General features: G+C 39.8%; 2 protein-coding genes and 1 long non-coding RNA gene across 6 annotated transcripts; 1 reads left to right on the top strand and 2 right to left on the bottom strand.

Annotated features, from left to right (window-relative positions):
* Window positions 1-19408: 19408 nt before the first annotated feature.
* LOC108017369 (glutamine--fructose-6-phosphate aminotransferase [isomerizing] 2) lies at window positions 19409-47156 on the bottom strand. 4 transcript variants are annotated; one of them, XM_017084390.4, is made up of 9 exons: window positions 47006-47156; window positions 37991-38041; window positions 31734-31931; window positions 24469-24924; window positions 24243-24269; window positions 24034-24057; window positions 22776-22933; window positions 20021-20860; window positions 19409-19962 (listed from the first exon to the last, which is right to left on the bottom strand). In XM_017084390.4, exons 2-9 carry the CDS (start codon window positions 37995-37997, stop codon window positions 19588-19590), a joined length of 2085 nt encoding a protein of 694 aa, XP_016939879.2. In that variant the 5' UTR covers window positions 37998-38041; window positions 47006-47156; the 3' UTR covers window positions 19409-19587. The 4 variants fall into 4 exon arrangements, with proteins under 4 accessions (XP_016939879.2, XP_036677847.1, XP_036677846.1 ...); XM_036821952.3 differs by having other exon boundaries at window positions 22776-22897; XM_036821951.3 differs by lacking the exon at window positions 24243-24269 and having other exon boundaries at window positions 47006-47155.
* Window positions 47157-51595: 4439 nt separating this feature from the next.
* On the top strand, window positions 51596-53065 carry LOC136117701 (uncharacterized). Its single transcript, XR_010655264.2, has 2 exons — window positions 51596-52160; window positions 52438-53065. It is a non-coding gene; the product is annotated as an uncharacterized lncRNA (long non-coding RNA).
* Window positions 53066-67154: 14089 nt separating this feature from the next.
* Window positions 67155-67805, bottom strand: LOC139352857 (protein GVQW3-like). Its single transcript, XM_070995494.1, has 2 exons — window positions 67338-67805; window positions 67155-67280 (listed from the first exon to the last, which is right to left on the bottom strand). The coding sequence occupies exons 1-2, from the start codon at window positions 67803-67805 to the stop codon at window positions 67155-67157; spliced, it is 594 nt and encodes a 197-aa protein (XP_070851595.1).
* Window positions 67806-72089: the final 4284 nt, after the last annotated feature.

Here is a 72089-nt window from a genome sequence, read left to right as displayed (position 1 = left end):
ATGCGCCACCTACCGGCGGTAGACAGATTTAAGCGTTATGGGCGTTAGAGTGGGCGTGGCAAAATTATTTTTGGATCAATCGATAGGTATTGACGACACCAATAGATTTCAGTTAAAATTTTTTATCTAGCATGCAAATTGTGGGCGTCACAGGTTTTCGCGGTTTGTGGGCGTTTAAGTGGGCGTGGCAAACTTTTTTTTAGGTCAATCGATAGGTATTGATGAGAACAATACATTTCAGTTAAAATTTTCTATCTAGCATCAAAACTGTAGGAGTTACAGTTTTGGGCGGTTTGTGGGCGTTAGAGTGGGCGTGGCAGGAATCTGTACGCCAAATCTCAATAGCCTAGCTCTCATAGTTTCCGAGATCTCAGCGTTCATCCGGACGGACAGACAGACGGACAGACGGACAGACGGACAGACGGTCAGACGGTCAGACGGACAGACGGACATGGCTAGATCGACTCGGCTAGTGATCCTGATCAAGAATATATATACTTTATGGGGTCGGAAACGCTTCCTTCTGCCTGTTACATACTTTCCGACGAATCTAGTATACCCTTTTACTCTACGAGTAACGGGTATAATAATAATACTTGTAACGAACTGATTTTGTGTGTCTGCTCGCTACGAGATTCGTGCGGCTAGCTCAGAAGATTGTGCGTTCGTCCCACCAAATTTATATGACGTGATTGCCCGTAGATCAGTGAAAAAACAAAGTGTTCAAATGGTAACAGTGGGATTTACTCTCGTGGTATTAGTACAGCGGGTGTGTGGCTGGGCTGGCTTCGGTATCTCTTGGCTCTGGTTCCGCCGGCTGCTGGCGCTCCTCCTTCTGGCTCCTCGACGCGTTGACTCGTCCTCCTCTGGATCCTGGGTCTCGGGACGCTCGTAGTGGCCGCCTCTGCTTGCTTGCCGACGCGTTGCCTCGGGGTCGCTTGTAGCGCCTTAGACCCGCAGAGAGTTCGGCCTTGTGGGCTTAGGGAAGCGTCACCGTTCTCAGACTAGGGTGAACAAGCTCTCCAGGCTGACGCCTTTCGAGGCAATACCTGTCCCTTGTTCTGTCCCGGACGGTCCCGCTAGGTTCTTGCTCAGTTCGCGCTGACAGTCAGGGCTGCCGCCCGGAGGCTGTCTAGCGGTTCACTTCGCTTTACGCCTAGCGCAGACGAACGTTCCACCCGGCTTCACCCTAATGCGTGACGTCCGCGACGCTCCTGCGTCGCTGTCGATGTCCTCTGCGCTGTCTTCTGACCAGTATCTCGTTGTTCTGGCGCTCGGGGAGCTGGGCGGTCGCTGCTCGGGAACTTCGCCGGTAATCGCAGGGCTCTCCAGGCTGCCGCCTCTTGAAACCGCAAATCGATCTACCGCTCGTCCGTCACGCCAGGTCCTGCTTGGTCGGGCAAGGTACGCTGGGTCGCAGACAACTTTCCTCCCCAAGCTGACGGCTCTTCGTCGTAGGACTCTTTTGCTTATCTCTGACAGACCCGCCGGGCGACTCGCCAGGGTGTGGTCGTGACAAAGTTAGAAAACAAACGCCTTGACTTAGCCGCGTGATGCCTTTCAGAACTCAGCCACCTGTGTCTCAATTCGGAGATTCCTGATTATTTGCTTGACTGACTGTTTATTTGGTACTTTAATTGATCGTGACGGTTTGACTCCTCTTGATCGACTGATCCGGCTGCCAGCGCTCTGTTTGCCACGCCTACTCTAACGCCCACAAACCGACCAAGCCTGTGGCGCCCACAATTTGTATGCTAGGTACAATATTTTACTTGAAATGTATTGGTCTCGTCAATACCTATTGATTGATCCTAAAAAAGTACACCACGCCCACTCTAACGCGAATAACGCTTAAATCTGTCTACCGCCCACATATCCACATATTGTGATCGCGGATAGGTGGTGCATTTCAATCTCGCTTTGCTGCTTGCATATCTCAATTTCCCTTCGGTCCCATAAGCTGAGTGCTGGGTATCTGATAGTCGAGGTACTGGACTATAGCGAGCATCCTTATTATATTTAAAATTAAATTAAAAACCATATCAGAAAATGTGATCGCATATCCACAATGTCAGACTTGTTATAAAGATTAATGGACTGTTCAGACCATGTTATATCGTCTTTACGTTTAAAAACAAGTCAGAGTTTTCCAAAAGGAGCATTGTGTATGTTAAGCCGATATAAGATTTTAAGCCTAAGCGAATCATACTTTTCCGATTTAGACTCTGAGGACCAAAACTACCTAAACGTACCAGAAGAAGAGTCCATAGAATCCGTACACTCCCTAAAATCCGTCAATTAGTCCGTTCATCTCTCGGTTTTTATACTAATCACATGAAATCCCTCATGAACGGTCAACGTGACGCTTATAACATTTGAATTCACGATCAGGATCACTAGAATAGACGGACAGTCCGTTTCTGTTTCAATACCGTTTGCGAGATGAGTCCGAATCTCACTTTTTCATTTTCTTTGTCGTCAAATGTTGTCAGATTTTATGTGATAAGTGGAGAAAGGTTCAAAATCTATATAGTTTCCATGCGGAAACTATTAAACAGGAAATTACAGCGCTGAGACGAATGCCCGGCATAGCGGTTAAGGGATGACATGAACATTCAAACGCATTTTTCTCAAAACCATGTATTTAATGACACGAGGATTGGGGTTACTCATCAAATATGTGAAACTGATTAGATTAAGCTGCCAGTTGGGTAGCAGTGTGCTAATCTTAAGAAAAAAATTTCCACATTAATCCGAAAGAAGCATTTTTTTAATGTTCATAAAACTTAAGCGAATTAATTATACCCGATACTCTGTAGCGGCTGACTTAGGATGAAAAGCTTTTATATTGCGAAAATAAAAGTTTTCCCAAGATTAGTTGTTAGAATAGCTCTCTTCCTTCTACCTAGTTATGAGAACGGCGGGTGGAATCCTCTAATGCCTTAGCTCTTTCGGCGATGGGGTGGGTCTGACGACCACTACACCACCCAATAATATTTCTTATTTAGATGAAATATTAGCGGGAATTAGCTACGAATGTCCTTGGCGTGATAAGTTCCTACCTTTTGTCCTTGCAAGTTCTCAAGTTGGTAATAACCATTTTCAAGTTATTTTCGAATTCTACATTTCACAAATTGGGGACCTACTTTTGCGTTAAAATTCTGTACGAATTTACTCTGAGCAAAATTTCGACGAAACACTTCGTGTCCTTCCCGGAACGATGTCGGCCCGACGAATATTAGCTTGGATATCTTTTCGCAAAAGAGCTAGATTATGTGATCGAGATATAGGTACTATAGGTTCCTCCAAAAGTGATAAGTCTTTGAGTAACTTATAATCTGAGCCGTGCGTATATCATATCCAATCCGAATAAAGCACGGTATAGGGAACATCCTACAAAGAAGATCTCGAGGAACAGGTTATACTAGTAATTTGCTGGTCCCACTCGGTTTGATTGTTATACCCGCTACTCGTAGTGTAAAAGGGTACACTAGATTCGTCGGAAAGTAAGTAACAGGCAGAAGGAAGCGTTTCCCCATAAAGTATATATATTCTTGATCAGGATCACTCGCCGAGTCGATCTAGCCCTGACCGTCTGTGCATTTGTCCGTATGAACGCTGAGATCTCGGAAGGAGCTACAATACTGGGATTAGGCATGTAGATTCCTGAGATTCCTGCGCAGCGCAAGTTTGTTTCACAAATGTGTCACGCCCACTCTAACGAGCTATTATATCGCGAAAATAAAAGTGTTTCCAAGATTAGTTGTTAGAATAGCTCTCTTCCTTCTACCCAGTTATGAGAACGGCGGGTGAAATAATCTAGTGCCTTAGCTCTTTCGGCGATGGGGTGGGTCTGTGTGCCTTCTCAAACTGTCCGTATATACTTTAGTTTTTAGGATTCCCACAGAAACTACTTTATATAAATTAACAATGAAAAGAAAAGAATGGAAATTAGAACAAAATTTAAATATGATACTGACAGCATAACGTTTCACAAGGTCTGAGCTGAAATTCGACACTTGCTTTCTCTACCCAACGGCTATTTGACGGAGATACCCTAGAGATACTTCCGATTCGTAATTTAAGTTCAGGAAACAACACACCTTTAGCAATTCATGATTTTGTTTAAAGTATTATCCATATTTATTTACAAAAAGGCTTTAGTTGACTTTACATTTTCTCCAATGAGCTACGATTCAATTATGTTCATTTGAGTCTCATTCATTAGTGTATACGGACACCAGAAAGTTGTACAAGTTTTCTAAAGGATCTACAAGTTATATGTTCATCGATAGTTCAGGATTATGCTTCTTTAATTGTTCGATCGATCGCTAGTAACGTAACCCCTTTACAAGACGAAATAAAAAACTGACGTACCCTTTTAGAGTCAAGAGTTAATATAGTAACCGAGTTTCAAGTCGAACAGATCGACGATACCATAACATGCGACGAAACCTTGGAAGTAGTAAAATACCTTTTCCAGTTTTCAGGAAGTCTAAAAAATTATGTAGCCTGGAAACCGCCGAAACCGTGATGGGATTATACGTTCGTAAAAGCCGCAGGTATCTTGTTGCATCTCAAGAAATAAAATAACGGGAAAGGCCAATGATGTCGAGTACCTCGACTATCAGATACCCGTTACTCAAAGGGAAATGGAGATATGCAAGCAGCAAAGCGAAATTAAAATGCGCCACCTACCGGCGGTAGACAGATTTAAGCGTTATGGGCGTTAGAGTGGGCGTGGCAAAATTATTTTTGGATCAATCGATAGGTATTGACGACACCAATAGATTTCAGTTAAAATTTTTTATCTAGCATGCAAATTGTGGGCGTCACAGGTTTTCGCGGTTTGTGGGCGTTTAAGTGGGCGTGGCAAACTTTTTTTTAGGTCAATCGATAGGTATTGATGAGAACAATACATTTCAGTTAAAATTTTCTATCTAGCATCAAAACTGTAGGAGTTACAGTTTTGGGCGGTTTGTGGGCGTTAGAGTGGGCGTGGCAGTCTACTGAAACAAACTTGCGCTGCGTAAGAAGCTCAGGAATCTGTACGCCAAATCTCAATAGCCTAGCTCTCATAGTTTCCGAGATCTCAGCGTTCATCCGGACGGACAGACAGACGGACAGACGGACAGACGGACAGACGGACAGACGGACAGACGGTCAGACGGTCAGACGGACAGACGGACAGACGAACATGGCTAGATCGACTCGGCTAGTGATCCTGATCAAGAATATATATACTTTATGGGGTCGGAAACGCTTCCTTCTGCCTGTTACATACTTTCCGACGAATCTAGTATACCCTTTTACTCTACGAGTAACGGGTATAATAATAATACTTGTAACGAACTGATTTTGTGTGTCTGCTCGCTACGAGATTCGTGCGGCTAGCTCAGAAGATTGTGCGTTCGTCCCACCAAATTTATATGACGTGATTGCCCGTAGATCAGTGAAAAAACAAAGTGTTCAAATGGTAACAGTGGGATTTACTCTCATGGTATTAGTACAGCGGGTGTGTGGCTGGGCTGGCTTCGGTATCTCTTGGCTCTGGTTCCGCCGGCTGCTGGCGCTCCTCCTTCTGGCTCCTCGACGCGTTGACTCGTCCTCCTCTGGATCCTGGGTCTCGGGACGCTCGTAGTGGCCGCCTCTGCTTGCTTGCCGACGCGTTGCCTCGGGGTCGCTTGTAGCGCCTTAGACCCGCAGAGAGTTCGGCCTTGTGGGCTTAGGGAAGCGCCACCGTTCTCAGACTAGGGTGAACAAGCTCTCCAGGCTGACGCCTTTCGAGGCAATACCTGTCCCTTGTTCTGTCCCGGACGGTCCCGCTAGGTTCTTGCTCAGTTCGCGCTGACAGTCAGGGCTGCCGCCCGGAGGCTGTCTAGCGGTTCACTTCGCTTTACGCCTAGCGCAGACGAACGTTCCACCCGGCTTCACCCTAATGCGTGACGTCCGCGACGCTCCTGCGTCGCTGTCGATGTCCTCTGCGCTGTCTTCTGACCAGTATCTCGTTGTTCTGGCGCTCGGGGAGCTGGGCGGTCGCTGCTCGGGAACTTCGCCGGTAATCGCAGGGCTCTCCAGGCTGCCGCCTCTTGAAACCGCAAATCGATCTACCGCTCGTCCGTCACGCCAGGTCCTGCTTGGTCGGGCAAGGTACGCTGGGTCGCAGACAACTTTCCTCCCCAAGCTGACGGCTCTTCGTCGTAGGACTCTTTTGCTTATCTCTGACAGACCCGCCGGGCGACTCGCCAGGGTGTGGTCGTGACAAAGTTAGAAAACAAACGCCTTGACTTAGCCGCGTGATGCCTTTCAGAACTCAGCCACCTGTGTCTCAATTCGGAGATTCCTGATTATTTGCTTGACTGACTGTTTATTTGGTACTTTAATTGATCGTGACGGTTTGACTCCTCTTGATCGACTGATCCGGCTGCCAGCGCTCTGTTTGCCACGCCTACTCTAACGCCCACAAACCGACCAAGCCTGTGGCGCCCACAATTTGTATGCTAGGTACAATATTTTACTTGAAATGTATTGGTCTCGTCAATACCTATTGATTGATCCTAAAAAAGTACACCACGCCCACTCTAACGCGAATAACGCTTAAATCTGTCTACCGCCCACATATCCACATATTGTGATCGCGGATAGGTGGTGCATTTCAATCTCGCTTTGCTGCTTGCATATCTCAATTTCCCTTCGGTCCCATAAGCTGAGTGCTGGGTATCTGATAGTCGAGGTACTGGACTATAGCGAGCATCCTTATTATATTTAAAATTAAATTAAAAACCATATCAGAAAATGTGATCGCATATCCACAATGTCAGACTTGTTATAAAGATTAATGGACTGTTCAGACCATGTTATATCGTCTTTACGTTTAAAAACAAGTCAGAGTTTTCCAAAAGGAGCATTGTGTATGTTAAGCCGATATAAGATTTTAAGCCTAAGCGAATCATACTTTTCCGATTTAGACTCTGAGGACCAAAACTACCTAAACGTACCAGAAGAAGAGTCCATAGAATCCGTACACTCCCTAAAATCCGTCAATTAGTCCGTTCATCTCTCGGTTTTTATACTAATCACATGAAATCCCTCATGAACGGTCAACGTGACGCTTATAACATTTGAATTCACGATCAGGATCACTAGAATAGACGGACAGTCCGTTTCTGTTTCAATACCGTTTGCGAGATGAGTCCGAATCTCACTTTTTCATTTTCTTTGTCGTCAAATGTTGTCAGATTTTATGTGATAAGTGGAGAAAGGTTCAAAATCTATATAGTTTCCATGCGGAAACTATTAAACAGGAAATTACAGCGCTGAGACGAATGCCCGGCATAGCGGTTAAGGGATGACATGAACTTTCAAACGCATTTTTCTCAAAACCATGTATTTAATGACACGAGGATTGGGGTTACTCATCAAATATGTGAAACTGATTAGATTAAGCTGCCAGTTGGGTAGCAGTGTGCTAATCTTAAGAAAAAAATTTCCACATTAATCCGAAAGAAGCATTTTTTTAATGTTCATAAAACTTAAGCGAATTAATTATACCCGATACTCTGTAGCGGCTGACTTAGGATGAAAAGCTTTTATATTGCGAAAATAAAAGTTTTCCCAAGATTAGTTGTTAGAATAGCTCTCTTCCTTCTACCTAGTTATGAGAACGGCGGGTGGAATCCTCTAATGCCTTAGCTCTTTCGGCGATGGGGTGGGTCTGACGACCACTACACCACCCAATAATATTTCTTATTTAGATGAAATATTAGCGGGAATTAGCTACGAATGTCCTTGGCGTGATAAGTTCCTACCTTTTGTCCTTGCAAGTTCTCAAGTTGGTAATAACCATTTTCAAGTTATTTTCGAATTCTACATTTCACAAATTGGGGACCTACTTTTGCGTTAAAATTCTGTACGAATTTACTCTGAGCAAAATTTCGACGAAACACTTCGTGTCCTTCCCGGAACGATGTCGGCCCGACGAATATTAGCTTGGATATCTTTTCGCAAAAGAGCTAGATTATGTGATCGAGATATAGGTACTATAGGTTCCTCCAAAAGTGATAAGTCTTTGAGTAACTTATAATCTGAGCCGTGCGTATATCATATCCAATCCGAATAAAGCACGGTATAGGGAACATCCTACAAAGAAGATCTCGAGGAACAGGTTATACTAGTAATTTGCTGGTCCCACTCGGTTTGATTGTTATACCCGCTACTCGTAGTGTAAAAGGGTACACTAGATTCGTCGGAAAGTAAGTAACAGGCAGAAGGAAGCGTTTCCCCATAAAGTATATATATTCTTGATCAGGATCACTCGCCGAGTCGATCTAGCCCTGACCGTCTGTCCATTTGTCCGTATGAACGCTGAGATCTCGGAAGGAGCTACAATACTGGGATTAGGCATGTAGATTCCTGAGATTCCTGCGCAGCGCAAGTTTGTTTCACAAATGTGTCACGCCCACTCTAACGAGCTATTATATCGCGAAAATAAAAGTGTTTCCAAGATTAGTTGTTAGAATAGCTCTCTTCCTTCTACCCAGTTATGAGAACGGCGGGTGAAATAATCTAGTGCCTTAGCTCTTTCGGCGATGGGGTGGGTCTGTGTGCCTTCTCAAACTGTCCGTATATACTTTAGTTTTTAGGATTCCCACAGAAACTACTTTATATAAATTAACAATGAAAAGAAAAGAATGGAAATTAGAACAAAATTTAAATATGATACTGACAGCATAACGTTTCACAAGGTCTGAGCTGAAATTCGACACTTGCTTTCTCTACCCAACGGCTATTTGACGGAGATACCCTAGAGATACTTCCGATTCGTAATTTAAGTTCAGGAAACAACACACCTTTAGCAATTCATGATTTTGTTTAAACTATTATCCATATTTATTTACAAAAAGGCTTTTGTTGACTTTACATTTTCTCCAATGAGCTACGATTCAATTATGTTCATTTGAGTCTCATTCATTAGTGTATACGGACACCAGAAAGTTGTACAAGTTTTCTAAAGGATCTACAAGTTATATGTTCATCGATAGTTCAGGATTATGCTTCTTTAATTGTTAGTCTGCAACATTCCTTGGTTCTCTAACTTGGTAGTTCGTTCAATCAATTCATTATTGGCAAACTAAACGGACAACCAGGACTACTGAAAAAAGCAAATCGTGAGAGTATAATTACTTTTAATTAAAAATTTTTTCACGTAAAATTAACAATATTCAGTTTATGAAACAACACATACTAAATGAATATTAGTATTCGGTTCCGCTAAAACTGATAGATTAATCCTGAAAGAACTAATAAACGCATTACAAAATTATAAAATGACTGACTCAAATGGTCCGTCCACTAGCCAAAGCGCTAACAGGCAAAAACCCGAGCAAACGTTAACCACAGACTTAATCGTTCGATCGATCGCTAGTAACGTAACCCCTTTACAAGACGAAATAAAAAACTGACGTACCCTTTTAGAGTCAAGAGTTAATATAGTAACCGAGTTTCAAGTCGAACAGATCGACGATACCATAACATGCGACGAAACCTTGGAAGTAGTAAAATACCTTTTCCAGTTTTCAGGAAGTCTAAAAAATTATGTAGCCTGGAAACCGCCGAAACCGTGATGGGATTATACGTTCGTAAAAGCCGCAGGTATCTTGTTGCATCTCAAGAAATAAAATAACGGGAAAGGCCAATGATGCCTTAACAAATCACGGAACGGTTTTAAGCTTTGACGCAATTTTAGCCAGGCTCGACTTCGTCTTTAGCGACAAGAGACCTATTCACATAATTGTTAATTATGGACTTTTATAATTTGGTTAGCAAGAAGTTTACCCTAATAATAAATAAAACCATAATGACTTATGGGAAAGAAAGTCCCATAACTACAGAAACAAACCTTAGACACAGAGAAAACGCCTTGAGAGTGTTTATAACTGGCCTAAACGGCACATTTTGCGCTCTCTGTTTTCCCTTAATCCTCCTGACTTGCCAAACGCATTACCCAGAGTGCAAGAAATGGAAAGCAACCAATTGAGGGCACAGTTCGCTCATCGTTTTAGCTTTCCTCAACGCCGCTTTAACGAAAATCCAAGAACTTTATATGACTCATACTATAAGCCTGACAACTACAATCAGGGCAATCATTTGCGTCTGAATAGAACCAATGAAAATAATCAAAATTATCATGGACAAAATACAAACTATCAAAACACCAATAAATGTCCATCAAAATAATAGTTATCAAAATAACCATAGCTATCAACCTTTTAATAGCTATCAAAATGCTAACAGCTATCATAAGGCTATTACCTTTACAAATAATAATAACTATCACTAAAACAATACTCGTTTCAATTCTAGCCCAAACAATAATGTTTGGACACAACCGAACAATACTTACCTAAACAGGGCTGAACCAATGGAGGTTGGCGCCAGCATCCAACTCCAAAATAAAAATAATAATACTTGTAACGAACTGATTTTGTGTGTCTGCTCGCTACGAGATTCGTGCGGCTAGCTCAGAAGATTGTGCGTTCGTCCCACCAAATTTATATGACGTGATTGCCCGTAGATCAGTGAGAAAACAAAGTGTTCAAATGGTAACAGTGGGATTTACTCTCGTGGTATTAGTACAGCGGGTGTGTGGCTGGGCTGGCTTCGGTATCTCTTGGCTCTGGTTCCGCCGGCTGCTGGCGCTCCTCCTTCTGGCTCCTCGACGCGTTGACTCGTCCTCCTCTGGATCCTGGGTCTCGGGACGCTCGTAGTGGCCGCCTCTGCTTGCTTGCCGGCGCGTTGCCTCGGGGTCGCTTGTAGCGCCTTAGACCCGCATAGAGTTCGGCCTTGTGGGCTTAGGGAAGCGTCACCGTTCTCAGACTAGGGTGAACAAGCTCTCCAGGCTGACGCCTTTCGAGGCAATACCTGTCCCTTGTTCTGTCCCGGACGGTCCCGCTAGGTTCTTGCTCAGTTCGCGCTGACAGTCAGGGCTGCCGCCCGGAGGCTGTCTAGCGGTTCACTTCGCTTTACGCCTAGCGCAGACGAACGTTCCACCCGGCTTCACCCTAATGCGTGACGTCCGCGACGCTCCTGCGTCGCTGTCGATGTCCTCTGCGCTGTCTTCTGACCAGTATCTCGTTGTTCTGGCGCTCGGGGAGCTGGGCGGTCGCTGCTCGGGAACTTCGCCGGTAATCGCAGGGCTCTCCAGGCTGCCGCCTCTTGAAACCGCAAATCGATCTACCGCTCGTCCGTCACGCCAGGTCCTGCTTGGTCGGGCAAGGTACGCTGGGTCGCAGACAACTTTCCTCCCCAAGCTGACGGCTCTTCGTCGTAGGACTCTTTTGCTTATCTCTGACAGACCCGCCGGGCGACTCGCCAGGGTGTGGTCGTGACAAAGTTAGAAAACAAACGCCTTGACTTAGCCGCGTGATGCCTTTCAGAACTCAGCCACCTGTGTCTCAATTCGGAGATTCCTGATTATTTGCTTGACTGACTGTTTATTTGGTACTTTAATTGATCGTGACGGTTTGACTCCTCTTGATCGACTGATCCGGCTGCCAGCGCTCTGTTTGCCACGCCTACTCTAACGCCCACAAACCGACCAAGCCTGTGGCGCCCACAATTTGTATGCTAGGTACAATATTTTACTTGAAATGTATTGGTCTCGTCAATACCTATTGATTGATCCTAAAAAAGTACACCACGCCCACTCTAACGCGAATAACGCTTAAATCTGTCTACCGCCCACATATCCACATATTGTGATCGCGGATAGGTGGTGCATTTCAATCTCGCTTTGCTGCTTGCATATCTCAATTTCCCTTCGGTCCCATAAGCTGAGTGCTGGGTATCTGATAGTCGAGGTACTGGACTATAGCGAGCATCCTTATTATATTTAAAATTAAATTAAAAACCATATCAGAAAATGTGATCGCATATCCACAATGTCAGACTTGTTATAAAGATTAATGGACTGTTCAGACCATGTTATATCGTCTTTACGTTTAAAAACAAGTCAGAGTTTTCCAAAAGGAGCATTGTGTATGTTAAGCCGATATAAGATTTTAAGCCTAAGCGAATCATACTTTTCCGATTTAGACTCTGAGGACCAAAACTACCTAAACGTACCAGAAGAAGAGTCCATAGAATCCGTACACTCCCTAAAATCCGTCAATTAGTCCGTTCATCTCTCGGTTTTTATACTAATCACATGAAATCCCTCATGAACGGTCAACGTGACGCTTATAACATTTGAATTCACGATCAGGATCACTAGAATAGACGGACAGTCCGTTTCTGTTTCAATACCGTTTGCGAGATGAGTCCGAATCTCACTTTTTCATTTTCTTTGTCGTCAAATGTTGTCAGATTTTATGTGATAAGTGGAGAAAGGTTCAAAATCTATATAGTTTCCATGCGGAAACTATTAAACAGGAAATTACAGCGCTGAGACGAATGCCCGGCATAGCGGTTAAGGGATGACATGAACTTTCAAACGCATTTTTCTCAAAACCATGTATTTAATGACACGAGGATTGGGGTTACTCATCAAATATGTGAAACTGATTAGATTAAGCTGCCAGTTGGGTAGCAGTGTGCTAATCTTAAGAAAAAAATTTCCACATTAATCCGAAAGAAGCATTTTTTTAATGTTCATAAAACTTAAGCGAATTAATTATACCCGATACTCTGTAGCGGCTGACTTAGGATGAAAAGCTTTTATATTGCGAAAATAAAAGTTTTCCCAAGATTAGTTGTTAGAATAGCTCTCTTCCTTCTACCTAGTTATGAGAACGGCGGGTGGAATCCTCTAATGCCTTAGCTCTTTCGGCGATGGGGTGGGTCTGACGACCACTACACCACCCAATAATATTTCTTATTTAGATGAAATATTAGCGGGAATTAGCTACGAATGTCCTTGGCGTGATAAGTTCCTACCTTTTGTCCTTGCAAGTTCTCAAGTTGGTAATAACCATTTTCAAGTTATTTTCGAATTCTACATTTCACAAATTGGGGACCTACTTTTGCGTTAAAATTCTGTACGAATTTACTCTGAGCAAAATTTCGACGAAACACTTCGTGTCCTTCCCGGAACGATGTCGGCCCGACGAATATTAGCTTGGATATCTTTTCGCAAAAGAGCTAGATTATGTGATCGAGATATAGGTACTATAGGTTCCTCCAAAAGTGATAAGTCTTTGAGTAACTTATAATCTGAGCCGTGCGTATATCATATCCAATCCGAATAAAGCACGGTATAGGGAACATCCTACAAAGAAGATCTCGAGGAACAGGTTATACTAGTAATTTGCTGGTCCCACTCGGTTTGATTGTTATACCCGCTACTCGTAGTGTAAAAGGGTACACTAGATTCGTCGGAAAGTAAGTAACAGGCAGAAGGAAGCGTTTCCCCATAAAGTATATATATTCTTGATCAGGATCACTCGCCGAGTCGATCTAGCCCTGACCGTCTGTCCATTTGTCCGTATGAACGCTGAGATCTCGGAAGGAGCTACAATACTGGGATTAGGCATGTAGATTCCTGAGATTCCTGCGCAGCGCAAGTTTGTTTCACAAATGTGTCACGCCCACTCTAACGAGCTATTATATCGCGAAAATAAAAGTGTTTCCAAGATTAGTTGTTAGAATAGCTCTCTTCCTTCTACCCAGTTATGAGAACGGCGGGTGAAATAATCTAGTGCCTTAGCTCTTTCGGCGATGGGGTGGGTCTGTGTGCCTTCTCAAACTGTCCGTATATACTTTAGTTTTTAGGATTCCCACAGAAACTACTTTATATAAATTAACAATGAAAAGAAAAGAATGGAAATTAGAACAAAATTTAAATATGATACTGACAGCATAACGTTTCACAAGGTCTGAGCTGAAATTCGACACTTGCTTTCTCTACCCAACGGCTATTTGACGGAGATACCCTAGAGATACTTCCGATTCGTAATTTAAGTTCAGGAAACAACACACCTTTAGCAATTCATGATTTTGTTTAAACTATTATCCATATTTATTTACAAAAAGGCTTTTGTTGACTTTACATTTTCTCCAATGAGCTACGATTCAATTATGTTCATTTGAGTCTCATTCATTAGTGTATACGGACACCAGAAAGTTGTACAAGTTTTCTAAAGGATCTACAAGTTATATGTTCATCGATAGTTCAGGATTATGCTTCTTTAATTGTTAGTCTGCAACATTCCTTGGTTCTCTAACTTGGTAGTTCGTTCAATCAATTCATTATTGGCAAACTAAACGGACAACCAGGACTACTGAAAAAAGCAAATCGTGAGAGTATAATTACTTTTAATTAAAAATTTTTTCACGTAAAATTAACAATATTCAGTTTATGAAACAACACATACTAAATGAATATTAGTATTCGGTTCCGCTAAAACTGATAGATTAATCCTGAAAGAACTAATAAACGCATTACAAAATTATAAAATGACTGACTCAAATGGTCCGTCCACTAGCCAAAGCGCTAACAGGCAAAAACCCGAGCAAACGTTAACCACAGACTTAATCGTTCGATCGATCGCTAGTAACGTAACCCCTTTACAAGACGAAATAAAAAACTGACGTACCCTTTTAGAGTCAAGAGTTAATATAGTAACCGAGTTTCAAGTCGAACAGATCGACGATACCATAACATGCGACGAAACCTTGGAAGTAGTAAAATACCTTTTCCAGTTTTCAGGAAGTCTAAAAAATTATGTAGCCTGGAAACCGCCGAAACCGTGATGGGATTATACGTTCGTAAAAGCCGCAGGTATCTTGTTGCATCTCAAGAAATAAAATAACGGGAAAGGCCAATGATGCCTTAACAAATCACGGAACGGTTTTAAGCTTTGACGCAATTTTAGCCAGGCTCGACTTCGTCTTTAGCGACAAGAGACCTATTCACATAATTGTTAATTATGGACTTTTATAATTTGGTTAGCAAGAAGTTTACCCTAATAATAAATAAAACCATAATGACTTATGGGAAAGAAAGTCCCATAACTACAGAAACAAACCTTAGACACAGAGAAAACGCCTTGAGAGTGTTTATAACTGGCCTAAACGGCACATTTTGCGCTCTCTGTTTTCCCTTAATCCTCCTGACTTGCCAAACGCATTACCCAGAGTGCAAGAAATGGAAAGCAACCAATTGAGGGCACAGTTCGCTCATCGTTTTAGCTTTCCTCAACGCCGCTTTAACGAAAATCCAAGAACTTTATATGACTCATACTATAAGCCTGACAACTACAATCAGGGCAATCATTTGCGTCTGAATAGAACCAATGAAAATAATCAAAATTATCATGGACAAAATACAAACTATCAAAACACCAATAAATGTCCATCAAAATAATAGTTATCAAAATAACCATAGCTATCAACCTTTTAATAGCTATCAAAATGCTAACAGCTATCATAAGGCTATTACCTTTACAAATAATAATAACTATCACTAAAACAATACTCGTTTCAATTCTAGCCCAAACAATAATGTTTGGACACAACCGAACAATACTTACCTAAACAGGGCTGAACCAATGGAGGTTGGCGCCAGCATCCAACTCCAAAATAAAAATAATAATACTTGTAACGAACTGATTTTGTGTGTCTGCTCGCTACGAGATTCGTGCGGCTAGCTCAGAAGATTGTGCGTTCGTCCCACCAAATTTATATGACGTGATTGCCCGTAGATCAGTGAGAAAACAAAGTGTTCAAATGGTAACAGTGGGATTTACTCTCGTGGTATTAGTACAGCGGGTGTGTGGCTGGGCTGGCTTCGGTATCTCTTGGCTCTGGTTCCGCCGGCTGCTGGCGCTCCTCCTTCTGGCTCCTCGACGCGTTGACTCGTCCTCCTCTGGATCCTGGGTCTCGGGACGCTCGTAGTGGCCGCCTCTGCTTGCTTGCCGGCGCGTTGCCTCGGGGTCGCTTGTAGCGCCTTAGACCCGCATAGAGTTCGGCCTTGTGGGCTTAGGGAAGCGTCACCGTTCTCAGACTAGGGTGAACAAGCTCTCCAGGCTGACGCCTTTCGAGGCAATACCTGTCCCTTGTTCTGTCCCGGACGGTCCCGCTAGGTTCTTGCTCAGTTCGCGCTGACAGTCAGGGCTGCCGCCCGGAGGCTGTCTAGCGGTTCACTTCGCTTTACGCCTAGCGCAGACGAACGTTCCACCCGGCTTCACCCTAATGCGTGACGTCCGCGACGCTCCTGCGTCGCTGTCGATGTCCTCTGCGCTGTCTTCTGACCAGTATCTCGTTGTTCTGGCGCTCGGGGAGCTGGGCGGTCGCTGCTCGGGAACTTCGCCGGTAATCGCAGGGCTCTCCAGGCTGCCGCCTCTTGAAACCGCAAATCGATCTACCGCTCGTCCGTCACGCCAGGTCCTGCTTGGTCGGGCAAGGTACGCTGGGTCGCAGACAACTTTCCTCCCCAAGCTGACGGCTCTTCGTCGTAGGACTCTTTTGCTTATCTCTGACAGACCCGCCGGGCGACTCGCCAGGGTGTGGTCGTGACAAAGTTAGAAAACAAACGCCTTGACTTAGCCGCGTGATGCCTTTCAGAACTCAGCCACCTGTGTATCAATTCGGAGATTCCTGATGTCCTAATCCCGAACGTCTCGACGTGGCGATCTTGCTCCTTGTATGCTTCCCACGGCGCTGCTTCCGACGACTCGCTTGGTTGTAGCTCCCTCGTAGATTATTTGCTTGACTGACTGTTTATTTGGTACTTTAATTGATCGTGACGGTTTGACTCCTCTTGATCGACTGATCCAGCTGCCAGCGCTCTGCGGCCTTATATAGGGCCTCCAAGCACCGTTATTTCCCTTTTGCGCACGGCCCGCTGGATCTCTCCACTCTGGGTCCAAAGTCCGTGCCTCCTGGATGACCCACTTCTCCTTCACGTACCGCTTTCAATCGATGCTCCGCCCACTGCTGCCGTCCCGCTGATTCCCGGGCCGCTCCACTGCCGAGATGTGGCACTTCCTCTCCCGGTCCAAAGTTCACGGGAGAGTCCAAAGTCCGGTGGAGTTCCGTTATCCCCTTTTGCACACGGCACTCTTGCTCTGCCCGCGAAGTCTCCATTCTCTCTCGATCTCCATCCTTGGTCTCCAATCTCTCTCGCTCTCCTTCATTGGTCTCCAAACTCTCTCGCTCTCCTTTGTTGGTCTCCAAACTCTCTCGATCTCCTTCATTGGTCTCCAAACTCTCTCGCTCTCCTCGCCGCGCCGTTACTACGCGAATTCGCCGCGTATCTGGTAAGCGGCCGGCCATCTGCTGCTGCTTCTATTTGTGGGGAGTTATTCAACTCCTCACATACTGTTAACAAAACATTTCCCAGAGGTACGTACTCCAACACCTATAAAAAAGAAAAACCGTATAAACAACCAGAACAGTCAGCTCAACGCACGCAAGTTGAGTCATCGGCTCAGCCCAAAAACAAACAGATGCGTTTAAATAATATCCAAGAAGACCAATTTTTAGGAAAACAGTAGGCATGCCGCACATTTTTCGGCAGGACAAGAAAATGAATAAAATATGTATTTTTATTATTTTAATGTATTATAGATTTATAGATAAAAATTATAGATTTTAATAGACACCGCTACAGCCTGCTATATAAAAAAAGGTATTTACAAAATGGGATAGAACTATCTACAGTTAATGGATACTCAATAATCAAAAAATTCAATTACATACATCAAATCACAATGAAAGAATCTGACTTCGGGAAATGACGAGGACAAGCTTTCAAAAGCTTTGATCCCGAGGCAACAAGGGAAGAGAACCAACTCAAGCTTGGGCAGACGGAAAATTATCCTTAGATATCACGGTCGAAAATAATTGTAAAACTAAAGTTTAAATAAAAGATTATATTTTAAGTTTAAATAAAAGTTAATATATTTATCATTGTATGATAAACAAAGCTTAACATCATCAGCAGTACACGAAAATGTGTTATGATAGAGGGAAGATCGTTAAAAAGCAAAAAAAACAGTAAAAGACCCAAATGACTACCCTGAGGCACTCCAGATGTCACGTAGATCAAGCAGCGTTCTTGAATATAAGCCATTCAAATTACTTGAAATCCAAGTTAATAGATTACACGGAAGCCCATGATTTGCATGATTTGAAAAACTGACGCTTAAAACGTAAGCACACACCCAGGGAGTCCATCTGGACCGGGAAAATAAGTTGGCGTTGTTGTTGCTAAATCTCTTAAGTGAGAATTTCGAAAATTACAGGGGTAAAAATAATATTTAGGGTAGTTAGAATTTGACCAAGCAGCCGAACTATAAGTAGTTTGTAGCCTAACGTTTCACAAGGTCTGAGCTTTCTCTACCCAACCCAACCATAATCTTTTCGGCTATTTGACGAAGATACCCAAGAGATACTTCCGAATCGTAATTTAAGTTGCCATGTCAATTCATGAAACAACACACCTTTAGCCGTTCATGATTTTCTTTTAAGTATTATCCATATTTATTAACAAAGGGGCTTTTTTTGACTTAACATTTTTTCCAATGAGCTACGACTCAATTATATTCATTTGAGTCTTATTCATTAGTGTATACGGACACCAGAAAGTTGTACAAGTTTTCTTAAGGATCTACAAATTATATGTTCATCGATAGTTCAGGATTATGTTTCTTTAATTGTTAGTCTGCAACATTATCTGATAGTCGAGGTACTCGACTATAGCGTTCTTCCTTGTTTTTATCTACATTACTTACTTTTCAATTTTTTCTAATGGCTGTGATGTCATTAATGATGTTCTAGATAGATACGGGTGTTTGGTCATAATTTATTAACTAATGGTTCCATTTTAACCTTTTTCGGCGTGACGGTAAGTATTGGCAAGCGGAATAAAACAACTTTTTTAAACTTTAATCCTTTTGGGCGCCACAGTTTTGCGCAGCTTGTGGGCGTTATAGTGGGCGTGGCACCATGCTGAAATAAAATCGCGCTGCGCAAGAATCTTTTAAGTCTGTATGATTAATTCCAACTTGCTAGCTTTTATTGCTTCCGAGATCTCTGTTTTGATAGACAGACAGACGAGCATAGCTAGATCGACTCGGTTAGTGATTCTGATCCAGAAAATTTGTATACCTTATCGAAAACACTTCCCTTTACCTGTATCATAAAGGTGTAAAGTCCCACAAAACTGGGGTTATTCATTCTTGAAGTTGAGATCAACGACTTGGTACGGAAGAACACACTTTTAATTTCCGACAGTCTTTTACCTATTTACCAGTTATTTTTAAAAGCTTTAAACATATAAATCAGCTTTGTAATGTTTTTTGGCTTATAATGGTTAAATTAAAGGTTTGACTTCTAAAGTAACCATGTCACCATATCCAAACAAATCCATGTAAATGCCATATATATAATCAAATCAAATTATTATCAATTTAGTTAATACATTTTTAATTAATATTGTGTTCCTTGGGAATGTTTCATAATGATGGTAATGTGATCATGTAACTGCTTGAATATGTATAAAATGTGTTCACCGAGGACACGCGGAGATTATCAAACGAAAATTCAAAGTAGTACTCAACTACTTAAGGTTCCGAAATTTCAGTTGCTCTATTCAACTGTAACGGACTTGGCTAGGTTTCTGGGGCAGTCAACGTCGCATCCGCGCAACACTGCAATATGATAGGACAGAAGTTGCATTGGAATTACGGTGAGAATTCCCTGCAGACAGTCAACGGTGCGTGGAATCTCTAGGTGGCGGGAGGAAAAAGCCTGCGTCTCCTCGTCTCCTTCCTCGCAGATAATAATCGGACAGCCCTTGCGAGATGTGACCTGCTGCAAGGCGTTCATGCACTTGACATAGACAGGGTCGCGAAGGACTATCATTAGGACTGGCATGGAGTCGTCTACAAGGGCCAATGGGCCGTGCTTTAGTTCACCAGCCATGATGCCCTCACTGTGCATATAGGTAAGCTCCTTGACTTTCTGAAAAACGTTTTGATTGAGTTAAAGGCAGTTTTAGAAGACTAAGGTGGTTTCTTACCAAGGCGCCTTCTAAGCAGGTGGCGAAATTATACCCACGACCCATTATCAGGAGCGACTTGTGTTGGTAAAGATCCTGGGCCAGCTCTTGAACTTTTGAGTCCAGCTTGAGAACGGCTCGGATCTGGTCCGCAAGCTTGGACAGCGCCTGTAAAATCTCCAGCCGTCGCTGCTGCAGGGAAAGACGATCCTCGGACATAACCAACGCAAACATCACCAGGGAAATGAACTGCGAGGTGTAGGCCTTAGTAGATGCTACTCCAATCTCCGGTCCGGCGTTAATATGCACTCCACAGTGCGACTCGCGGCAGATGCTGCTGCCTACGGTGTTCGTAATGCCCACAATCAGGGCTCCTCGCTGCTTACAGTAACGCAAGGCCATCAAGGTGTCTGCAGTCTCTCCGGACTGCGATATAAAGAAGCAGACGTCATCGCGGAAGATAGGTGTGTTGCGATCCAGGAAGTCGGAAGCCAGCTCGACCATAACGGGCAGCTCAGTAAGCTCCTCAAGCAGTTGCCTAGTGGCTACCGCACTGTGGTAAGAGGTTCCACACCCGATCAACATCAGGCGGCGACAGCGTTTGATCTCTGGAATATAGTCCTTGATACCACCGAGTACAATCGCGTTTCCGTCGAAGCGGACTCGTCCGCGCATAGTGTTGACCACGGAGTCGGGCTGCTCAAAAATCTCCTTCTGCATGAAGTAGTCATAATTTCCCTTCATAATTTGTTGGATTTCCATCTTTAAGGTAGTGATTTCTCGAGCGTGTGGGTCATCCAGGCTCTTCTTTAGGCGATGGATGCTTAGAGTACCATCACGAACAGCGGCAACATCGTCGTCCTAAAAAAAATGTATTTATGCAAACAGTAAAAACAGCTAGCTTAAATCTTACATATATGGTTGGCAAAAGACACAAAGCGCATGCCAAGAATATAAAATTTTAATATCATTCCAGACAGTATTTTATTTTCAGTAATACGTTCGCAAAGCAGGGACTACTAAGAATATATATATTAATATCATCGTAGTAGATGGGCTTCTGTCGGTTTTTTCACCAATTCGTCTCTAAGTCTTAAGGCCAACTGTATGAATCTTGTCAAAAAGTCTTCTTTGTATTGCCGGTATTAATAAGTCGAAATTGTGTAGACCGGACATCTTTATCACAAAGCCTTTTGTAAAAGCGTTAATGGTTTTTTATTTTGTATAATAATGTTCAATAAACATAAAAATGATTAAAAAAACAAGGAAGAACGCTAAAGTCGAGTATCTCGACTATGAGATACCCGTTACTCAGCTAATGGGACCAAGGGAAATGGAGATATGCAAGCAGCAAAGCGAGATTGAAATGCTCCACCTACCCGTGATCTCAATATATGGTTATGTGGGCGGTAGACAGATTTAAGCGTTATGCGCGTTAGAGTGGGCGTGACAATCTTTTTTTTTTAATTATCCGATAGGTATTCCCGAGACAAATACATTTAATTAAAAATTTTGTATTTAGCAATAAAATTGTGGGCGCCACAGGTTTGGGCGGTTTGTGGGCGTTAGAGTGGGCGTGGCATATTCGCGTAAAAAACTTGCGCTGCGTACAAGGCTACGGAGTCTAAATCTGAGATCCTATACCTCCATCTTTGATAGTTATTTAGATATCCGCATTCATATTTAGGATCTTTTGAAGTTTGTGGGCGGTTTGTGGCCGTTAGAGAGGGCGTGGCAATCGATCCATCGATAGCAATCAATAGCAATCGATAGGTATTGATGAGAACCATACATATCAGTTGAAATTTGTATTCTAGCATAAAAACTGTAGGAGACACAGTTTTGGGCGGTTTGTGGGCGTTACTTTCCGACGAATCTAGTATACCCTTTTACTCTACGAGTAACGGGTATAACAATAGAGAACGCTGTAGTCGATGCCGACGACTTTCAGAGACCCGTTAAGATAAGTGTAATGGGAGCACTCGGGGTGTGCAAGGGAGATATACAAGTAACACAGCCAAAAGATTGCAAGCTTTATTTGCCTATAACTGTTTAATGTATGGCCCGAATTGAACAATTTATGACGTATTTTTGGACATTGATAATCCAAACAAAATCCCTAAATTTTTTTAAAATATTTAAAAATGTGGGTGGTAGACAAGTTTATTCGCGTTTGTGGGCGTAAGAGTGGGCGTAGAAACCTGCTTGCTGCACAAGAAGCTTAAAAATCAACATGCCAAATCCCAACTTTCTAGGTTTTCTAGTTTCCGATTTCGACCTCCATACGGACAGACAAACAGGCGGATAGACGGACATGGCTATATCGACTCTTCTGGTGATTCTGTTTAAAATATATTTTATAGGGAATCTAGTATAACCTTTTACTCTACGAGTAACGAGTATAAAAATCGGACGACTGATTAAAAAGTTTTGATTTTGGAGCTCGTGTGAAATCAGATAGCAGTCCATTTTTCTCGCACTTTCTTTAGCTGAGTATCGGATATCAGACGGCTAGTCACTCGACTATAGCGTTCAATCTATGTATATGGAGACACCATTTGCCAAGAGAGCGACAGAGCCAATTATGTCTCTACACATTCTGGTTTCGGCCGATTTTACAGTAAAATATGTTTTTTTTTTATTTATTGATTATATTTTTCTGCTTAAAATATTATTGTTTGGGATTAAAAAAATTACATATTTGTAAAAGGCAACTCAAATTAAATTAATTGGTCCGAATATGTCTATGCGTATGGGAAATAATCTTGAATCTTACCTCCAAATAGATCACCCGGTTAGTGTGTTCGATAACGGCTGAGGCGTCCGACGCGAAGAAGTATTCAACTTCCTTCTCTTCCAAAGGCATAAATTCCGAAGTGCTTTCCGATCGCGGGAGCACTGGCAGTTCGCGGGATTGTCCATGCGGACGAATTTCTAGTTAATTTTGCATTATAATTGGGTGGTATGATGTTTCGTTGCATTTGATGTACAGTTGCATACACAAGGTCAATTTTAGCAGTGGCATTAATGCCGTGCCGATGTTTCCACCAAGGCAATGGAACCCGAAAAGCGCATTGCAATGCCACCCGTTGTGAGCAAGCGCAGGAGCGTGTTTGTGAGTGTGGTTAATGTATATTGAGTTATTTCCAGCATCAAAGTAAAAATTTCGGCGAGAAGTGTAATGAAAAAAATAAATTCAGTGAAATAAATATAAATTTCATGTAATTAATTTTACTATCATATTTATTTTTAAAAACAAGTGGGTTATATCAGTACGTTACGAAATACTTAAAGCTAATGTGTCAGTCTTTAAATTAGTGCTTTGTGTAATATTTTATTATTACAATAAAAAAAGGACCATATCAGTAAACTTTGTCTAAAAAAATACTGTAATTTGTGCAAGCTCCAGTGCTCATACCTAAAGAATCTTTTGCTCCTGTTGTTTTTCAACTATCGGAATTTATCGGAAAGTATCTCTTTGAAAAAAATTTCGAACCTCACCACTATTGCTGTTGCTTCGCACATAATGGGTGTGTTGAAAAATCGGAGTTAGTTTTGAAATTGGCTCTCAGCAGAGGATGGGCAGATGCTCGGGCACCTTGGTGCCCGCCATATACGAAGCGGTCAACAAAGCGAAGAAAGAGAGGCGAGGACTGAATCCGCAATGTTCCTCGGCTGGGCGAAACATTACCCTGTAGCCCTACTGCACAACACAGTGTGCTTATACTTATTTATAATTTCTTATTAGTTCAAAACAAAATAAACAAGCTTAAAAAATTTTCAAAATTTGACCAAGAATTTAGTTGTGTACTTTTAATTTAAAATTTTTGCGAAAACTCCCTAAATACATATACTAAAAGCAGAAAATACTAACAGCTTAAATGGTGAGAAGTTTTATTCCTTTCCCCTCTATTTGAATTGTACATGTGATTACAACCAGAGTTTAAAAAGGATTCCCAGCACAACAAGCCGACCAAAACCAAGCATGAAAGAGCTACATTAACTAGCTTAAAAAAACATTATGCTGTAGTTACCTTGCTGTTTTCCAGAGTCGGCATCTAAACAAATGAAAGAGTATAAAACAAAATATATTAAGTTAATAATTTGTGGAACCAATATAAGCGAAGAATATGTTAAAAAGACAGTAGTGGAAAAATCCTTAGCAAGTTTGTGTTAGTGCTTAGAAAGTCCCACAGCACCATATTATAGATTGGAAAAGCGTACGGGTTAGTCAGGTGACTACCTTGATCGGGATTTAGCTTCTTGTCATCTGCAGTTCGACATCGACGCCAGAAGCGGCACAGTAGCAGCAGGCAGGATGGGAAGAGAGTTCAATGTGGTGGTTGCCATATGGAACAAACCGACACACGGACAGTTATTTACATATAGATAGAAGACAAAGGATATGGCTGGTGAAGAAACAGCGTTTGCGAGTGCAGAGATAGCTGACGACTCACTGGTCAACATACCTTTTCCGTAAAGAATGGGAATGTGATCCGTGGCAAGGCGTGTCTTTGTCTTGATTCCTACCAGAAGGGGTGAACTACGCCGCGAGGCCACACACTCTCCGGGAAAATGCTTGGACTTCACGGCAATGGCAAAGGCGCCTTCCACTTGAAGGATGGCCTGCTCGACCAGCTCGCGAAACGAGTAGGTGGGATGGGTTTTCCAAAGGTGGTGTACCAGCTTGGCGAATACCTCTGTGTCCGTGTCCGACTCGAACTCATAACCACGCTTCGCCAGAAAGGTCTTCACATCGTTGTAGTTAGTAATAATGCCGTTGTGTACCACGACGAATCCGTTTTCCTCGTCCGAACGATGTGGGTGGGAGTTCCTTTCGCATGGAACTCCATGGGTGGCCCATCGAGTGTGCGCGATGCCAATATGGGTCAAAACGGGTTCGCTGTAGTCGCCTCCGCTGAAATCTATGCCAAAAACAAAAAAAAAAAGGTTTTTTTATAATATGGTTCATTCTATTGCACACCGAATCTTTTTATTACGTCACGTTTTTATTTGCAAAGGGTAGAAAGTTTTGAATAAACGATTATAAAATTAATATTAGTGGTAAATCCAGATCTTCGAGTATATGTATCTAGTATTTCCTCGTAAGCCATTCTTTCTTAAAATATTTTTTAAAGAAATAAAAATTAAAAAGAAGGCATATTTGGGTGTCCAGTTTCGATCGATTTATTGTATTGCATCTAAGATTCTGTTTTGGTTTAGCCAATTCGAGTGTCTTTCTCGGTTGGAAATAATTTTTTTTTAACTATTGAATTCAAATTACCCTCTTGTAATACCCGTTACTCGTAGAGTAAAAGGGTATACTAGATTCATCGGAAAGTATGTAACAGGCAGAAGGAAGCGTTTCCGACCCCATAAAGTATATACATTCTTGATAAGGATCACTAGCCGAGTCGATCTAGCCATGTCCGTCTGTCCGTCCGTCCGGATGAACGCTGAGATCTCGGAAACAATAAGAGCTAGGCTATTGGGATTTGGCGTGCAGATTCCTGAGCTTCTTACGCAGCGCAAGTTTTTTCAGCAGAGTGCCACGCCCACTCTAACGCCCACAAACCGCCCAAAACTGTGGATCCTATAGTTTTGATGCTAGAATAAGAATTTTAACTGAAATGCTTAAATCTGACTACCGCCGGTAGGTGGCTCATTATACCCGTTACTCGTAGAGTAAAAGGGTATACTAGATTCGTCGGAAAGTATGTAACAGGCAGAAGGAAGCGTTTCCGACCCCACAAAGTATATATATTCTTGATCAGGATCACTAGCCGAGTCGATCTAGCCATGTCCGTCTGTCCGTCTGTCCGTCTGTCCGTCTGTCCGTCTGTCCGTCTGTCCGTCTGTCTGTCCGTCCGGATGAACGCTGAGATCTCGGAAACTATGGGAGCTAGGCTATTGAGATTTGGCGTGCAGATTCCTGAGCTTCTTACGCAGCGCAAGTTTGTTTCAGCACAGTGCCACGCCCACTCTAACGCCCACAAACCGCCCAAAACTGTGGCTCCTACAGTTTTGATGCTAGAATAAAAATTTTAACTGAAATGTATTGTTCTCACCAATACCTATCGATTGACCCAAAAAAAGTTTGCCACGCCCACTTTAACGCCCACAAACCGCGAAAACCTGTGACGCCCACAATTTTCATGCTAGATAAAAAATTTTAACTGAAATGTATTGGTCTCGTCGATACCTATCGATTGATCCAAAAAAAAATTTGCCACGCCCACTCTAACGCCCATAACGCTTAAATCTGTATACCTCCGGTAGGTGGCGCATTTTAATCTCGCTTTGCTGCTTGCATATCTCCATATAGCTGAGTAACGGGTATCTGATAGTCGAGGTACTCGACTATAGCGTTCTTCCTTGTTTTAATCTCGTTTTGCTGCTTGCGTATCTCCATTTCCATTTGGACCCTTTAGCTGAGTAACGGGTATCTGATAGTCGAGGAACTCGTCTATAGCGTTCCTCCTTGTTCTTTTTATACCTTTGCAGAGGGTAAAATGATTTCTGTCAGAACTTTTGCAACGCAGGTGATTGGTCAAAAGAGCCATGTGCGTCCGTCCGTCTGTTCGTTTCTATCCTATCATTCCTATGGCAGCTATATGATATAGTCGTCCGATTTTAATAAAATTAAATTCGAAGTTCAGAACTAATTAAAAAATGTTATTTCCAAGCGTAGGAGGGTATATGTTAAAAAACACCAAAGATATCATTTTTATAATTATTTTTTAATTTATTCCTATGGGAGCTTTAAGATATAGTTGTCCGATCCGGCTGGATCCAACCTATATACAACCTGCAAAAGAAAGAAGACTTTTGGGAAAGTTTCAGCCCAATAGCTTTAAAACTGAAAGACTAGTTTGCGTAGAAACGGACGGACAGAAGGACAGACAGATTCGTCTTGTGATGCTGATCAAGAATACATATACTTTACGGGGTCGGAAACGTCCCCTTTACTGCGTTGGAAACTTCTGACTGAAATCATAATACCTTCTGCAAGGGTATACAAATCAGAGCGTAACATGTAGACCAATTAAAATTTAAGGCCATTTCCTTTGCGGGGCCATGTAGCCGCTGGCAGGGGTACATGCAAAGGGCCTTTAACTTATACCTTACCATTCATACTTTTAAAATAATAAATTGATATGAATATTGGCATGTCGAAAAGTGTTGAACAATAAAGTCCAACTCAATGTACATTAAAACAAAATACACACAGTCCTTAGTGATGATAACAGATCACGCTAAATGGTTTACAAACTTTCGAATTGGGCTGGTTAATAATACACAATTATTTCACTATAAAAATTCCTTTTTATTCATGTAGAGAGAGAGAGATAGAAATTCGTGAGACCAGAGTATCTCAAGGAGGAATATCTTACATGCTATATATACCAAATTATTATAATGAGTTATCAGATTCCTCAACGTCCTTGCCAATTATGCGCTCCAAGGTCCAAGCGGCGGGCGGTGTGTTTGAGTCCTTAATGATCGCCATATGCCCAGTAGCAACGTTCTTAGGGCTGTGTTAAAGTGTAGTATGGTACTCCTGATGCCATCTCTTCTAAAAGCCTTGTAACGTTGCCTGGACATTTTGCCAGTAATCCAGTCGGTTAACTGCTACATGGCAAAATCGCCCTCTGTTTAAGGGCGTCTAATTAGTAGGAAACCTTTACGTAGCGAAGAGTGGGCGTGAACTGACGACGGACTTTACTTGAGCCAGAAGTGTGTGCATTTGCTCAATTGTGAGGATGGAATTCCCGATGACACGACGCAGATGTAGCTTTACGGAGCGAACAGCTGATTCCTATTTTCCGCCTCAGTGGGGTGCGTGTGGGGGTATAAAACTCCATTTGATACCCTCGCTGGCCAACGCTTAGGTTACTTGAGTGTTATGCTGCTGCGACAGGATTTTACATATCGTCTACCACTTTCTTTGCTCCACAAATTTGCGACCGTTGTCGCTGATGAAGTGGTTACACTTGCCTCGACGGGAGATAAAACAGCGAAGTGCAGCGAGAAATGTCCCCGTGCTGAGATCTAAAGCCAACTCCAAGTGAATTGCGGAGGTCACTAGGCAGACGAATAGACAGATGTATCCCTTTCCTTTTGAGGTTCCGTCCCTTGTGCACTTTGAGTAGAAGTGGCCCGGCAATTTTCAAATGGGTATGCTTAACGTACCCGAACACCTGACAAGTCTGCCATGTATTGATAAGTTGTTTTGTAGAGCTGGCGAAAAAATTTGCGACAAGCATGTGTAAGCTTGTGAATCATGTTGCGTGCACCAACTATCCAATATTGTTGGCGAACAATGACGGTAAGTGCTGTCACACCTGGAAAATGTATCCTGTGTCCGTGTTCCAAAATAAGCTGGGAAATGTGATGATGTTTCGGCGAAGAATTGGATGATAGACTTCCTCCGGTAGTAGCGAGTTTGATAGGCGCCCACCTACACGAAGCAGGCCGTTCTCCCAAAGCATGGGTGAGAGTGTTCGAAGTGTTGAAGAATTTGACCCAGCTTTTCCTCTTTGCAACATGTGTGGGTCGGATCAGAAGCTTCCTTGAGCCTGCCTTAGACAACAAATGCTGGCCACGCTGATTTCGTCAAACGTGAGTGTGAGGCTTGAAGGAATCCGTTTCTGCATTCTGATTCGATGAACAAAGCGTAAAACATAAGCAGTGCAGCGAATTAGCTTGGTCCAGGTAGAAACTAAATTCAATACGGCTGGATAATGAGGAGGATTTCAGCCAATCCAGTATGGGCGTGCACAAAATTGTGTTGAGATTTTTGCCACTATGCAGCTTTGAAGCAAGCAGATCGGTGCGATATAGCCAATGTGGACCTTTCCACCACAGCTCGAAGCTCATGAGATTGGCTGCTAACATTGCTCTCGATGCACAAATGGCGGGGTTATCCTTTAAGCCAACGTGATGCCAGCTGCTGCCTAGTATGACATTCAGGATCTCCGAAGTACGGTTGGCGATAAAGGTCTTCAGCTTTGAAGGAGTAAGCGAAAACCACGAAAGGACAATTGTGGAATCGCACCAAGCATGCACAATTATATCCTCGTGATTCAAGCTTCTTTTTACAGCTCGGAGAAGGCGAGTGCGCAATAGCGCGCCACATAGTTCCAGCCGAGGAAGACTTTGTTGCTTTGGTGGCGCAACGCGTGTTTTAACTGCCATAAGAGACACCAAGCAGGTGCCGTCTGCATTGCTTACACGGCTGTATACGACAGCGGAATTCGCTATTATATATGCGTCTGAAAATCCATGTATTTCGATTCTTTCTGATTCGTTGTGTACCTTAAGTGTGCTATGTGGTTGATATCGTCGCGACAGGTCTGCCATCACTCAGCCAGCTTCGGTAGGAGTTTTGACACCCAGTCCAGGTCAAGAAGCCAGAGTTCTTAGAAAAGGATCTTGATCTATACTACCACAGGAGCCAGAATACCTAGAAGATCAAATATTCCTAAGACATCTAGCAATACTTGCCGTTTAGTAGCATCTGGCTGCGTAGAAAGTGAAGCTTCGTTCATCCTGGTGATCTCGCGCTAGTTGTTCCAGTACCCTGACAGCAAGAAACGGTGCACAGCTTGTTGTTTTAAAGAGGATCACTAGGAGCTCTCTCCATTCAACGATGTGTTTGCCGTCACGGTCTCGAAAATGTGGGGTCAGAAGTGCTGCTGCACTTTTTCGTGCCAAGAATCTCGTTGTGTTTGCTCAGTCTTATCCTCGATCTCCCAAACGCGTTGAAGAGAGGCGTTTATGTCAATAGTAGTCATGAGCGTGTTCGCGGTTTATGGGTGCGGCATTGCAATGAAAGTGAATATTCTTCCAAGGATCGAGCTGATGGCAATATTATTTCCATTGGTGTCATAATTTTTCCCCCCTGACAGAACAGACAAAATTTGTTAGTTTCCCAGTAAAATGTCCACAGGTGAAGATGTGTTAAACGAAGTGCCGGCTAATTGGAGTCCGTCGTATATCCTTAAAGCTTTTTCGTCAATGTCGTCCCGTTAAAGTGATTTTTCCCAGCACATGGGCTGCGACAACAATTGTAAGCACTGACACCATTGATTAATGTGCAGCGTAGCCAATACTCTACTAGTTTCGGCCGTGACGGAAGATATTCCGGAAACTAGTATTCTTAAGATTGAGTGTGCGAGCCCAAGTGCGGTGACGCAACATTCAGAAACGTAGGACAGCTCAGAGCCGCTATCCAATAGCACAAGGCAAATTTTGTAGGTCCCTTTAGACCTAGGTAGGTCTTCTTGTGAACGGTTCTCTCGTAAATGTCCTTAAGGGCAGGATATTTCTTGTAGTCTCCACCAAAGGGTTGGATGTGGATTTTCGGCAACAAGTTTTCCGTTAAGGAGACTGCAGCAGACGGCGGCGTGGCCAAGGAAGGTTTTCCGTTTTCAGAAATCCGCTGAAAGAACTCACTCTGCTGTTGCAACAGTGTAGCCATGTTGTGATCCGCTTGAGTCATAGCGCTTAGCTGAAGGTCGCTCTTTAACGACGCGAATAAGGTGAGGGCGTGCAGGTACTTCTCCTCGCCCTCAACGTTTTCATGCAAGTGCATTTCGTCAGTGATCTCCTCAAGGCTCCTTAATCCTTGATTTAGCCGTGCCACCATGGCATCGACTCCGGAGCAAGTGCTCTGTGGCGGTGGATTCTCGATGTAAGTGACCAAGCGCGTCACTGTCCCTTTAGACGAACACGTGTAAGGCGTAAGGCGTTTAAGTTCCTACTGCTCCATGGTGTGCAGCTATACTTATACAGTCTGTAGATGCGGAAGTAGTCCGGCTCGAAGTATCAGACAATGAATTGGGCTGATTGGGCTAATACACAATTATTTCACAACAAGACTTCCTTTCTACTTAGAAATTCGTGAGACCAGAGGATCTCAAGAAGGAATACCTTACATGCTTTTGAATATATACCAACCTATTATAATGAGGGTGGGCGTGGCACTCTAATCAATAATGGTATATATCACTGTGGACGGCAGTCCACGTAGTGACGAAGAGCGCAAGGAGGGCCGGTCGGGACAAATGCCCACAGCTATTAACCTAGTTTTATTCTTACTGAGAATATTCGTCGAATGAAACCTCATTTGTTAAAATCCGTTGACCCGTACAAAATGAAAATTTTTGTCCCTTTGCTTGTGGGTTTGTAAGAATCCCTTTTTGGTTTTAGGGCCTTGACGACATTATGGGTGCATAAAGAAGCTAGAGATAGAAAACTTTTGTTTAACGACTTTTGGAAAAACGTTCTAGTTTGGCGGAAAAATAAAAAAAAAAGGCTAGATATAAAAGACTTATAGTTTCTAAACAACATTTAAATAAATACTCTTTCTAAAATATTTTCATTCCGCACGCTACAACAGAATATACCTTTTTATGCAAGAAGCTTAAGTATTTTTATGCAGCGGGCAGAACGAAAACATTTAAGAAAGTGTATTTATTTAGTCATTTATCATCCCAAATTCCTTTATCAGAACTTTTTTAAGTTAAAGGTGCGATCGTCAAGACCCCTTACTCGTTAAGAGGTGTTTTTATTCGAAAACGTAAGTTATATTAATTTATATATATAATATAACACGGTTGTTGAATATAATTATTAAGTAAATTAACTCAAAATTTAGAGTCTTAAAAAAAATGTGATAACTCAGGAACTATTTTTTTTAAATTACTTTTGTGTCTATGTCAGTACTTACGCTCCTGAATCGCCTCTTCAAGAACTTTAACCTTGCCCGTTCGCTTGACCATCACGATGTTTTTATTATCCGGTGAGTCGATTGCCACTCCTGTCGAGTCGTAGCCACGGTACTCCAATCTCTTCAAGCCCGTGACCAGCAGATCAAGCACCTCCTGGCGTGACTTGGGCGTCAGGTAATTCAGATAGGCAAAGATTCCTATTGGTATAAAGTGCGGTGAGATCAATATTTATATTTTGTCGGCATCCGTATTTAAAATTAAATTTTCTTATAATACATATTCTGGCTATTCCCTAAACTGTTGAATTGCTGAATTGTTGAATTTTGGTCAGCTGTTAATCAGTTGTTCCATACAAAGTCAACTTACAGAAATTTCAGCAATTTTGTTGAATTGCTAAAAATCAGAGTTGTCGCTGTTCTCGACTAAAAGTAAGAGGGTAACTCTGATCACTTGTAAACATGGAGGAATTGCAATCGTATAAAATATGCAAATAAAGGACATCTGATAGTATGCTGCCTGTTAGGAGTTCTAATAGATTCGTTTTTTGGCTTAATCTCGGCATTTTCCGTAATTTAAAACACAATCTTTGCTAAACACGGCCTGGCAATTTAACAATCTGACAAACAGCTGACATCTTAAAATTAAAAATTCAACAGGGAATAATTTCCGAAATTTTCTGTTGAATTTTCAACAATTCAGCAATTCAACAGTTTAGGGAATACTCTGATTATCAAAAACAAAATGTTTGAATTGAGTCTAAGTTTAAAAGTTTAAATATAATTTGGACATAAATTTTAAACATTTTAGAATATAGCCTTCGACTATTCCACGTCATAAATGACACAGAATTCGGGGTAAAATCTCAGACAACTTCGAAATAAAAAAAATCGAAAGAACGCAACAACCCGTAATCCATAATTTATTTAAGGGGCTTAAAACGTTGGTTGTTGTCTAAAAAATATTTAGATTTTTTTTTCACATTTGAGCCAAAATGTTGTGTCAAGCTTGACGCGGAATGTTACATATAGCAAGGCAGCCTGCCTTTACAAAATCCAAACCAGTTATAAACGGTGTTCATGTGGATAGGGGATCCAGTTTGAAGTAGGGTCTTAAAGAGAGGGATACGTGGATTTTTTGGCCTGCTAAATGATATTTTGGCCATGCGTTTGAAGTCAATAGCTTGTCGTTCATTTAAATTATTAAATGAATAAGAAGCTTTAATCGTAATCATCACTGTGGACAGCAGTCCGCGTAGTGACGAAGTGCACGTAATGCGAAGGCGACTACTTTATATACATGAAGAAATAAAAATCTACTGTAATCTTCCGATTGTTTCTAGTGATACATCAATCGAAAGGTATTGCAAAAACTAAGAGGATTGCATACCAAGACTTTAAAAAAAATAAATTGGTTTGGGAGAAAGAGCGGTGAAAGTGTAAGCGTGAAAATTTATAAAATTTGATCTGTTGGGGCGGGTGGGGATGAGTGCCCACCGCTATTAACCTACTTATATTCTCACTTAAAATACACCTCAACTGTCAAAATCGGGTGCTCCGTTCAAAAGTCATACGCATAACAAGATATTGTGAGACTTCTCAAAATACAAATTTTATTTTGTTAGACAGTTTGTCCCAAAACGTTACTTTAGAGTACGGAAAATTCTAGACGGTACTAAACGGCTTAATATTAGAAACATTAGTTGTACCACTTTTGAAAAAACTAACTAGTTTGGCGAGAAAACTGCTATAAATAGCTAAAAATTTTACACCCGTAACTTGTGAACTACTAAAGCTGCAGGCTTGTGCGATATGTCGTAAAAAGGAATTTCGAAATACTTTGTACGCCTTTCGAAACGACTTTTATTCCTTCTCTGCGTTAAAAACTTCTGACGAAAACTAAGTTGACACTCTTTTCAAAAATTCGAAAAATCTTTAAATGTGCGCTTCACATAATTGCATGCGAAGTCCAAACCTTTACAGCGGAATAAAAAAAAAACTGTAGTATTAATTTTTAATTTAAACATGACTTCTGATCATGGTATTGAGCTACACTAATGTGAAAACTAACATGACTTTGTACGGCAGTCCACTTTGTGACGAAGCCCACTGCATCACTGCTGTGATCATACCAACAACCCGAAAAATGGACAAACGTAAAAGGATTGCATACAAGGACTGTACCAATTGTCACTCGTTTGGTAAAAAGATCGGTGAAAGTGTTAAAGTAAAAACTAAGAAAATCAAAGCTGTATGAAGATGAATTATGTGACTGATGTTAAAATAAAACTTCTGATATAAAAAAAAAACAACTCTTAGAGCGGTAAAAATCTCTTGACGATCGACCCTTCAGAAACAAAAGTTCTGATATCAACTTTTGTGACGAAAATGTATTATACAACTTACTAGATAAATACAATTTCTTAAATTTTTAACATTCGGCACGCTGCTATTCAATATGCTTGGGCTTAGCTGTACGATTTTAATAAAGCGAAGATTTGCCATAATTTAATGGAGTAGAAAAAACAATAATTATTTAAACTTTTGGCACGCTGACTTTAGAAGGTTGCCAAAGAGCCAGGGATGGTTATTTGATTTGATAGTTAAATATTTCTTTAACGGACTATAAAATAATGCTGAAAACTTCACAAAATAATTTTGGAGTTTATGCAAAAAAAAAGCGTTTCATCCTAATGTGCAATGTATTTACAACCATATTATTAAAAGTTCACGTAATTTGTTCGAGAGATAATTATACCCGTTACTTGTAGAGTAAAAGGGTATACTAGATTCGTCGGAAAGTAACAGGCAGAAGGAAGCGTTACCGACCCCATAAAGTATATATATTCTTGATCAAAATCACTAGCCGAGTCGATCTAGCCATGTCCGTCTGTCCGTCTGACCGTCTGTCCGTCCGTCCGTCTGTCCGTATGAACGCTGAGATCTCGGAAACTGTAGAAGCTACAATACTGGGATTAGGCATGCAGATGTGCCACGCCCACTCTAACGCCCACAAACCGCCCAAAACTATGGCTCCTACAGTTTTGATGCTAGAATAAAAATTTTAACTGAAATGTATTGTTCTCATTAATACCTATCGATGGACCTAAAAAAAGAGTGCCACGACCACTTTAACTCCCACATACTTCAAAAAAAAACGTAAATATGAACGCGGATATCTCGAAAACTTTCGAAGATAGAGAAATGGGATCTCAGATTTAAATTCCGTAGCATTGTAAGCAGCGCAAGTTTGTTACGCGAATATGCCACGCCCACTCTAACGCCCACAAACCGCCCAAATCTGTGGCGCCCACAATTTTCATACTAGATAAAAAAATTTTACTAAAATGTAATAGACTCCTCCCCACTCTAACACGCATAACGCTTAAATCTGTCTACCGCCCACATAACCATATATTGAAAACACGGTTAGGTGGCGCATTTCAATCTCGCTTTGCTGCTTGCATATCTCCATTTCCCTTTGGTCCGATTAGCTGAGTAACGGGTATCTGACAGTCGAGGTACTCGACTATAGCTTTCTTCCTTGTTTCTTCTGCGTCTTTTAAAATTGGCACTTTCATATTTCCAACAGAAGCTTGTTGTTTGGTATTTGTAGACATAGTATCGTTATTTCTTTTTTCTACAGCTGATAACAAAAAAAATAGTTTGTGTTGATTTTTGTTATTTATAAATGTAACTACTTAATTTGTTAAATTCAAACCCAAAACTGAAGTCATTTTTTAAAGGGAACAACCTTTCGTGACGAAAAAAAAAGGCTTTTCACATCTACATAGAGTTTTAGTGTGTATTTATAAGTTCGTCACCCCACCCTTCAACTATAAGTGAGAAAAATAAACTATAGGAACTAAACTTTTACACGAATATGATTAGTAGATGTCAGCTACATTCCGATTTTGAGCTTTTAAAAAATATTGATTTTCGGAAAAGTGACATTCAAAAAACGAATCGTTTGTCAGTATACCCCACTCTGAATGCTGTGATCTCAGTGTCAGAAACTATTGGAGGCTAAACGAGCAGATTACTAAGCTTCTGGTTCAGCGCAAATTGGTTATCCCGGGGTGCCACGCCCGCACTCATGCGCTAACGCTAAAGTCTGTCTGACGCATTCATGTTAAAAAATTATATTGATGTGTAAAAGTGTATATCGTATATCGCACGATGTCCGTCTGTTCGTTTGCAAGTCTGCGTCAGAGCTAGATCCTTGATATATCATAGTTATATTACTTAGCTTTGGATTTAGCGAAAGTTGGTTATCGCACAACTTGTATTGGTTTCGTCAATACCTATGGATTGACCTAGCAAATGTTTGGTTCCCAAACCTAAATTTTTGATACAAGTGTAAATGGACTTTTGTTTTGTCTCCTTGCGCTTTATGCAGCTGAGTACCGGGAATCCCTCCGATATTTACTATCAATGTTCTTCCAAAAATTGTTATATATGATTATCTTATAAAATGTATTTGAGCAATCTTGGAGCCAGCTTGCAAGATCGGAAACAGTCCCACAATTTTTAAAGTCAAAAGTTCCCAAAAATTGTGGCGCCCCAATGCTTGAAGTTTGTTTTTCAGTGTACATCTTATGAACTCTGAGTTGTTTAAGCTATAAGAGCTAGATAGTTGAGATTTGACATACGGATTGCTATCCTTCATGGCCAATTTGTTTGTTAGGTGTGAATAGTATTTAATTTACTTTATCAATGACCATCTATATGCATAGTTCTACCCGTTACTCGTAGAGTAAAAGGGTATACTAGATTCGTTGGAAAGTACGTAAAAAACAGAAGGAAGCGTTTCCGACCCCATAAAGTATATATATATTCTTGATCAGGATCACTAGCCGAATCGATCTAGCCATGTCCGTCTGTCCGTCTGTCTGTCCGTCCGGATGAACGCTGAGATCTCCCCGACATACATCGATGACGTTATCATACCGCCTATAAATGAAGAAAACGCATTGCCTAACCTGAGGGAGGTTATTAACACCTGTTTAGAATATGGTATCGAGATAAATCTTAAAAAATGTTACTCCGTATACAATTCCTTGTCCATATCATAGAAAATCAGAAGATTTATCCAACCCCTGAAAAGATTGATGCCGTGTCAAAACTGAATTCACCATAAACTTTGAAGCAACTGCAAAGTTTTTTGAGTTTAACGGGATATTTCAAGAAGTTCATTCAGAATTATACCACTATTTCAAGGCCTTTCACTGATTTGACGAAGAACAACACCAAATTTCTCATGGGCAAATTCATTTCTAAGCATTTACAATCAGTCTGAAGTGCACACAGACGCTTCCTTTGACGGATTTGGTGCGATCTTTTTGCATAAGTCCTTAGACGACGGTCAAATGCATCCGGTATACTTTTGTGACTAAATAGACAAGCGACGCTCAACGAAAGTACATAAGTTACGAGCTTGAGATTCTTGGAGTCATCGAAGCACTCACATTTTAACGTATAATTATACCCGACTGCCTTCACAAAATCTATTTGTATATGAGTACGATTATGAGGTAGAGCAACGATCCGGAACTCGTATGAAACATGTGGACGCCCTCAGCCGTTACCTAACCATGACAATAGTTGACCAAAGTATTTCAATGGGCAAACAAAAAGCGCAGGAGCAAGATGATCAAGATGATGGAAAAGATTCCTACAATGACTACTTTTTTAGGGGCGGCGTAGTACACAAGCTCGTCAACGACACTGAGTTAGTTGTGGTGCACATATGCAAAGGCAAATCTTCACGAAAGATTCATGCATCAAAGAAGTTCAGGTATCTGATTAGCATTCGGATCGCGGAAGTGGCTCCCTTCGGGAAGAAATGTGCCACTTCGGCAGCACTTCTCGGAGTCACTTCGGCGACACTTCCAGAAGTGACTTCGATGACACGTCCAGACGGGATTCACTTCCGCGATTCGAATGCGATATCGCGGACGATCGGTTTCATCTTGTAGAAGTGACTTAATAGTGCCTTCCGCGATAGCAAATGCTTGCAGGGCTTCTACCTGTTACATACGTTTCAACGAATGCAACTTACCATTTTACCGTAAAACTAACGGATATAAATTGGTCCTGTGCTAATAAATTGTAAGTTTCCTTTTTACTTTATTGAGCTCAACTTCGCCAGAAAATTAAGCAGCTCTATGAGGAATAGTTTAAATTTGTGAGCTGATTTACCCCGTCCACCCACAAGTATTATAAATCAATGAGTTAATAGGAATAAAACTTTTACTTACCACACATTTTTATTCGTTATGTAGGAAGTATGATATAATCAGCGTTGATATCTGTAAAGAAAAATTGTAAACTTCATTTTAAACACACACTATTTAGGGAATTTACTAATATTCTTGAAAGTGTTATACTTGTAGATGAGTAGCCGTAACCTAGTTCAAAAACACTAGATTAGAAATAGATTGAACCAAAAGAAATTTTGAGTCGATCTATCCATTTCCGTCTGTCCGTCGCTTCGTATTCAGCTCTAGTTTGCCATCCGAGTGTACGTTCACTCAATTGACACAAATTTCAATTGACCTGAAAAAAGACCGAGCACAACCGCAAAAAATCGTCCGTATGAAAGCTGATATCTCCGAAACTATAAAATCTGAAAAGTTATATTCGATAGATATAGATATTGAAAAATTAAATAAAACAAAGTTGACATTTGAAAAAATGTTTTCACTAGTGGAATATAAATGCCAAGTCTGAACCAACCAGCTAAGAATTACGGAGCCAGAGCACCGAAATGGGCACTTGAAATGGTCATCACTTTTTTGGGAATAGTCCAATTTGAACTATTGTAGAGAATTAATAAACATAACGAAATCTCATTTAGACTTTTGGACAGATGATTTGTAGCATTGTCGGCATTGGAGTGGGCTTGGCACATCGAACAAACTAACATGCGCTGAGCAGGAGTGGCTAGCTCTTACAGTTTCCGAGATAACAGCAACAACTTGGCTAGTGATTCGATCAAGAATACATATATACTTTGCATTTCGTCGGAAACTCTTCCTTCTACCTTTTAAAAACACCAAAAATATAATATTCATAGAAAAAAACAAGGAAGAACGCTATAGTCGAAAACCTCGACTATCAGATACCCGTTACTCAGCTAAAGGGTCAAAATAGAAATGGAGATATGAAAGCAGCAAAAGGACATTAAAATGCGCCACCTACCGGCGGTAGACAGATTTAAGCGTTATGGGCGTTAGAGTGGGCGTGGAAATTTTTTTTTGGGTCAATCGATAGGTATTGACGAGAACAATACATTTCAGTTAAAATTTTTTATCTAGCATGAAAATTCTGGGCGTCGAAGGCTTGGGCGGTTTGTGGGCGTTAAAGTGGGCGTGGCAAACTTTTTTTGGGTCTTACACATTTCAGTTAAAATTTTTATTCTAGCATCAAAACTATAGGTGCCACAGTTTTGGGTGGCTAGTAGGCGTTAGAGTAGGCGTGGCACTCTCCTGAAACAAACTTGCGCTGCGTAAGAAGCTCAGGAATCTGCACAGGAACATCAATAGCCTAGCTCTTATAGTTTCCGAGATCTCAGCGTTCATCCGGAAGGACGGCCTGACGGACAGGCGGGCAGACGGGCAGACGGACATGGCTAGATCGACTCGGCTAGTGATCCTGATCAAGAATATATATACTTTAAGGGGGAAACGCTTCCTTCTGCCTGTTACATACTTTCGACGAATCTAGTATACCCTTTTACTCTACGAGTAACGGGTATAACTATTGTTACATGAATTATTTAAATGTCGAAATTTGCAAGTCTTAAGAACTTCCCAGTGTTATAGATAGAAATATAACCAACCATGATCTCATTCAAAAACCACTCAATTTATGTATATATGTCACTAAAGAAAAAAATACCATTAATTGAACACTGTTGAGTATCGATTTGGTGTCGATAAAATGAGTATTATAAGAATACTTTCCAAAGAATTAAGTTAAAATTAATTGGTTTAAAAATCACTGTGGACGGTAGTCCACATAGTGGCGAACTCGCACCACGAGAGTGTGCGAAGGCGACTACTATATATAGCCGCAAAATTAAAAATCTGCAGAAATGGTCCGATCATAACGAGTTATTCACCAATCGAAAGGTATTGCAAAAATTAACAAGATTGCTCACCACGAGTTGAAAATTTGCAATTGTTTTTGGAGAAAAAAACCATAGAAGAGTAAAAGTAAAAATGTAGAAATCTGTAGCTGGTGGGAATAAATGCCTCAGGCATTTATTTATGCCTCATTATAAATTATTTTAATTCTTACTAAAAATACGCGGCGATGACACCTCGTTTTTTAAAATCCAAAGCTCCGTTCCATAGTTATTCCAAAAACCAGATTTGGGACTTTTCAAAATAAAAAAATTTGTCGTTTTGTTTGTGGGTTTGTATTAAGAAGCTCGAGATCGAAAACTTTTGTTCTACGACTTATGGAAAAAATCGATGGCTTAGCGGGAAATGTAAAAAAAAATAGATTTTAAGGGCTTATAGTTTCTAAACAACTTATGATACAGATACGTGCCATCTGTCGCTGAAAATGTAATTTAGTACGCTGATCACGCTGACTTTGCCTAAATTCCTTAAATACAATATATTTAAAGTTATGGCGAAAAGTTTTTTATAAACAACTTTTTGTCTATTTTTCTCAAAATTGGCTTACGCAATATCTTTTTGAATTTTGAGATTTCTCATATTTGATCTATACACTTTTTGTCTTAAAAATTACATTTTGAAAGCTACTGAGCAATAAAAAGTGCAGCCCGGTTCAAATCAGTATGATATCATGCTTGTCTTGAATGCCCAAAACAATGCAACGTTAATTTGATAAGACAAAATTTGTATAAGATATTTTTTTAATAAAAGACAAGGATGAACCCAATAGCCAAGTGCCTCGACTATCAAATACCAGTTACTAGGCAAAAGGGACCAAACGGAGATATACAAGCAGTAAGGCGAGATTTAATGCGCCACCTACCCGTGATCTCAATATATGGTTATATGGGCGGGAGACAGACTTAAGGGTTATGGACGTTTGTGGGCGTTAGTGTAGCAAGCTTAGCAAACTTTTTTTGAGTCAATCGTTAGACAAATACATATCAGTTAAAATTTTTTTCTAGCTTGGAAACTGTGGAAGCCAAATTTTTGGCTTATTCGCGTCACGAACTTGCGCTTTGTACAAAGCTACGCAATCTGCGCAATCTGAAATCCCAATTCTCTTTCTGTACAAGTATAAATTTTCGGCTTTTGTAGGCGTTAAAGTGATAGGTAAGGATGAGAACAATACATTTCAGTTAAATGAAATTTGTATTCTAGCATTGAAACTGTAGGAGCCACTGTTTTGGGTGGTTTGTGGTCGTTAGAGTGGGCATGGCACATTGACGAAACCAACTTGCGCCGCGCAGGAATCTCTAGAATCTGCATGCCTAATCTTAGTATTGAAGCTTTTATAATTTCCGAAGTCATAGCGTTCATACTGACGGGTGGACATCTTTCTTACTTTTAGAGTTTTCTAGATCTCAGCGTTCACACGGACGGACAGACTGACGGAAATGGCAAGATCCACTCGGCTGGTGAACCTAATCAAAAATGTATACACCTTATGTGGTCGGAAACGCTTCCTTCTTCCTGTTCCTAGTATACTCTCTTACCGTTCGAGTAACGGGTATAAAATGGAGAAGCTCAAAATTGTTTTTTTATCCTCTTTAAAAATCAAAGTTATAATATAAAACCAATCGTTCAGCAACAAGATACAGGTGTTGTTTTCTTTTTTACATGTTTCAGTTTTCGAAAAGCTTTTGTTATCTTTTCGCCCTCTTACTTGTCGCCTTTTGGCAAAACGAAAATGGTTGTTGCTTTAAGCATGCCATCTATGACGAACATTATCGCGAACACAGGCAAGATAAAATCGTTTCTATCTATGTGGGCGCGAGCACTACCACCAGCGATGATATACGATGATAGACGATATACTGGTGAAATTTTAACATTGCTTACGGCTGAGCAAATTTTACATACAAGCGGTAAAAAAACAGTCTAAATTTTAGAACGAAATTCTTAATTTTAGAACGATTTGTTCTTACATTTTTAAGTTCGAACTTCAGCGCGGCCTAGCGGGTAAAGGGTGCGACTTTGACTTTGAAATAATTCCTTAAGAAAGCGCAGAACGAAGATTGACCCAACGAAACGACAGTCTGAAAACGACAATCAGACAGTAAAAGGGTATACTAGATTCGTCGGGAAGTAACAGACAAAAGGAAGCGTTTGCGACCCAATAAAACATATTTATTCTTGATCAGGATCACTAGCCAAATTGATCTAGCCACTTCCGTCTGTCTGTCCGTCCATATGAACGCTGAGATCTCTGAAACTATAAAAGGTAGATATGTGAGATTTGGCATGCAGATTTTAGATATTCTGAGGCAACTCAAGTTTTTTTCAGCAGGTGCCACTCCTTAACGACATAGTCGAGTGTCTTGACTATCAGATACCCGTTACTCAGCCTTTCTGTTGAAAATTGATAAAAGTTAGGAAGGAAATGTAAGGAGCGAGAAGTCCCCCTCCTGCCCGTACCATTGTTTTTCAGCAATTTAAAGCTTATATGTTAATAATCGGAATAATCGGAATAAGATAATTAAACTTGGTATTGAGTTTATTGGAGAGATAGAGGGGGAGAAAAATGGGATAAATTGCTTAAATTATTAATTGTTCAATAGAATAAGATAGCCGCTTCGCGTTGCCACTCAGTTCGGCTTGCAACTATTTACACAGACATTCATAAATACATTTTTTTTTGTTATTATTCTTCTTGGGCGTGGAAAACTTATTTTGGGTCAATCGATAGTCAATACCTAGAGACCCTCATCAAAACTGAGGGCGTTAGAGTGGGCGTGTCCCATCAGCTTTACAAACTAACGCTGCGTACGAAGCTTTCTTTGATAGTTTCCGAGATATTCCCGTTTATTCTTACGATTTTTGAAGCTTGTGGGTGTTAGAGTGGGCATAGCAACATTTTATCATTTTATCATTTTATATGAAGAACATAAATACTTTATGGGGTCGGAAATTCTTCCTTCTACCTGTCACATACTTTCCGACAAGCCGAAGTTTCTATTCCCTTGCGGGTCGTTCGCATGGGAGCATTGTATGTACAGAGCTTTCCGATTTTTTAAAAACTAAAAACGAACTACACAAATAATAAGACATTGTTCCGAAAACTAAATATACCGGTCTTTGCATTATTTTTACTTTAATTATCCGATTGTTCCTATGGCAGCAACATGATAAAGTCGTCCGATTTTTTAAAATGTATTCGAAATTTTGAAATAATAAAAGAATGATATTCCCAAGAGTAGAAGTTAATATAGCCAAACAATCAAAGTTTTAAATTTTGACATTTTTTAAAAAATATTTTTTGCCCATTCATTATTATACCATCTGCGAGGGCGGATTCGTACCTATAATAGTTTTATTCATACTACTGAAAAAAATCAGATTCACCTTCATCTTTGCCCGCAGTATTATATATTTTCTTTCAAAGTCTTTAAACCATTGGTTTTAAAATTGAAAGTACTTCAAAAGCAAGAGGGATCGCTATAGTGGATGCCATCGACTACCAGATACCCGTGGTACAATCTTATGAATGACACGAACCGAACAATTATTGGCATGTAGTTGATAATGAAAACAAAATCTCATTTGAATCTTTCAAAAATATTCAAATCATGGGCGATCATGGGCGTTAGTGACACCTTGATGAAACAAACTTGCGCTGCATGATAAGCTGAAGAAGAAGAAAAACAGTTCAAGTACCAAGTTTCTAGCTTTTATAGTTTCTGGGATCTCAGCTTTCATACGTACGGACAGACAGACGGAAATACAAACAGTCGGAGAGACGGACATGGCTCGACTAGTGATGCTGATAAAAAATACATATACTTATAAGGACGAAAACACTTCCGCCTACCTGTTACATACTTTCTAAAGAATCTAGTTTACCTTTTTAATCTATGGGTAACGGGTATAGTAAAAAAGTTGCAAACCATCGAATAAATTTAAGTTCGGATGATCCTGAATGGAGTTAGCTGTTCGCCAAAAGCTATGTTTACTTCGAAAAAACTGAAAAGATTCCTATTCTATTTTTTTAAATACTTGAAATGTTTTTCAATAAAAACAAGGATGACTATCAGATACCCTTTACCCGTTAAAGGGACCAAAGGGAAATGGATATATGCAAGCAGCAAAGCGAGATTGAAATGCGCCACCTAGCCGCGATCTGAATAAATGGTTATGTTTGCGGTAGACAGATTTAAGCGTTAAGGGCGTTAGATTGGGCGTGACAAACTTATTTTTGGGTCAATCGATAGGTATTCCTGATACCTATCAGTTATCATTTCTTTCTAGCTTGAAAAATGTGGGCGCCTCAAGCTTGGTCGGCTTGTGGGCGAGGCATATTCGCGTAACAAACTTGCGCTGCGCACAAGGCTAAGGAATCTAAATCTGAAATGCCAATCCCAAAATTAAGTATGCGTAGTTAGACATCGGAAATTTAACCAACACAATTCTTATACCCGTTACTCGTAGAGTAAAAGGGTATACTAGATTCGTCAAAAAGTATGTAACAGGCAGAAGGAAGCGTTTCCGATCCCATAAAGTATATATATTCTTGATCAGGATCACTAGCCGAGTCGATCTAGCCATGTCCGTCTGTCCGTCTGTCCGGATGAACGCTGAGATCTCGGAAACTATTAACGCCCACAATCCGCCCAAAACGGTGGCTCCTACAGTTTTTATGCTAGAATAAAAATTTTAACTGAAATGTATGTAACCACCCAAACCTGTGACGCCCACAATTTTCATGCTAGATAAATAAATAATAACAGTTATGGGGTCGGAAACGCTTCCTTCTGCCTGTTACATACTTTCCGACGAATCTAGTATACCCTTTTACTCTACGAGTAACGGGTATAAAAAGAAATGAAGTTAACTTCGGCAAGCCGAAGTTTGTATACCCTTGCACTTATAATTAATAAATTTAACAAGGGAGAACGCTATAGTCGAGTACCTCGACTATCAGATACCCGTTACTCAGCTAAATGGAGATATGCAAGCAGCAAAGCGAGATTAAAATGCGCCACCTACAGGTAGACAGATTTAAGCGTTATGAGCGTTAGAGTGGGCGTGGAAATTTTTTTTTGGGTCAATCGATAGGTATTGACGAGAACAATAGATTTCAGTTAAAATTTTTTATCTAGCATGAAAATTCTGGGCGTCAAAGGCTTGGGCGGTTTGTGGGCGTTAAAGCGAGAACAATACATTTCAGTTAAACTTTTTATTCAAGCATCAAAACTGTAGGAGCCACAGTTTTGAGCGGTTTGTGGGCGTTAGAGTGGGCGTGGTACCTTGCTGAAACAAACTTGCGCTGCGCAAGAAGCTCAGGAACCTACATAAAAATCTCAACTTTCTAGCTTTCGTAGTTTTCGAGATTTCAACGTTCATCCGGACGGACAGACAGACGGACATGGCTAGATCGACTTGGCTAGTGGTCCTGATGAAGAATATACATAATTTATGGGGTCGGAAACGCTTCCTTCTACCAGTTACATATTCTCCGACGAATATTATACCCTTTTACTCTACGAGTAACATGTATAAGAAATTTGCACATATTTTTTAAACCATGGCACTTAGACAATTCATGTTAGAAAGGCGTATAAAGTATTTCGAAGTACCTGTCTAACGACATATAGCACAAGCATGTAGCTTTAGAAATTCACAATACGAAGTTTAGCTATTTTTAGCCGTTTTTTTTTCGCAAAAATAAATAGTTTTTCCAAAAGTTGCGAAGTTCGCTAAAATTTGGTTTGCGTATAACTTTTTAACAGTCATTGGATAATAACAACTGACGCGTATTTTAAGTGGGAATACAACTGGACTTATGAATTTGTGTATTTTTCTCCCAACGGCCCCTTTTAGTTTTTGCAATACCTTTCGATTGATGTATCACTCGTACAAATCGGACGATCACAGTAGATTTTCATTTCTTTGTGTATGTATATATAGAATTCGCCTTCGCACACCCTCCTGCGCTTCGTCACTACGTGGACTGCCGTCAACAGTGATAGTCGCCTTCGCACACTCTCCTGTTGCGCGTTTGTGACTACGTGGACTACCATCCGCAGTGTTATGTTTTTCTCATTTGGTTCAACCTTTTTCATACTAATACAATAATCAAATATGATTTGCCCATACTTGACTGGAAAGTATACGTATTTAATTTTAGTTACACTTTTTTTCTGGGTTTAACTAGGTAAGGAAAGTAAACAAAGTGTGCATACTTATATTTTATATCCGTAAATTTTTAAATGGTAAAGGCGGAAATTTTGTTTGACCTATTATTTGCAGAAAGAAGATAACGTTATCTTAAAAGGAATTTATTTTGACACACCCCAAAACGCGAATAAAATGCTTTTTGAAGTATTTTACATCAGAACATTAATTACGACGTCAATTCGCGGATATAATATCTACAAATTTGTGACAAGTAACCACTTATCATCTTCCTGATTTCGGAACACATTGCCAAAAGACTTTAAATAAAACGTTGTTTTGAATTATTCATCTGCAATATTGAATAGTTAGAGAGGCTCTATTCCTTGCCCAAAAAGGCCAATGATTTCTACAAAGGTGGAGGTTTAAATAAGTTGAGGAAAACAGATATGCTGTTGGCATAGGCCGCAAATTTACTTTGGTTACACAGCTTGCTTGGCAGTTGTGTGTGCACTTCGTTGTGTCAAAGCGACTGTCATGTATCGGAAAAATGGGTCGTGGTTCGGCGGAATGTGTTCAAAGTGGAACTAAATTTTGTCGGCCTATTTGACAGGTAAATTTATTAATAATCATATGTTGGGCTGGCCTTAAATGTTGGGTGCCCAAACAGGTATTTTATGTAAGACCATCGAAATTTGTGTGATAATTCGAGTTTTAAGCAGGTTTTTGAAGCAGGATTTTCGCTCTTATGTTACTAAAAAATTTAATTAAGATTGCCGCGCTGGCATCGATATCACCTCATCCACTGATTGGGTAATTCAATTGCGCACAACGTCGCGTTCCAGTCTCCCAAGAGCAAATTGGCGTTATGAATGCCTAATGGCGAAAACTCTTGCTCGCCAGCTGATATGTGCTTCTAAAACCCTCCGCTTATAACAACTTTTCATTTTTTTTTAATAAGCTCAGACTTACTTGATTTGCAGTGCCCGTTCTTTGCTGTATAACTGGTTGTGGCTGGATTTGCTTTGGATCAGGCAGCTCTCGCACTGGCCAACTTCGCTGTTAAAATAACACTGAGGCTACTTCAAAAGCAGCGCGCACTAAATGTGGCTCTTTTATAGGCCGAGGCCTCTTGCCGCTGCTCCACTGGCACCGCTGATAGCCCGAACCGCAACGATCGTTAATGTCAAAGAGTCTGGCCAACTCCCCGTCAGCACGCACACCTTCCAGAGAGCGTGCAAAGTCGTTTACCACCTCTTAATGCAATCTCAACGCTGTTGCTCTTAGGGAGTAAGCTGCACTCTTAAAAATAAAACTGAACTATATTTAAAGTGGTCAAAAGTTAACAGTAACCCTCTGTTGAAAAAATCTATGCACACTTTCGCCCACCTCAGAAATAAACAAAAAAGAATGCTACGATCGATTTCCTCGAATATCAGATGTTCGTTACTTTGTTGTGTCCAATTTCAAAATAATTCCAGGACATTTCTGTTTTATCGACATATTTAAAAGACGTGCAGTGGCTCCATTAACCAAAAAATGTGCAAGAAATCAAGTTTTGATGTGGGCCTGGACAATTGTGGAGCCACGATTCGACAGGAAACTTATACATGATTTCAAATATCTACGTAACCCTTAAAAATATCAGACTTTTAAGATCTAATTAAGGGACTCATTTTTTGCTTTTAACACGCAATTTTAAGCTAATTTAAACAACTTGCAGGAAATATTTTTATTTTAATATGTTTTGTTTCAACTGATTGGTGTGTTTATTTAGTATAAGTTACATACAACAAAATTAAACATTGCAATCTGTTCCTGTAGGTAAATCACAATTTAAAAATCTTATTTTTCCATTTGTTAACTTTGATGGGAAATAAAAAAACTGTTTTAAAAGTAAAGTGCCTTTGCCTTTGGAAAACTGTTTGAAAAATTTAAGAGAGTTGGGATTAGATATACTAAGGGTTTCAGCGCCGAGTAAGTTTAATTCGATGAGGCTCGCCAACTCTAACGATTATAAACGTCAATAGCTTTAAAATCAATCTGGTGCCTACATTTTTAAAGATTTTGTAATAGTATACACCGGTTGTTTTCCCATCTATCCATTCAATTAGCCTTATAAGCAATGATTAAGGAGAGTTGAATCTTAGCATCATGATTTTACTAGTTCTTATGGAGCCCAGTGCCACGCTCACTATTAAGGGATTAAATACACTTGTAACCGCAAATTTGATTTAAAATTTTCTTATACACATACCTATGGGACTGTTAGAATCGAAGAGTTAGCTTTGTATAGCTCGCTACAGAAGCAGTGAATTGAAACTTTCAACGAGATTATCTCGGCACAATGATTTCCCGAAAACGGTTTGGGATGGACACGACTTCGGGAAAACTATTCGTTTTTCGCTACTAATCAAAAAAACTAGATTTGTCGGAAAGTATGTAACAGCGCAGCGCAAGTTATTTCGTCAGTGTGCCACGCCCACAAACCGCCCAAAACTGTGGCTCCTACAGTTTTAATGCTAAAATAAAAGTGATAATGATAACTGAAATGCATTGTTTTTATCAATACCTATTAATTTACCTATAAAAAGGTTTTCCACGCCCACTCTCGGAAACTATCAAAGATAGAGAATTGTGATTTCAAATTTAGCGCAAATTTGTACGCAGCGCACGTTTTTTACGCGAATATGCCACGCCCACCCTAACGCCCATCAGCCGCCTAAAACTGTGGCGTCCACAATTTTCATGTAAGAAAGAAAATTTTTACCAGAAATGTGTTAGCCTCGCCAATACCTATCCATTGACCCAAAAAAAGAGACCCACTTACCCATCACGGTAAAATCTGTGTGCCGCCCACATAACCATATATTGGTGGGTATGTGCCGCATTTAATCTCGCTTTGCTGCTGTTATATCTCTATTTCCGTTTTGTCCCTTTTGCTGAGTAACGGATATTTGATAGTCAAGGCACTCGACTATAGCGTTTTTCCTTGTTTTTCACTAAAAGAAGAAGCAATCCTATTCAATTTATAAGTAACTAGCAAGATCGCCCGCAACTTCAAGATTGAAAATGTCTCGAATAGATCGGCTATATCCTATACCTGGTATTGGGAGTATCTATGCTACTTAAATGAAACTTAAGTCATTCCTCATTTTCACACCACCATAGAGATATGAAGCGTTTTTAACTCGTTACTCGTAGAGTAAAAGGGTATACTAGATTCATCGGAAAGTATGTAACAGGTAGAAGGAAACGTTTCCGACCCCATAAAGAATAGATATTCTTGATCAGGATCACTAGTCGAGTCGATCTAGCCATGTTCGTCTGTCTGTCCGTCCGGATAAACGCTGAGATCTCGGAAACTATAAGAGCTAGGCTTTGGCATGCAGATTCCTGAGCTTCTTACAATCAAGTTTGTTTCAGCAGGGTGCCACGCCCCCTCTAACGCCCACAAACCGCCAAAAACTATGGCTCCTACAGATTTAATGCTAGAATAAAAATTAAACTTTAAATTTATCGATTGCCACGCCTACTTTAACGCCCAGAAACCGCCCACAAATCGTAAAAAATGATAACGGATATCTCGGAAACTATCGAAGATAGAGAATTGGAAGTTCAGATTTAGATTCCGTAGCCTTGTACGCAGCGCAAGTTTGTTTCGCGAATATGCCACGCACACTCTAACGCCCACAAACCGCCCAAATCTGTGGCGCCCACAATTTTTATGCTAGATCAAAAATGTTGACTGTAAGATATTAGTCTCGTCAATACATATCTATTGACCAATAAAAGTTTGCCACGCAAACTCTAACACCCGTAACGCTTTAATCTGTGTGTCGCCCACATAACCATATATTTTAGTTTGATATGACTCTTTGCACACCAATCTTTCCATGCCAAATGCAATAATTTTTTTGAGATGATTTTAAAGCTTTTCTTCATGATATATAATGATATAGTTTATTGACAATTTATGTAATGTTACATTTTTTTATTTTATGCTAGATTTGTTTTTTTACTGACATTCAGCATGTTATTATTCCCTGAAAATTCGTCGATTTCAACTTTTTTGAACGTCTCACACCGCGTTTTGGACCGCTTGGTTTAGTATTACTTCATGTTGGGTAATCACCACCATTAGCAGTATAACTGGCACCATGAAAACTATATATGTACTTCAACAAGATCCGTACTATTTAACATTACCTTCAACTAATCGAATCAAATCTTATTTCCGCCGTCAGCTTAACATGCATATATACACACATTCTTGATCAGCATCACTAGACGAGTCGATCGAGCCATGTCCGTCTGTCTGTATCAGTTTTAAAGCTATCGGGCTGAAACTTTTCCAACTTTTCCTTTTGCAGGTAGTATATAAGTCGGAACCAGCCGGATCGGACAACTACATCTTATAGCTCCCATAGGGATAATCGGAAAACAAAATTTAAAAACAAGGAAGAACGTTATAGTCGAGTACCTCGACTATCAGATACCCGTTACTCAGCTATATGGAGATATGCAAGCAGCAAAGCGAGATTAAAATGCGCCACCTACCGGCGGTATACAGATTTAAGCGTTATGGGAGTTAGAGTGGGCATGGCAAATTTTTTTTTGGATCAATCGATAGGTATTGACGAGACCAATACATTTCAGTTAAAATTTTTTATCTAGCATGCAAATTGTGGGCGTCACAGGTTTTCGCGGTTTGTGGGCGTTAAAGTGGGCTTGGCAAACTTTTTTTTGGGTCAATCGATAGGTATTGATGAGAACAATACATTTCAGTTAAAATTTTTATTCTAGCATCAAAACTGTAGGAGCCACAGTTTTGGGCGGTTTGTGGGCGTTAGAGTGGGCGTGGCACTGTGCCGAAACAAACTTGCGCTGCGTAAGAAGCTCAGGAATCTGCACGCCAAATCTCAATAGCCTAGCTCCCATAGTTTCCGAGATCTCAGCGTTCATCCGGACGGACAGACAGACGGACAGACGGACAGACGGACAGACGGACAGACGGACAGACGGACATGGCTAGATCGACTCGGCTAGTGATCCTGATCAAGAATATATATACTTTGTGGGGTCGGAAACGCTTCCTTCTGCCTGTTACATACTTTCCGACGAATCTAGTATACCCTTTTACTCTACGAGTAACGGGTATAATAATTATTTCTTTTATGTTTTTTAACATATAAACTCTTACGTTTGGAAATAACATTTTTTAATTAGTTCTGAATTTTGAATTTAATTTTATTAATCATATAGCTGCCATAGGAACGATCGGAAAATTGGTGGGAAAATAATACGAAACAAATAATAGCTTCGGTGTTTTTTGACATATTATCTATTATACTATTAGGAATATCATTTTTTTGTATTTTTCAGAATTTAGAATTAAATTTAAAAATTATAGCTGCAAGGGTATACAAACATCGGCTTGCCGAAGTTAACTTCCTTTCTTGCTTTCAGTATTCTTGTAGTCCTTACATTTTTACTTAGATGTAGGAGAGATGTATTTGTTTAAACAGTTATGTGTTTTTTTTTAATCATAGGAGTGCAATTTTAATTTGAGAGCACCAAAATTAGTTTGTAATTTAAAATTAGTTTTTGCTTTTGAAGGAAATGTGTTATGTCTGTTAAAGAATTGAAAATGAAATGGACCTGACACAAATCCTCAGCGGACATGGATGCTTCCGTAGTTACCTGCAGAAGTACGGGCACATCTCGGAAAACTGTTCAGAGTGCGGCAGTGGCATCATCGAGGATGCTCAGCATGTCCTCTTCGACTTCCACCGTTTTCAGCACGAGCGCCAAGCGCTGCAATTAGTCACGGGAGTCAGCGTTGAAGTCCATACATTGCCAATGTCATTGTCAGAGGCCAAAAATCAAAATTAAATTTACACAGCTTGTCTCTAAAATGTCCAATCTTCCAATTTGCAAACCGGTTTTCGCTGGAAACCCAACGGTACATTCTATAAATAGAATCAAAAGCATGAACACGTGTTCATTTCAACAGCGCATCGGAGCTTTGTTGAAATATTTCAAAGCAAAAGCGCACTTCAAATCGGACTGGTAACTGTTCAAGTTGATAAATTTATATTATTCAAAATGGATTTTGAAGCTCAAGGTATTTATTTTACTTTATGAAATTAATTTATACTAACTTGATATGAAATTAATAAACTCTAACTTGATATGTGAAACCTCTTTGTTTGTACCTGTTTTGTGTGTCTCAAATTTGTTTACCTAAAGTTTTAGTTGTGATCCCACACTATTCCAAACAAGGATTTTTTTTTTATATTTTTCAGAGTTTTAAGATTTTAAAATCGTTAAAGTTAGGTGCGGAATGTTGCGAATGTAGTTGTAATCGTTAATATGCTAACACGACTTCTTATTTTTTCAAGGTCAAATTTTGCCAGCGCGCTGCAGCAGAGCCTTTGTGTCGTCTTTTGAGTCTCTGTTTTTGTTGTGTCTTTGTGTTCGTCTTTTGTGATTGTTTACAGCTTCTATTTGTCAGTTTATTTCTTTTACTTAAGATTATTCTAATTATTTTTCCGTTTTTCTTTTATAATTTTTGTTTACAAAATAAATTTGGACAAATTTAATGAATATGCCATCGATACTGCTAAGGAATTGATAAAAGAGTATCCATGGTACTGTTTGACAGCTACAGTCCATAAGGTGTTAGTTCATGGATCTTCTGTAATTGAGCATGCACTCATGTCAATCGGAGAGCTTTCGGAAGGAGCTGCCGAGTCTAATAGTAAGGAATTAAAAAAATGTAGATTATATCACAGCCGAAAAATGTCACGGATTGCAACAAACACAGACATATTGAACACACTCATTTTACGGTCGGACCCATTTATAACTGGGCAAAGAAAACATGGAAAGAAGGATAAATCAACGTTACTTGAATCTGTGCTCAACTTACTTGAAGAAACATTATAAATATTTGTTATAATTATATTAATTAGTTAATAGCTTTGAAAATATCAATATAATAAATTGGCTTACAATATGATTGTTTAATTAATGACTTTTTGATATGATATTATTTTAGTAGGTGTATAGCTTGAGAATTAGACGGGGGAAGATATATAAATTTATAAAATATATACAAAATAGTTGATTTTTCCTATGGCAGCAAATGTAAAACTACACCAACCTTATAGTCTGGGAGTTTAGATAACATACCTCTAAAAATAAGAAAAAATTTGCTAATTTTCTATTTAAGGGGGTCTTCTCATTCAAAACCCGTTTTTTTGACCCTTTTTAAAAAAATTCTTTTTTGAAAACTCAAAAAATAATTGAAAACTTTTTTTATTTATTGTATTACAAAAGGTTCAAAGTAAATAAACAAAAAATTGCCTCGATACGAGGGCTGTTCAAAAAGTAATGAGACTTCAAAGTTGGTGGTGGAAAAAAAGGTGTCGTCACGGCGGCGATCGTTCCTATAGCAGCTATATCATATAGACGTACGATATGGCCATTTCTTATAACATACATATATTTATAATATTTTTTTTAATTTTGGGGAAAATTTTGTAACAGTATAGCAACTTAAAGTAATTATGGCCGCAGCTCCATACAAGCCGAACCACTGTGCATTGGTTCCAACCATGATGACCATGATGATGATCACGTCGCGCGAAGCAATTGTTTGCGGCAGTCCGGCGTTGTCTTTGTCTCCTAAACAGTATTTTATTATACTTGTTATATATTTTTTGTCATAATTAAATAAAGGAATATAAAACAAGGAAGAATGCTATAGTCGAGTACCTCGACTATCAGATACCCGTTACTCAGCTAAAGGGACCATAGGGAAATGGAGATAAGCAAGCAGCAAGCAAGACCAATACATTTCAGTTAAAATTTGTTATCTAGCATTAAAATTGTGGGCGTGGCATATTCGCGTAACAAAGTTGCGCAGCGTATGTTACACACTTTCCGACGAATCTAGTATACCCTTTTACTCTACGAGTAACGGGTATAAAAACACACACACGAACGCATATATTGTTTTCAGTATTCTTGATTTCATTAGAATTCTACTATTTGTTTAATTTTAGTAATTTCAATTTGAGAACAACAAAATTAATTTGAAATGTGTTTAAGCTGTTTAAGAATTGGAAAGGAAATATTGTTTAGCAAAAGGGTGTCAATGGGAATTATAAGATATATGTATTTAAAAGAACCTAATTTCCCACCATAAGATTATGAACAGCACATTTTAAAACCCCCAACCAACATTTAAAACAGAGAAATGGCAAAAGAAAAAATTAAAAAAAAAACAAATGGAATTTTGGGGGTAGTTTGCGGTAGCTAATTGTACTTATCACGCGTCTTCGAATTTTTTTCCAAATTTCTGTTTTTTTAGATTTTTATGTCAAGACGTCTTTGCTGCAGGAGCTACAGTGATGAACTTAAGTGTTGATACACTGGATTATGGGAATATTTAACATTTAAATTAATTTTGTTTCATTGAATTATCTCTTAAAACTAAATTTTTAAGATTAAACAAGGAAGAACGCTATAGTCGAGTACCTCGACTATCAGATACCCGTTACTCAGCTATATGGAGATATGCAAGCAGCAAAGCGAGATTAAAATGCGCCACCTACCGGCGGTATACAGATTTAAGCGTTATGGGCGTTAGAGTGGGCGTGGCAAATTTTTTTTTGGATCAATCGATAGGTATCGACGAGACCAATACATTTCAGTTAAAATTTTTATTCTAGCATCAAATCTGTAGGAGTCACAGTTTTGGGCGGTTTGTGGGCGTTAGAGTTGGCGTGGCACTGTGCCGAAACAAACTTGCGCTGCGTAAGAAGCTCAGGAATCTGCACGCCAAATCTCAATAGCCTAGCTCCCATAGTTTCCGAGATCTCAGCGTTCATCCGGACGGACAGACAGACGGACAGACGGACATGGCTAGATCGACTCGGCTAGTGATCCTGATCAAGAATATATATACTTTGTGGGGTCGGAAACGCTTCCTTCTGCCTGTTACATACTTTCCGACGAATCTAGTATACCCTTTTACTCTACGAGTAACGGGTATAAAAACCAAAAATATGCAAAAGTCTTGACACACTTGTGTGATCTATTTTGTTAAAACTCAGCCGACTTGGTTGCTTTATTTGCCAAAAACCGGTTTTTCTCTATATGTTTAGTGGTATAATGCTAAATTAGTACCATAAAATCGATTTAGTACCTTAAATTACACCAAAAATGGTTATATATAAAAAAAAAAAAATAAATAAATACCTTTATCTCTGCGAAAAATAATATTTTATTTTCAAGATCAGGATCAGTTTTATACTAACTTTTGTGAAAGGGTGCCCTGAAGCCGATTTTATCGTTGGGAGCCTTCTACGGCGTTCTAAAGGGCTCTAACCATGCACAAATGCATGCACGAAATCGGTCGTGCAACAAAGAGGCAGATATTTGAAGGTTCCCTCTCTTTCTTTGTCTTATAATCTGCCTGCAACCGGCGCTCTCAGATATCAGATATTTTTTTGCTGAAGGTTCGATCGTCACTCGAATTTTAACTCGTTAAGAGGTGTTTTTGTTTGATACCAGAATTAAATTTTCTTCATTTGTATACCCTTGCAGAGGGTATAATGATTTCAGTCAGAAGTTTGCAACGCAGTGAAGGAGACGTTTCCGACCCCATAAAGTATAAATATTCTTGATCAGCATCACTAGACGAGACGATCTAGCCATGTCCGTCTGTCCGTCTGTCCGTCCGTTTCTACGCAAACTAGTCTCTCAGTTTTAAAGCTATCGGGCTGAAACCTTACCAAAAGTCTTATATCCTTTGCAGGTAGTATATAAGTCGGAACCAGCCGGATCGGACAACTATATCTTATAGCTCCCATAGGAATAATCGTACAAAAACATTAAAAAAATTATATCTTTGGTGTTTCTTAACGTATTACCTCCTTTCCTTGGAAATAACATTTTTTAATTAGTTTGAATTTTGAATTAAATTTTATCAAAATCGGAAGACTATATCATATAGCTGCCATAGGAACGATCGTAAAATTGGTGTGAAAATAATATGAAACAAATTATAGCTTCGGTGTTCCTTAACATATAACCTCCTACGCTTGGAAATAACATTTTTTAATTAGTTCTGAATTTCGAATTTAATTTTATCAAAATCGGATGACTATATCATGAAACAAAGTATAGCATCGGTAGGTTTTAACATATTATTTTATACTATTGGGAATATCACTTTTTGTGTTTTTTAATTTAATAATTATAGCTGCAAGGGTATATAAGCTTCGGCTTGCCGAAGCTAACTTCCTTTCTTGTTACTTTTACACTTTCACCGATCTTTTTCCAAACGAATCACAATTGTTATAGTCCTTGTAAGCAATCCTTTTACGTTTTTCCATTTATGGGTTGTTGTACCTCTAGTTATGATCACAGCAGTGATGCAGTGGGCTTCGTCACAAAGTGGACTGCTGTATAAAGTCATGTTAGTTTTCACATTAGTGTACCTCAATTCCATGATCAGAAGTCATGTTTAAATTAAAAATGAATACTAAAGTGTTTTTACTTTTATTCCGCTGCAAAGGTTGGGACTTCGCATGTAATTCTGTGGAGCGCACACTTAAAGATTTTTCCACAGTGTAAACGGATTATTGAAAAGAGTGTCAACTTAGTGTTCGTCAGAAGATTTTAACGCATAAAAGGAATAAAAGTCGTTTCGAAAGGCGATATATCGCACAAGCCTGTAGCTTTAGTAGTTCATTAGTTTCGGGTGTACAAAATTCAGTTATTTATAACCGTTTTCTCGACAAGCTAGCTAGTTTTTTCAAAAGTGGTTTAATTAATTTTTCTAATAATGAGCTGTTTAGCATCGTCTAGTATTTTCAGGAATCTAAAGTAACGTTTTGAAACAAACTGACAAACAAAATAAAATTTTCATTTTGAGAAGTCCCCCAAAATCTTGTTTGTCGTAAGAGTTTTGAACGGAGTATCCGATTTTGACAGTTGAGGTGTCATTCGACGCGTACTTTAAGTGAAAATGCTAGTAGGTTAATATCGGAGGGAATTTACCCCCACCGGCCCCAACAGATCAAATTTTTAATACTTACATGTTCACACTTTCACCGCTATTTCTCCCAACCCAATTGATTGTATGCAATCCTTTCAGTTCTTGCAATACCTTTCGATTGATGTATCACTCGAAACAATCGGACGATTGCAGTAGATTTTCATTTCTTCTTGTATATATAGTAGTCGCCTTCGCACACCCTCCTGGTGCGCTTCCTCACTACGTGGACTGCCGTCCACAGTGATTATAGCAATATAGTTTTTTAGTTAAGTTACAAAAATGTAGTCCGGTAAAACTCATTTAAATATTTAAAACATTTTAATATTAACATTTTTTTAAAATTCGAATTAATTAAAATTAATTTTACTCTAGAAATACAAATTATATGGTCGGATATTATTCGCTTTAGAAAGGGTATAGGTGCAGTGGCACGCGCCAACAGCGAAGAAAAAACAAAAGAAATCAAGTAATGGGTGGAGAGAAAGACTTGATGCACTGTGTTTGAGTTATTGCTTTTTTCGTTTCTTAAAGTGAAAATAATAAAGTCAGGTAAGTGTTACATTAAGTTTAAGATGTTGTCTATTTATCTTAATTTAAAGTACGTAAGTTTTGAAAGTATTTTATGCGTTCCGTTAGCCGAAAGTGGATGATGAAATGTTGTGACACTAAAAATCCCGCAAAGGGTTATACGCAGCTCTAAAAGGTATATATATAAATAAACAAAAAAAAAACGTATTTTTTAAATATAGGCCAATTTATTTTTTAGGAAAGTTCGCCAAGGATTCGGAAGAACCGGGCAAATGTTTAAGAACGGCGATGTCCAATGTAAAAATCAAATTAGCGAAACATAAGACTAGGCTTACTAGCAATAGCTGTTCTTTAACAGAAATCATAAATAACACTATTTAATTAAAATATTATGTATGTATGTATGTATTTTATATTCTATGGTTTCATAAGGGAAAAATCATTGGAAATATTCGAAATTTCACAAGTGATTTTTCGTGGGACGTGTCAGTTGGAGGTGGTTTCATAAGAGAAAACTCATCGGAAATATTCTGAATTTTACAAGTGATTTCACGTGAGACGTGTCACCGGCAGGTGACAGGCCATACGAAAAATGATTATAAGGAACAAGTGAAGTCGCAAATGACTTCCAAAAATTTTTCTCTGAGTTTTCACTTGTGAAAAAGCGGAGATCCCATATAATTGTCTATATGGAGTGTTCACTAGTGCAAGGTGACTTGTCCCGCGGTATTCACAAGGTGATTCACAAGTGCAACTTTTTTTGGAACTGAAGGGAGGATATCAGTGGATATTATATAGAATTTGTGCTTAAACGAAGCTGATTTCCCCCGTCAGCTGAGAAAGCATGCATGTATACACATACACAAATGCATATCTAGTTTTCAGTATTCTTATTTTCATTAGTCTTCTTGATTTATTCGCATATTTTCTTTGATCACTTAAACGCCTTTTGTCAAACGCCTTTGAAATGGTACATGTGGTATTTTGTTGGTATGCGGTCACACCTAACGGCTTGGATTTTTCCATATGCCAGAGAGCGAGACAGCAAGATGTGGAGGCCATGACGTCACAATATACAAAGCGGAATTAGGGAAATTGGTAAAAAAAAGCTAAATTTGCCAAAAAAAAAAACCAAGGAAGAATGCTATAGTCGAGTACCTCGACTATCAGATACCCGTTACTCAGCTAAATGGAGATATTCAAGCAGCGAAGCGAGATTAAAATGCGCCACCTACAGGTAGACAGATTTAAGCGTTATGAGCGTTAGAGTGGGCGTGGAAATTTTTTTTTGGGTCAATCGATAGGTATTGACGAGAACAATAGATTTCAGTTAAATTTTTTTATCTAGCATGAAAATTCTGGGCGTCAAAGGCTTGGGCGGTTTGTGGGCGTTAAAGCGAGAACAATACATTTCAGTTAAACTTTTTATTCAAGCATCAAAACTGTAGGAGCCACAGTTTTGAGCGGTTTGTGGGCGTTAGAGTGGGCGTGGCACTCTGCTGAAACGAAGTTGCGCTGCGTAAGAAGCTCAGGAATCTGCACGTCAAATCTCAATAGCCTAGCTCTTATAGTTTCCGAGATCTCAGCGTTTATCCGGACAGACAGACGGACATGTCTAGATCGACTCGGCTAGTGATCCTGATCAAGAATATATACACTTTATGGGGTCGGAAACGCTTCCTTCTGCCTGTTACATACTTTTCGACGAAACTAGTATACCCTTTTACTCTACGAGTAACGGGTATAATTATACTGTTATTTGCGGGTATGCCTTAAGATTACAAGCAACACATTTTAAAATCACTTCGTCAAAATGTATAACAGAGAAATGGTAAAGGAAAAAAAGGAAAGCAAAAGCATTAAACATTTTGGGGCAGCCTAAAGTCAGTTATTGTACCAATTTATACTTAGCAAAAGTCTTCGAACGTTTTGTAGGGTATGGTGACGAACTGCTTTTATTCTAGAAAGACAATTGTTATCGTTGTTTTTGTGTAAAAAAGCCTATTATGTTAGCAGATAACATTAAATGATGCAGTTTTATTGATTTTTTATATGGCTTTAGATATTCCGTGAGTTAAATCGAAGTTTTTGGAAAAAATTAAGCTCGACCAAGTGTTGCAAACTAATTAAGATTAGTTAAACTTCAAAGTAGGTTAACAAATGCTGGTGCAAATGCACATTCATTCATTCCATTATTTTGCACGGGGTACCGCAGGTTGGACAGTCAGTAGCTAGCAACAAACAACGATGACCGCCGATACCGTAATAAGAATACGCCCTCACTAAAAAAAAAAAATTAGTATCATTGGAAAGCATTTTTCAAGCCGTTTTCAATGGTATAATTTTCTCTGCTATAAAATAAAAACTACTGTAAAATAAAAACTCGAATCCAAAATGGACTTCATGGTCCTGTTTCTTTCAAGAAGTTTTATTTCTCTTAATTACACACATGTATATCAGGTAAGACTACTTTGAATAAACTGTTAATATGTTCTAGTCTTACCGGTATATAAAGGAGAAGGCCCTAGCAAGCACACCCTCAGTTGATTAAAAAATCTCAGCCAATGATGAACACAGTCGATCGTAATTCAAGCATTATAGTAGATTTTCAATATGTACTTGGAAACAACAAGCTAGTTATACCCGTTACTCGTAGAGTAAAAGGGTATACTAGATTCGTCGGAAAGTATGTAACAGGCAGAAGGAAGCGTTTCCGACCCCACAAAGTATATATATTCTTGATCAGGATCACTAGCCGAGTCGATCTAGCCATGTCCGTCTGTCCGTCTGTCTGTCCGGATGAACGCTGAGATCTCGAAAACTATGGGAGCTAGGCTATTGAGATTTGGCGTGCAGATTTCTGAGCTTCTTACGCAGCGCAAGTGTGTTTCAGTAGAGTGCCACGCCCACTCTAACGCTCACAAACCGCCTAAAACGGTGGCTCCTACAGTTTTGATGCTAGAATAAAAATTTTACCTGAAATGTATTGCTCTCATCAATACCTACCGATTGATTTTAAAAAAAGTTTGCCACGCCCACTTTAACGCCCACAAACCGCCTAAAACTGTGGCTCCTACAGTTTTGATGATAGAATAAACATTTTAACTGAAATGTATGTGGCCCCATTAATTCCGCAGTGATGCAAATGTTCTTGGGACAACGACGTGTTCAATTATTATGTGTAATGTTTATTTTATATTATTATTTGGAATCCAAAATACAAAAACTTAAGTTGTAGTGTTACATTTGATGATGTACAAAGGGTATGCTTATTGGCATGCGTAGCGCGTGAGATCTTGGCACCGACTGACTTTATTAGAGTTTTATTCTCTCTCGCGCTCTCTGGATCATTAAAAACGAAGACCACTCCTGGTCTCTCTGATTGCTTGCTCTTCTGGTATTTTGCGACCATCCCTGTTTCCTACATTCGGCCCTCCTGACGTGGTGTTCGTCCCGAACTCCTTCATAAACTCAGCCACAGTTGATGTTTTCAAAGGTCCTTCGCTATCTCCAACTTTCTCTACATCATACCTGCCATGATTGTGAATCTCAACTATTTTGTATGGTCCAAGATACTTTCCCTTTAGCTTTAGGCCGACTCCGTACTGGGTACGCCTGATCGCAACTAAATCGTTTACCTTGTAACGCTTTTCACCCTTTCTTTTCAAATCAAAAGATCGCTTGTTTTCCTCTTGAAGAGCTTGAATGTTTTCTCGTGCTTTTTTGCGTAACTGATCTCTCTCGTGGTTTAACTCTTCTACCAAAGACTGCTGTACCTGCTCTTTAAGTCCTGCTATGTCTACCACACGCATGTCAACACCTGTTACCAGCTTGAATGGAGTTACTTTTGTGCTCCTAGGCTCGATATTGTTGATCAACTGCTGCACTCTACCCACATGCTTGTACCAATTTCTTCTCTCTTTCTTTCTCTAAGCTCATCTTCGACAACATTGGCACCACGATTTTATGCATTCTTTCGACCTGTCCGTTGCCACGAGGTACTCCTGTAGTGATTAATAAGTGCTGGATCTTTTGTTTGTCGCAGTATTCCTTAAATAAGTGTGAAGTGAACGCTGCACCACGGTCTGATACGATCCTGAAGGGATTACCAAAGGATACGGCCTGCCTGTCCAGGCAATTAAGCACTTCTTCGACTCCGGTACTGCGTGTCGGATACAACCAGACAAATTTCGAAAATGCATCTACGACAACTAGGATGTGATTGTACCTTTTCTTGGTGATCTCCATCGGCCCCACGTGATCTATGTGATAAGTGACTAACGGTTTGTCTCCCTTATCGATAGGATTCAGATAACCTTCCTGTTTTCCCGATTTTGCGTTTACCAAAATGCATTCCACACAGCTGCCTACTACTCTGGAAACTTTATCCCTAAGATTTGGTATGAAATAAGATTTCTCCACAAGATCTTGGGTTTTTTTCGCCGAAAAATGGCCTTGTCTGTGAGCAATTTGAATGATTTCAGTCTCCATTTGGGATGGAACTACTATTAGCTCTCGGTCTGGGTCTTTGAACAAAATCTGATTGGCAATGTAGTAATCCTCATGCCCTTATCGTCCACCAAACTACGAACTGCATTTGTCCACACGTCTGCCATCTGAGCTTCCTTTAATTTGTGCATCACACTCTCTGTCAATACTAAACAAGTAACTCTGCTAAGCGCATCCACGTGCCTCATCTTTGTTCCTGATCGATGCTCTATATCGTAGTCGTAATCTTGCAAAAACATTGCCCACCTAGCTACTCGTAATGGAACTTCTTTCTTTTTCATCGTCATGGCGAACGCATTACAATCAGTGATTATTTTGAATTGTCAGTGCTGCGATGACTGCTAGCACCTCCAGCTCGTATGAGTAATATTTTTCCTCACATGGTTCGGTTTTCCGACTCATGTACATGACGGGGTGCAACTGACTGTCTTCTGGATCCTTTTGTAGAAGGACTGCGCCAAAACCAAACTTAGACGCATCCGTGTGTATCTCTGTGGTCAATTTAGGATTGTACAGCTTCAAAACTGGTTTCCTAGTCAATGCTGCCTTTAATTGCTCGAATGCTGCCTGCTGCAATTCTCTGAACTCAAATTTGACATCCTTCCTCAGCAAATCTGACAACGGCTTTGCTATAACCGCATACCCATCTACGAACTTCCTAAAATACGATGTCAATCCAAGAAATCGCTGTATAGCTTTACGATCAGTGGGTATGGGAAAATGTGCTACCGCCCTAGTTTTTTCATCACTGGCTGTGATCGAACCGTTTTCGATAATGTATCCGAGGAAATCTACCCTGCTCTGTAAGATTTGACACTTGGTCCAATTGATCTTTGTTAAATTTAGTGTTGTGAAAATCCTCGCGCCCTGTAACTTCTCTATAACGCTGTCCATTTGTACCATTGGAAAGTTATCCCTCACAATTTTCTCGTTCAATTTGCGGTAATCGCAACACAACCGTTTCTGTCCGTTCTTTTTTGCTACAAGTACGATCGGAGAAGCGAACTCTGAAGTACTCGGCTTGATAATATTCTGTTCGAGCCACTCTTGAACCTGCGCATCTACTACCTTCTGTTCGGTGTAAGGAATACGTCGAGGATGTTGAAATACTGGAGATTCATCAGTGAGTATAATCTTCATCTCGACAGGGCAATGAATATTTCTCATCGGCTTGTATTCGCCTATCATCCGCTTCACGATACCTCTCTGAGAGTGTGGCAAGTGAGATAGTTCTATATCTTTCTTAGTTTCTGTCTGCTCTAAAGTGATCATACACAAGCTCCCAAACTCAGCCAACAACTCTGTGCATGAACTTCTGTCTTGCTCTTGAACGTAGCGCTTTTGTGCTGTGACCACCTGACTCTCTGCTCTGCGAACCAGTTCTGTTTCGTTTTTGGTTATCTTCATATCAACGCTGTCTAAGAGAGTTCGACCCAAAATAGCTTCAAAAGCCATGTCCTCGTCCGATATGATGTGGAACTCTACCTGAAGGTTAATACCATCAATCTGCACTGGAATTGTCAGACTTCCAAAAGTCACAATCTGGCTTTCTCCTATTCCAGTCAAACATTTTTGGTCACCTGTCAATTTATCTACTTCAAGCTTTAAGAAAATACTGCGCCGCATTAAACACAAATCCGCTCCCGTATCTATCAACCCTTTAAAGATAACTTTTCCGAACGAAATGTACTTCAACTCCAGTCCCGAAGACGTAAACGTGCTAGTTGGCATCGCCCTGTCTTCCATCTGTACAAGATTTGTTGTCTTTTCCTGCTTCGCTACCATTTCGACCTTGCACTGAGCTGCTCAGTGTCCTGGCTGGTTGCATCTGAAGCTTTTGTAGTCCCTCTTTGGGCAATCTCGTTTGATATGACCCTCGTCTCCACAGTTGAAACATTTCCTAACTTTTTCCACTGCCTTTGCTGACTCTTTCTCACCTTTATTGAAATGAGTGTCATACCTAACTTGTTTTCCTGATCCTCGCATCTTCTGATATGCCTCTATTTGTACTTTCAACTGACTCATGCTTTTTGCTTGGTAGAGTAAAGCCTTGTTCACCTTGAAGTCTGGAATACCGTCGACAAAGTATTCGATCAAGCTCTCGTCATCAAGATCAATTGGCTTTGCCAATTCCATCAACGCGTAGAGGTACTCATGCAACGATTCAGTTTTCTTTTGCTGCCGTTTGCCAAGTCTACGATGAACCTCTGCTGATGACACCCTCACACCGAATTCGTCGAGCAATATGTTTTTCAACGATCTCCAATCCCGAACATCTCGCTGACTACGGACAAAAAGTTTGGCCGCTCCACTGAGCAATTGTTTAGCAAAAATAAAGATCTGTAATTGGCTCCATTCCACCGTCAGTGCACACTCTTCTAGTTCCTCAATCCACTGATTAATGTCAGGTGAATTAGTTCCTGAAAACTGTGACACACTTCCCTCCACATCCTTCAATGTAAACCACGACCTACCTGAAGCTGAATTTACTGTCTGAAGGTTCTGCCCTTCTACGACTGCATTTCTTTCGGACCTACCACCTGCCTGCATATTATTAGATTGTACGGTTTCGAAAGAGCCCTCATTATCCTCATCCACTTCGATGCCTTCGTTGTCTTCATCAGCTTGCAAACCATTGTGAGCAAGCAGTCTATTTTGCAACTCAGGTTTTCTTCCATTTCTGCTGAGTCCCAGCTCTGTTAAGTTTTCGCGTAAATCTGCTACAAGCAGTGCCAAAACCTGTTGCCTGTTCATATTGAAACTTAAATATACTTATACAATATAGGAGTAATATAGATATAGTAATATAGATTAATATAGATAAGCAGTAATATCAAATATAAAATACACAGCCAAATTACTGCTTTACGGTATACGTTACGTTAAATCAACAGCTTTATGCCCTGCTTGAAATTTGCTACGTTATATACGAAAGTACTTCTTGACTCTCTTCTTGTTGTTGGAATTCGTCTCGCCGCTCTCTTTGTAGTTAATTTTCGCCATCCAAAATTGCCTGAATTCTTGTCTCCTCTTGTCGCCTTCAGCCAATTTTTCTGCCACTCACCAAGAATTTCATCAGAACGAACCGTCTGCCGTCTCACACATACAGCTCCAGAATGATGTACTCGCTACCTCACAAACACAGCTTTGAATTCGTCTTCCAGCCGCCAAAAGTTCACCACCAATACAGTTCCAAAATTGACTTCTCTTTGCTCGCCAACTATTGGTACTTCTCCAGATCTTCCTGCCCCTTCTTCGGCGATCTCCTCCTGTACCAGTTCCAGCTTCCTTCGTCTTGACCAGCCTCCTGAACACCGGTTCTTTAGCCTTGACCAGCCTCTTAAACACCGCTTCCTTGTTTTATCTTGACGCGCAAATTTTGCGAACCGCCTGCTTCTTTCGCTTTGACCAGCCTCCTGAACACCACTTTCTTCGCCTTGACCAGCCTCCTGAACACAGGTTCCTTGTGTTCTCCTGACGCACAGCTTCTGTGATCCGCCTGTTACCGTAACTGCTCCACGCCTTAATTTGTGTCCAGATGACCACCGCCAACGATCCTGCCTTCCGCTGGTTGACGTTCACCACCAAATTTTTGCGCTGCTCCCAGATTCGGTACTCGCTGATTTTTCGCTTTCTTTTTTGTTACGCCAGTCGCCTTTAAGTCGGTTTTTCTTCTATTTCTTTTGCGCTGCAAAAATTGAATTTCGCAACATTTTCTTCTCGTTGTCACGCACTCTGTTTCTTGCTAATTTGTTGTCTTCTATTGCGCAGCAATTTTTGATTTTTAGCAACTGCTACTACCACCGCAATGCACAAGTTTATACCACTTTTAAACTCACAACTTATTAGTTTAATGACTGTAGTTTGTATTTGATCCAAATTTTTTCCCGGACGAGCCCCCAAAATTGTGGTCCCATTAATTCCGCAGTGATGCAAATGTTCTTGGGACAACAACGTGTTCAATTATTATGTGTAATGTTTATTTTATATTATTATTTGGAATCAAAAATACAAAAACTTAAGTTGTAGTGTTACATTTGATGATGTACAAAGGGTATGCTTATTGGCATGCGTAGCGCGTGAGATCTTGGCACCGACTGACTTTATTAGAGTTTTGTTCTCTCTCGCGCTCTCTGGATCATTAAAAACGACGACCACTCCTGGTCTCTCTGATTGCTTGCTCTTCTGGTATTGTGCGACCATCCCTGTTTCCTACGTGTATTGGTCTCGTCAATACCTATCGATTGATCAAAAAAAAATTTGGCCACGCTTACTCTAACGCCCATAACGCGTAAAACTGTCTACCGCCGGTAGGTGGCGCTTTTTAATCTCGCTTTGCTGCTTGCATATCTCCATTTCCCTTTGGTCCCTGACTTAGCTGAGTAACGGGTATCTGATAGTCGAGGTACTCGACTTTAGCGTTCTTCCTTGTTTCCATTTCAAATTATCCAATTCTTTTATGTAATATGGAGTTACATAAAAGAATTGGATAATGGAGCTCTTAAGCAGCAGCACCTTAACCAACAGAACGTAAACGGATTGGATTGGTCAACTGGAGATATTTACACAAGTCTTGAAGAAATACGAGGGTGGTCCGATAAGTACTTAGCCTCCAAAAGAAAAACGAAAATTTTGGTAAAGTGGCGATTTATTTCTCAACATAATCTCCTTTTAGCTCGATACACTTGACCCAGCGATGCTCCAACTTTTTTAACCCGTCTGAAAAATACGTTTTCTCGAGATCTGCAAAATAGGCCTCTGTGGCGGCGGCGACCTCCTCATTCGACGCCAATTTCTGTCCAGCGAGTAATTTTTACAAGTTTGGAAACGAAAAGAAGTCAGAAGTCAGAAGTCAGAATATGGTGGGGGTAGCAGTTCGTAGCCCAATTCGACCAATTTGGCCTTGGCGAGGGCGGAAGTGTGAGCCGGTGCGTTGTCATGATGGAAGGGCACTCTTTTCTTCGCGGCGAATCGGCCCAATACTTCGGCATAGTACAGCCCTGTGTCCGTTTAGCCCTTCTCCAGGTAGTCGATGTAGATCACACCTTGTGAATCCCACAAAACGGTGGCCTTCACCTTTCCGGCCGATGGGACAGTCTTCTTCTTCTTCGGAGCAGGTTCGCCGGGTGAAGTCCACTGTTTCGACTGTTCATTGGTCTCTGGTGTGTACCAGTGGATCCATGTTTCGTCGACGGTCACGAAACGACGCAGAAACTCCTTTGGATTGCGCTTAAACAGCGTCAAACACTGCTCTGAAGTGGTCTCACAGTTGGGTTTGTTTTCCGGAGTGAGCAAACGCGGCACCCATTGCGCCGACAGCTTTCTCATTCCCAAAATTTCATGCAGGATATGACCCACGCGGTCTTTTGACATGCCTACTGTCTCAGCTATCTCGCGTATTTTTAATCGGCAGTCTGCCAATACGAGATCGTGGATTTTTGTCACGTTATCCTCCGTGGTAACCGTTTTCGTGGCACCTGGGCGTGGCTCACCAAAAACCGACGTGCGCCCACGTTGAAACTCGTTAAGCCAATTTTTGACGGTCGCCCTCGAAGGCGAAGAGTCACCGTACACAGCATCCAAGCGCTCTTTGATTTCGCTACGCCATTTCCCTTCCAAAAACAAGAATCGAATCACAGACCGATATTGCTCTTTCTCCATTTTTCTTAAATCCGCGGACACGTCCTAAAATTTCGACAGTAGCCGTCTACGAGAATATACTACACGATAGTAAATTTCTCTTGCGATAGTGACGCCATCGGGGGGCGATGCAAAATACTTATCGGACTGCCCTCGTACTAATACCACTTAATAAGTAGCACACAGTTCTTGCTCGAAGTGAAATAAAAAAAAATTGTTTAATAAAGTATTTATCAACAAACTTTATCGATATAGATATTGGAAGAAGTTCAACTCAACTACCCATTTTTTTTACGAATTTTAGAATACACAAGAAGAAACTTCCACTTCGATGTTCATTAAATAATGTATTTAAGCTTTTTATATTCTTAGAAAACACCAGTTATGAAATATATAGCAATGGTGACACATGTGTTTAAAATTTAATAAAAAGAAATTCTTGGTCCTATCAGGTTGTCTCTTATTATGGATTCTTTTAAGAGATTTTTTGGAAATTATCCCCGCATAAATAAATACACCAAACTTATTTGTTGTAATTATTGCGGATTGTAAAAACATTATATATGCAATTAGAAATAATATAATATACTAAAATTCATTCAAAAAAAAAAACATTTTTTTAATACAAAAATATTTACGTGGACCTTCAGGATCGGGAAAAAACCTTTCTTTTTTAAATCAAATCGCCAACAAGAATGATTTTTTAATATTTCAATAAATCGAATTATTTGGTGTTATGGAGAGGAGAGTGCCAAGCCCAATTTCGAAAAGGTTGAATATTTTAAAGGAGTCCCTGAAACAGTTGAAAATTAAACGAATAATATTGGATGACTTGATGATGGGAGCCTTTAATAAAAATGTGTGTGAGCTGTTTACAAAAGGATCACACCATAGGAATTTATCAGTTATAGTGGTAACTCAGAACATATTTCATAAATCTTCGCACACCAGAGATATTTCACTAAATACCAAATACATTTTTGATTTTAAAAATCCTCGTGATAAGCTTCAATTTCAATGTTTAGCAAGACAAATTTACCCAGAAAACCCAACGGAGCTATTTAGATTATATAAAGTAGTAACGGAGCCACCTCACGGATATTTACTTATTGATCTCGCTCAGGACATTAACGATCTCTTCAGATTTAGATCTGACATTTTTAATTCAGAATATTTTGTGTGCTTTTCAAATGAAAATGGTTTACAAAAAGAGCCAATAACGCTTGAAAGCGAACAAACATTTATTGTATGTGCTCAAAAAGGCCGACAATAGACTACGTAAGACAATTATAAGCCATAGTAATAGTGACCTGGTAAAAACAATAGTAGAGATTGTATTGAACACATTACAGGGAAACCATAAAGTTACTAAATCCCATCTAAATGCTCTAAGAAAGTATAAAAATGCATTGCGCTACCTGTCGTGACCAAAGCGTACATTAAACTCTAAGAGAAAAGTCCTTATTCAAAAAGGGGGATTTCTACCATTTAATGACTTCATTGCTTTCTGGAATTTTTGGAAAAATTTAAAAAAATGATTAAAAATAGACATCATTTAAGCAAAGTAATTTTAATGCATTCTAAAAACTATCAGAAAATGATTGAGGAAATGAATTAAAAAATATAACATTTTTACCAATTTTGAATAATAACAAAATATGTGATTTCGATAAATAGCCCAAAATTCATCAAGAAATAAGTTACTATCGAAATAAAAATCGTAATAAATAATGGAATCCTCAAAATGAACAAAAAGTGAATCCTATAATTTTAATGCAATCTAACAACTATCAGAAAATGATAGAGGAAATGAATTAATAAATATAAAATTTTTACTAATTTTGAATAATAACCAAAGATGTGATTTCGATAAATGCCTCAAAATTCATCAAGAAATAAGTTACTATCGAAATAAAAATCGTAATAAATAATGAAATCCTCAAAATGAACATAAAGTGAATCCTATTACAACCAGAACACGTGAATCCCAAACCACTGATTGGTTTGATATAAAACCCAGCTCATCAAACGCAAGCGCAAATCACCACTAAAGTACGATCGCTCACGTCCGAAAAAATTAGGGTTCCCCGATTTACCACCTGAAAGTGATGATGAGGATTTTAATTCAAATAAAAAAGAAAATTTGGTATCAGATAAACGAAAAGTGAGTGATACCTCTTTTTTAGCTAGTCAAACAGTTAAAATAAAATAGGATTAGACAAACCAGTGCTCAAAGTGAAGCTTAATGAACGAAAACGTAAATTAAAAGCAAAACTACAAAAATTGATAACGGAAACTTTACCTTATCAAAATTTTAAATATGTAACAGGACGTGAAAGGTTAATCCGATCGGTTAGGACAAAAAATCAAGTACAAACTGGTAAAAATAAATTAAATTGGATTTCGTATCATTAACTTCCATAAAAAATCGAATGTGGGTTATTTAAATGAGATTTTTATCACATTGCTAAGTAATGACTCATTGAATGTTTTTCCTGATAACGTGCATTTACAAACATTGTACACATTCCAGAAGACATGAACGATGATTGGGAAGTCGGTATTACAGATATATATTTGAATAATTACATTAAATATACACCTAACCAAGATAGAAATGTCGTTGAAGAAACCGAATTTGTTAGTCTTGTAAATGCTGAAACATTTAGGTTTAAAAATGTATCCGTTCAAACGAATATACCTGAAAATGGATTGATTTTTATTTACACTGACATAAAAGAGCCAAGATCAGATATTTTTTCTAAAGCAAAATGAGTACGCATATCGAATGTATGAAAAGTTAATTAGATTTGTTTGCGGCACACCCCAAGCAAAGTTCGTTTCTAAGAACTGAAGAAGTCTCATACAATCCAATTGCTTCTATTGCCTCTTCAATCGAATTTGTTTGCTTGGGAAATGGTGAAACGTATCGAGATTTATCAATTGTTTATTAACGACTTGTTGTGCAACTTAAAAAAAATAATAACAACAGCTTTGAAGGAATTGCTGTTGGTGTTGTAAACAACATTCTACATTCAACATTTAGAAGTTCGTCAGTTTATTTAAATAATATACTGGTATTGCAAAGTGATCATAATTATCACTATAGAGCGTATTTGCAAACAATTTTAAACTATGGGAGTGACGCCTCTGAAAGTCTCTTGGCCTTCCAAGGTTATTTTCCAAATATTGAAAGAATAACAGCAGAGAAATATTTTTATCCGGATACGAATGAGACCCTTAAAAATGTGTTTCAAAAAAGTAACAAGGTTGAGTTATTCGAAAAGTTCATGGAGATATTTTTAATCAAGCCAAACTGCTTGTTAACAATGTTGATTTAAGAATTAATATCAATATTGAGAAAACAGCGTTTTATTTAATGGAAACTGGCACTGAAAGAAATTTAAAGATACTAGAAGCACAATTTTTCATTAACCATATAACAGTTAACCCAAGCATTTTATTGGCTCATCATCATGTTTACAAACTTAAAATGCTCTGTACCCATTAAGCAAGGTTGATGTCAAATTACTTACATTATATCCGGGCAACAATACACTGTCGATAGACAACGCAGTTATTGGTCAAATACCAAATTTTCTGGCCTTTTGTATGGTTAAAAACCGCTCATACTCAGGAAACCGAGCCTTAGACGCATTTCAATTTGAATATTTTAAAATTCAACGCTTTAACCTACTGGTTAATGGAGTTCAAGTTCCTTCCCAGGCTCTGGAATTCGATTACTCGAACGCTGAAAAGGTTCAAAGCTCGAGTTAATTGGAATTAAACATTACGATCGTGGAACAAAAACTACCAAGGAAATGTTTGACTTAAAAAGTTTTATATTAGCCTTTGACTTAATTGCTGATCAATCAAATTCAACTATACGTTTAAATTTAGTCTCTCAAGGTACTACAAGAATCGAAGGAAGATTTTCGGAACCACTTGCTGAAACAGTTACTTGCTTGGTATACTGTGAATACGATTCAATGATTGATATTGATAAGCATTGAAATATTCGTACGCTCTTTTAAAATGAATACTTCAAAAATTGAACATTTTCTTTCTAAGCATTCAAAGGCAAAATCTATTTTTAAAGGAGTTTTCCCCTCGGATAGGTTACCAAAAACTATTTTGAATTATCCCGCACTAATAACACCAGTTTACAAAAAAAAATTGATGAAATACGCCTTCAAGGAAACCTTTGTTTTCCGGTAAGGTACATCCCCTGATTTAAAAAATCGCACTTAACATTTTTTCTATGATACCAATTTTTTGTTTGTGTAAAAAACGTTTTTCGCACTT

This window comes from Drosophila suzukii, chromosome 3, assembly GCF_043229965.1.
Source record: "Drosophila suzukii chromosome 3, CBGP_Dsuzu_IsoJpt1.0, whole genome shotgun sequence".
NCBI classification, from domain to species: Eukaryota; Metazoa; Arthropoda; class Insecta; order Diptera; family Drosophilidae; genus Drosophila; species Drosophila suzukii.
The sequence above is the reverse complement of the archived record's forward strand: the minus strand, read 5'-3'. Positions and strand labels throughout refer to the sequence as shown.

What these genes read in the sequence shown, in the direction of transcription:
- LOC108017369 (XM_017084390.4), bottom strand. An exon ending in TCCCATTCTTTACGGAAAAG is followed by an intron (nt 24,270 to 24,468) that starts GTATGTTGACCA and finishes GTCGAACTGCAG; the next exon opens with ATGACAAGAAGCTAAATCCC. An exon ending in CGACTCTGGAAAACAGCAAG is followed by an intron (nt 22,934 to 24,033) that starts GTAACTACAGCA and finishes AAAATTAACTAG; the next exon opens with AAATTCGTCCGCATGGACAA.
- LOC139352857 (XM_070995494.1), bottom strand. Translation starts at nt 67,805, where the DNA reads ATGGAGAAAGAGCAATATCGGTCTGTGATTCGATTCTTGTTTTTGGAA. An exon ending in TTCTGCGTCGTTTCGTGACC is followed by an intron (nt 67,281 to 67,337) that starts GTCGACGAAACA and finishes CAGTCGAAACAG; the next exon opens with TGGACTTCACCCGGCGAACC.